The sequence below is a fragment of the Phyllostomus hastatus genome, unplaced genomic scaffold, assembly GCF_019186645.2.
Source record: "Phyllostomus hastatus isolate PE091 unplaced genomic scaffold, TTU_PhHast_1.1 phas_contig_17, whole genome shotgun sequence".
NCBI classification, from domain to species: Eukaryota; Metazoa; Chordata; class Mammalia; order Chiroptera; family Phyllostomidae; genus Phyllostomus; species Phyllostomus hastatus.
Window position 1 is genome coordinate 42,200,591 of NW_025333664.1, and position 72,089 is coordinate 42,272,679.

Genomic DNA, 72,089 nt, shown 5'->3' on the forward strand with positions numbered 1-72,089 from the left:
ATTCTCTTTGCTTTTATTTACAGCTTAATGAACTAAGTATGAATCTCTAAGAATATTTTTGGGCCTGTTTTTGCACTTTCTATTGATAGAATCCTACAAAATAATCCGATATTTTTACTCAATAAGTTTTCATCCATATTATTGTGTTGTAGCTATAGCAGTTATTTTTATGGTTGCATAGTATTGTTTTGTATAATTATACTTTGTTCTATTTATTTACTGTATAGTTTGTGGACGTTGAATTCTTTCAGTTTTTGGCTAGTATGAGCATTGTGTTAAGTTGCCTCTCCGTGATTACCAATATGCTTGTTATATTTCATATTGGCTATTTGAATTTTGTTTTGTGAAGCACATATTCAAGATGGGTTTTTTCCATTGCTTTTTCCTGTAGAATTTTTGGTCTTCTTTACTATTCATAGACATTCTTTATATAATTTTAGCTCTGTCAGTTTTATGTGCTCCAAATACTTTCTCCCACTCTGAGATTTGTCTTTTGACTCTTGTAATGGTGCCTTCTGATAAATGGAGTCATTTCTAATGTAGCAAAAATTAATGTTTTATGTTTATGATTAGTAGTCTTTTTTAAAAAAAAGACTTTTGATTTTTGTTTTTGTTCAAGTACAGTTTTCTGCCTTTCCCTGAACCCCTCCTCACCACCCCAGCTCTCCCCACCTCTGTCTCCTGTTTCCACCACCTTGCTATTGTCCACGTGTCCTTTATAATTGTTCCTGCAAACCCTTCACCCTTTTCCCACATTATCCCCTTCCCTCTCCCTTCTGGTTACTGTTAACTTTTTCCCAAGTTCAATGTCTTTGGTTATATTTTGCTTGCTTGTTTGTTTCACTGATTAGGTTCTAGTTAAAGGTGAGATCATATGGTATTTGTCTTTCACCACCTGGCTTATTTCACCTAGCATAATGCTTTTCAGTTCCATCCATGCTGTCCCAAAGGGTAGGAGCTCCTTCTTCCTTTCTGCTGCATAGAATTCAATTGTGTAAATGTACCATAGTTTTTTGATCATTCATTTGTTGATGGGAACCTAGGTTGCTTCCAACACTTGGCTATTGTAAATTGTGCTGCTATGAACATTGGGGTGCAAAGGTTCTTTTGGATTGGTGTTTCAGGGTTCTTAGGATATAATCCCAACAGTGGTATTGCTGGGTCAAAAGGCAGTTCCACTTTTAGTTTTTGGAGGAAATCCCATACTGTTTTCGATAGTGGCTGCACCAGTCTGCATTCCCACTAGACAGTGCACTAGAGTTCTCTTTCTCCACAACCTCTCCAACACTTGTTGTTTGTTACTTTGTTCATGATGGCCATTCTCAATGGTATGAAGTGGTATCTCATCATGGTTTTAATTTGCATCTTTCTGATGGTTAGCAATACTGAGCATCTTTTCATATGTCTCTGTACCCTCTGTATGTCCTCTTTGGAAAAATGTCTGTTCAAGTCCTTTGCCCATTTTTTAATTGGGTTTCTTGTCTTCTTAGAGTGGAATCATGTGACTTCTTTATATTTTGGAGATCAATATCAATGGCAAGTATGTTTCACCATACAGTTGGTTATCTTTTTATTTTAATGCTCTTTTCTTTAACTGTGCAGCAGCTTTTTATTTTGATGAGTTCCCATTAGTTTATTCTTTCCTTAATGTGTCTTGCTCTGGGGATATATGTGATTGGTAGTCTTGTTTAAGAAATTTTTGTCTGAGGGTTAAGGAGATATTCCCTTTTTGATACCATCTAAAAGCTTTATTATTATTATTAGTGGTAGTAGTATTAATATTAGTATTTGAATTTTATTTTGTTTTTCACATTTAACTCACCTGGAATTGAATTTTGTATATAGTGTGAGGTAGGGGTCTTATTTCATATATTCCTTGTGGATGCTCAGTTGTCCCAGCCACATATATTTTACAGATGTTTTTTACTTCACTTCCTTTCAATTTTACCTTGTCAAAAATCAAGCATTCATATATATCTGTGTCTCTTTAAGAAGACTCTACCCCAAACCACTAACCTATTATCCACCCTTGAACTCTACTATGCTATTGTAATTAATTTAGGATTTTTGATATTGGGTAGAGAAAATCTACTCTCCTCTTTCTTCTTCAGGATGGTCTTGACCATTATTGGTCTTTTTCATTTCCACATTAATTTTTGAATCTGTTGTTGGGATTTAAATTGGGACTGCAGCAAATCTATACATCATGTTAGAGTAGCATTAGTGTTTTTATGGTATTGAGTCTTTCAATCCAGTAATATGATATTGATCCCCATTTATTTAGGAGTTCCTCCATATCTCTCAATGAAAATTTAATTTTATGCCTAGCAGTCTTAAAGTTGTGTTTTAGATTTTTATTCCTAGTTACTTGATATATATATATATATATATATATATTTGATCCAGATGTAAATAATATATTTTTCTTTATTGTATTTATATCTCAAGATTATTTTTATTTTTTTTTACTTTCAATATTATTTTGTATTGAATTAAGGTATACAGCTTAGTGGTTAGACAATCACATATTTTACATAGTCTTGATATTTCCAGTACCCAACTGGTACCATGCATAGTTATTGCAATATTTTTTACTATATTCCCTATGCTATACTTCATAACCACATAACTATTTTGGAACTACTAATCTGTACTTCTTAATTTATACACCTTTTCTCCAAGTCCCTCAACCCCATCCTTCCCTATGGCAACCATTCTTCTGCTCTTTGGGTCTATAAGTATGTTTCAATCTTGTTTGTTCATTTAGCTTATTCTTTTAATTCCACATATAAGTAAAATCCAAAGTTATTATGAATAATGTATGACAGGAAATTTGACAAGTGGACAAAATGAACAAATTTCTAGAAACATATAATCTTCCAAAACTGAATCAGCAAGTAGCAAAAGCCTGAATACACTGACAATAGCTAGTGAAGCTGAAGCACTAATCAAAACACTCCCAGCACACAAAAGTCCTGAATCAGATGGCTTCATAGGCAATTATTACCAAACATTTAAGGAAGAGATTACTCCTATTCTTCTCAAATATTGCAAAATTTCAAGACGAGGGAACTCTACCAAACTCTTTTTATGAGGCCAGATTATCCTAATTCTAAAATAAGGTAAAGAGACAACAACAAAAAGAAAACTTCAGGCCAATACTATTAATGAATATAGATGCTAAAATCCTCAACAAAATCCTGGCAAACTGCATCCAACAGTACATTAAAAAGATCATACACCATGACCAAGTGGGATTCATCACAGAGATGCAAGGATGGTTCAATATTCACAAATCAATAAACATAATACATCACATAAACAAAAGCAAAGACAAAAAACACATGATCATATCAACAGATGGTCAAAAAGCATTTGATAAATTACAACACTCATTTATGATAAAAACACTCAGCAAAGTGAGAATAGAGGGAACATTCCTCAATATAATAAAGGCCATATATGAGAGACCTACAGCCAACATCATACTCAATGGGCAGAAACTTAGACCTTTCCCACTAAGATCGGGAACAAGACAATGCTGTCCACCTTCACCACTTCTATTCAATGTAGTATTGGAAGTTTTAGCCACAGTGCTCAGAAAAGAAAAGAAAATAAACGGCATCCACATTGGAAAAGAAGAAACAAAATTGTCATTGTTTACAGATGACATGATAGTGTACATAGAAAATCCTATAGACTCAGCCAGAAAACTGCTTGACCTACTAAATGAATTTGCAAAACAGCAGGATACAAAGCCAATATCCAGAAATCAAAGGCATTTTTGTACACCAACAATGAAACAGCAGAAGCAGAAATCAAGAAAAAAAAACCCATTTGATATAGCAAAAAGAAAAATAAAATACCTAGGAATAAATCTAAGCAAAGAGGTAAAAGACCTGTATTCAGGAAAGTACATAACACTGAAGAAAGAAAGATATCAAGGAAGACACAAAAAATGGAAACATATACCGTATTCATGGATTGGAAGAATTAACATCATCAAAATGTCCATACTATACAGCAATTTTCAGATTCAATGCAATACCTAGTAAAGTGCCATTGGCATATTTCACAGATACAGAACAAACACTTCAAAAATTTGGAACCATATATGACCCTGAATAGCTGCTGCAATTTTGAGAAAGAAGAGCAAAGTGGGAGGGATCATGATAAATACCTGATACCAAACTGTATTACAAGGCTACTGTAATCAAAACAGCCTGGTACTGGCATAAAAAGAGGCACATAGACCAATGGAAGAGAACAGAGAGCCCAGAAATAAACTCAAGTCTCTACAGTCAATTAATATTTGACAAAGTGGGCAGCACCATAAAATGGAGTAAAAATAGCCTCTTCAACAAATGGTGTTGGGAGAACTGGATAGTTACATGCAAAAAATATGAAACTCGACCACCAACTTATACCTTACACAAAAATAAATTCAAGGTGGATAAGAGATTTAAATATAACCTGTGTCACCATTAAAGTCCTAGAGGAGAGCATAGGCAGGAAAATCTCAGATATTTCATGCAGCAACATTTTTACTGATATGTCCCCTAGAGCAAGGGGACATAAAGGAAAGAATAAACAAATGGTATCTTATCAAAATAAAAAGCTTCTGCACAGCTAAAGAAAACCGTATTAAAATGAAAAGAGATCCAACTGTATGGGAAGAAATATCTGCCAATGATACCTCAGACAAGTGTTTAATCTCCAAAATGTACCAAGAACTTACAAGACTCCACTCTAAGAAGACAAGCAACTCAGTTAAAAAATGGACAAAGGACTTGAACAGGCACTTCTCCAAGGAGGACATACAAAGGGTCCAGAGAAATATGAAAATATGCTCAGTATTGCTAGCTATGAGAGAGATGCAAATTAAAACCATGATGAGATACCACTTCACACCATTGAGAATGGCCATCATGAACAAAGTAACAAACAACAAGTGTTGCAGAGGTTGTGGAGAAAAGGGAACTCTAGTGCACTGTCAGTGGGAATGCAGACTGGTGCAGCCACTATGGAAAACAGTATGGGATTTCCTCCAAAAACTAAAAGTGGAACTGTCTTTTGACCCAGCAATACCACTGTTGGGATTATATCCTAAGAACCCTGAAACACCAGTCCAGAAGAACCTTTGCACCCCAATGTTCATAGCAGCACAATTTACAATAGCCAAGTGTTGGAAGCAACCTAGGTTCCCATCAGCAAATGAATGACCAAAAAACTATGGTACATTTACACAATTGAATTCTATGCAGCAGAAAGGAAGAAGGAGCTCCTACCCTTTGGGACAGCATGGATGGAACTGAAAAGCATTATGCTAGGTGAAATAAGCCAGGTGGTGAAAGACAAATACCATATGATCTCACCTTTAACAGGAACCTAAACAACAAAACAAACAAGCAAGCAAAATATAACCAAAGACACTGAAATAGAGAACAGGCTGACAGTCACCAGAGTGTAGAAGAGAGGGAATTTCAAGGGAAAGGGTGGAGGGTTTACAGGGGCAAGTATAAAAAACACATGGATAAAAACTAGGGGAGGGGGGTGTAAATGCAAGGAAAGAGGGGGGGGGGCTTGGGGGAGTGGGCTGGGATGGGAGTAAAAGACAGAAAACTGTACTTGAGCAACAATTAAAAAATAAAAATAAAAAAGATAAAACTAAAATCATTTACTTTAAGATCAGGAATAAGAAAAGGACATCTGCTTTCACCACTCCTATTCAACATAATAGTGGAGGTCCTAGCCACAGTAATCAGACAAGAATAAGAAAGGGAAGGCATCAAAAACTGTCATTGTTTGCAGATGACATGATAATGTACATAGAAAACCCCACACTCCACCAAAAAACTTCTTGTCCTAATAAATGAATTTGGCAAAACAGTGAGCTACAAAGTCAATATTTGGATATTAAAGACATTTTTGTACATTAACAATGAAATATCAGAAGCAGAAACTAGGAAAAAATCCCATTTACTATAGCAACATGATAAATATTGTAACTAGGAATAAACTTAACCAAGGAGGGAAAATATTTGTACTCAGAAATGTATACAACACTGAAGAAAGAAATTAAGGAAGCCACAAATACATGTAAGTGTATACTGTGTTCATGGATTGTATGAATTAATATCATTAAAATGTCCATACTACCCAAAACAATCCAAAGATTTAATGCAACCCCTATCAAAATACCAACGACATACTTCACAGATATAGAAGAAATATTTCAAAAATTTATATGAAACCATAGAAACCCCACATAGTCTTAGTAATTTTGAGAAAGAATAAATTAGGACAGATCACAATACCTGATATCAAATTATATTTCAAGACCACTATAATCAGAACAATCTGGTACTGGCATAATTAGACATACGGATCGATGTAACAGAATTAAGAACCCAGAAATAAACCCATGTCTCTATGGTCAATTAATATTTGACAAAGGGAGCATAAGTATAAAATGGAGCAAAAATTGCCTCTTCAATAAGTGGTGCCGGGAGAGCTGGACAGATACGTGCAAAAAATGAAACTAGACCACCAACCTACATCATACACCAAAATAAACTCAGATGGCTAAAAGACTTAAATAGAAGTTTTGACACCAGAGTCCTGGAGTAAAATTTCAGATATCCTGTACATCATATCTTCTCCAATATATCTCCTTTGGCAAGGGACATAAAGAAAAGAGTAAACAAATGGGACTACATAAAATGAAAAAGCTTCTGCATGGTTAAAGAAAACATCAGCAAAATGGAAACAAACCAACCATATGAGGAAACATGTTTGCCAATGATTACTCAGACAAGGGTTTAATCTCCAAAATATATAAAGAACTCACATGACTTTACTCCAGGAAAACAAACAACCCAATTAAAAAAAAACAGGCAAAAGACTTAGACACTTATCCAACGAAGACATAGAGAAGGCACGTAAACATATGAAAGAATGCTCAACATCATTTGCAACTGGAGAGATGCAAATTAAAACCGCAATGAGATACCACTTCATTCCATCAGAATGACCATTGTTAGCAAATCGACAGAGAGCAAGTGCTGGCAAGTATGCCAGGAAAAGATAACCCTAGTACACTGTTGGTGGGAATGCAGCCTGGTGCAGCCACTGTGGAAAACAGTATGGAATTTCCTCAGAAAAATAAAGATGGAACTGCCTTTTGATCCAATGATCCCGCAGGTAGAATTATACCCTAGGAATCATGAAACACCAATTCAAAAGAATCTAGCAGTGTTATTTACAAAAGCCAAGTGCTGGAAACAGCCTAAGTGCCCATCAGTAAGTGAGTAAATAAACCTGTGGTACATTTACACAATGGAATACTATGCAGCAGAAAGAAGAAACTCCTATGCTTCACAACACCATGGATAGAACTAGAGAGTATTGTGCTCAGTGAAATAAGCCAGACAGCAATAGACAAATACCATATGATCTCACCTATAAGTGGAACCTAATGAGCAAAACACACAAATCAACAAAATAGAACCAGGGGCATGGAAATAAGGAATAAACTGACAGCGACAAGAGGGTAGGAGGGAGAGGGATAACAAGGAAAGAAGGGGAATGGTCTAGTCAAGGGCCATGTATAAATGAACCATAGATATTGACAACAGGGTAGGGGTTGACTGAAGGAGGAAGGTGTGGTGGATGGGGCACGGGAGATCCATGGGGGGAAAATTGGGACAATTGCAATTGAACAACAATAAAAAATACAATAAATAAATAAATTTCAAATATAAGTGGAATCATGTGGTACTTTTTCTTCCCTGAATGACTTATTTCTCTTAAGACAATAACGTCTAAGTCTTTCTGTGTTGTCACTAATAGTAATATTCCTTTTTAAAATTATGTTTTATTGATTATGCTATTACAGTTTTCCCAATTTTCTTCCCTTTATCCCCCTCTCCACCCTACACCCTTAACCCTCCAGCTTCCTCTCCCAATTATTCATGTCCATGTGTTGTACATATAAGTTCTTTGAGTTCTCTGTCCCCTGTACCATTTTTGACCTCTTCCCATTTATTTAATGTCTACCAATTATGCTTCTTCTTCCCTGTATCTTTCCTCCCCTATTCCCCTTCCCCCTCCCCACTGAAAACCCTCCATGTGATGTCCATTTCTCGGATTCTGTTCCTGTTCTAGGTGTTTGCTTAGTTTTTGTTTTCATTGTTTTTCTTTCTTTTATTTTTTTAGGTTAATTTGTTGATAGATATGAGTTTGTTGTCATTTTAGACACTATTCATATTTTAGATCTTAATTTTCTTAGATAAGTCCCTTTAACATTTCATATAATAAGGGCTTGGTGATGATGAACTCCTTTAACTTGACCTTATCTGGGAAGCACCTTATCTGCCCTTTCATTGTAAATGATTGCTTTGCTGGATAGAGGAATCTTGGATATAGGTTCTTGCCCTTCATTACTTGGAATACTTCTTTTCCACCCCTTCTTGTCTGCAAGGTTTCTCTTAAGAAATCAGCTGATAGACTTATGTGAACTCCTTTGCAGGTAACTGTCTCCTTTATTCTTGCTGCTTGTAAGATTCTCTCCTTATCTTTAATCTTGGGGATGTAATTCTGATGTGTTTTGGTGTGTGCTTCTTTGGGTCCAACCTCTTTGGGACTCTTTGAGCTTCCTGGATTTCCTGGAGGTCTGTTTCCTTTGCCAGAGTGGGGAAGTTCTCCTTCATTATGTTTTCAAATAAGTTTTCAATTTATTGGTCTTCCTTTTCTCCTTCTGGCATGCCTATGATTCAGATGTTGGAACATTTAAGGATGTCCTGGAGGTTCCCAAGTCTCTCCTAATTTGTTTTTGAATTTTGTTTCTTCATCCTGTTTTGGTTGAATGTTTATTTATTCCTTTTGTTCCAAATCATTGATTTGAGTCCTGGTTTCCTTCCTGTCACTGTTGGTTCCCTAAATATTTTGCTTTATTTCATTTTGGGTATCTTTCATTCTTCTTTTTTTTTTTATTTTTCAACCAAGCTCAATCAGTTCTGTGAGCATTTTGATTACCAGTGTTTTAATTCTCCATCAGATAAGTTGGCTGTTTCCTCACCATTTAGCTCTCTTTCTGAGATTTTGTTTTGTTCTTTCATTTTGGTCTTATTTCTTCGTTTGGGGCCCCTTTTAAGTTGTAAGTTGTAAGGGGGCAGGGCTTTATGTGTTCACCCAGGCAGAGCAGCCCTCCTTGCTGTGCTGCAGTGCTGCTTGTGGGGGAGGGGCCAGAGAGGGAACAATACAGCTCACCTGCTCATCTCTAGCCCACTTTTCAAAGAACTCTTGTGTGACACTGGGAGTTTCTCCTGCCACAGTAACTGCCATGGTCCACAGCCCACTATGAGTCTCAGTTTCTCCTTAAGCCAGCCCAGTCCACAGGGTCACTGCCTTGCTATGGTCTCTCTCTGTTCACATCTTACTGGTCTGGTTTTTCTGTTTGACTGTTTCTTTAATTCCATGGTTGTCGGAGTTCCATGCAGTTTAATTTTCTAGGACTTCTGGTCGTTTATTGATTTTAGATTGGTTGTTATCCTCCTTTTGGTTGTGCAAGGAAGTGAAGGGTTTCTACCTACACTGCCATCTGGGCTGGAACTCCAGTAATATTCCATTTTTTATGGCCAAGTAGTGTTCTATTGTATATGTACCAACACTTTTTTATACACTCATCTATTGATGGGCACTTGGGTCGCTTCCATATCTTGGCTATTGTAAATAACACTGCAATGACCATAGAAATGCATATATTCTTTTGAATTAGTATTTTGGGTTTCTTCAGATAAATACTCAGAAGTAAATTGCTGGATCATAAGGCACTTCCATTTTTAATTTTTGTGGAATATGTATACTATTTTTCATAGTGGCTGCATCAATCTGCATTCCCACCAACAGTGCACAATAATTCACCTTTACATCCTCACAAATACTTCTTTGTTGATTTATTAATGATGGCCATTCTGACAGGTGAGAGGTGATATCTCATTGTGATTTTAATTTGCATTCCTCTAACAATTAATGACATTGAGCATCTTTTCGTATGCTTTTGGCCATTTGAATGTCCTCTAAGGGAGAAGTGACAATTCAGGTTCTCTGATCATTGTTTAAAAACATTTTATTTATTTATTTATAGAGAGAGAGAGAAAGAGAAACAATGATGTGTGATTGGTTGTCTCTCATATGCCCCTAACTGGTGACCTGGCCCTTAATCCCAGCACGTACCCTGACTGGGAATTGAACTAGCAACCTTTTGGTTTGAAGGATAGTGCTCAATCTACTGAACTACACCAGACAGGGCCCACTTTTTAATTGAGTTGTTTGTTTTTGGTATAAAGTTTGATAAGTTCTTTAGAATTTTGGATATAAACCCTTTATCAGATATTTAATTGGTGAATATGTTCTTTCATTCAGTTTATTGTCTTTTCATTTTGTTGATGGTGTCCTTTGCTGTGCAAAACCTTTTTAGTTTGATGTAGTCCCATTGGTTTATGTTTTCTTTTGTTTCCTTTGTCTGAGGGGATATGTCAGAAAAAATATTGCTATGAGAAATGTCTGAGATTTTACTGCCTATGTTTTCTTCTAGGAGTTTTGGGGGCTTCAAGTCTAATATTTATGTCTTTAATGTACTTTGAATTTATTCTTTTGTGTGTCATAAGAAGGTTGTCTAGTTTTATTTTTTTTGCACAGATTTGTCCAGTTTTCACAACAGCATTTATTGAATAAGCTATCTTTAGCTTATTTTATGTTTTTGCCTCCTGTGTCAAATACTAATTGACTACAAAAGTGTCAGTTTATTTCTGGGCTCTCACATCTGTTCCATTGATCTGTGTCTGTTTTTATGGCAGTACCATGTCTTTTTGATTACTATGGCCTTGTAGTATAGTTTGATATTAGGTAGTATAATTTCTCCAACTTTTTCCTTCTTTTTCAAGATCCCTATTGGTATTAAGGGCCTTTTGTGGTCCATATAAATTTTTGAAATATTTGTTCTAGTTCTGTGAAATATGTTATCGGTATTTTGATGGAAACTGCATTGATTCTGTATATTGCTTTGGGTAGTATGGACATTTTAATGATGTTAATTCTTTCCATCCATGAACATGGTATATGCTTTCATTTATTTGTATTTTCTTCAGTTTTTATCTTCAATGTATTATAATTTTCTGAGTATAGGTCTTTTATATTCTTGGTTAAATTTATTCATAGGTATTTTATTCTTTTTGAAACAATTGTGAATAGGTGTTTTCTTAATTTTCCTTTTTTTTCACCACCTTGCCATACTCACAGGCATGAGCAATTTTTATTTGGGTGGTTCTATATTAAGGATCTGTAATGGTTTTCTATGACTGCCATAACACATAACCATACACTGGGTGGCTGCAAACAATAGAAACAACTTCTCTCACAGAAATAGAGGCCAGAGACCTGAAATCAAAGTGTCACCATGGTCGTGCTCCCTCTGAAGTCTTTAGAGGAGAATCTTTCCTTGCCACTTAATAGCTTTTGGTGACTCCAGGTACTCCTTGGCTTGAGGTAGCGTCACTCCGATCTCTGCCTCCATCTTCACATCACCTTTTCCATAAGTTCAAAAGAGGAATGAATCAGATTCCTTGTTATTGAGGGTTAGAGAAAAAGAGCCCACACCCCTTGAAATTGTTGAACATTGGATAGGTAGGAAGAAGGTAGTTCTAGGTTTTAGAGGTAAGGGGGACCCAGTACTCCTGGGGCCAGCTTGCATCCAGGAGATGCCTGGTAGGTGAATAGAGTGAGCTGATAGGACAGTTTAAGTTCCTTGGGCTCGGACCTAGTGGGTCCACAGGATTTTTTGCTGATCTGAGCACCATTCTGAGGAGTTGCTTTTTCCTGATAGTGTTCCCCACTGGGTGGTGACATTAACTGGGGCCTAGACCAGTCCCCATGTGTTGTGGGCCCTTGGACTGAGCTTCAGGGGCAGCTTGGTTCATAAAGAACTTGGTTCTTGGTTCACAAAGTCTCTTTTCTTCCATGAGCATGGCATTGGTGGAGGCAGCCACCTTGGCTATCACCTGCTGCAGGGCATTTGTGGCTTTACGAAGAGGTAGAATCAGCCCCATTATTTAGCATTCATCTTCCCTGTCACTCCAGGAAGGTGGATGGAATCAACCTCCAGGTTTCCCTAAGACACTGGGAAGGATACAAATAGTGATATACACTGTTCCACATCCTACTGTATTTATTTAACATTAAACCTGGGAGATTGTTCCATATCACTACAAAAAGAATTTTTCACTCTTTTCATGTATATGTAGTATTTGCTTGGTTGGAGGGAAATAATTTATTTAATCAGTTCCCTATTAAAAGGCATTACAGCCTTGGCTGGTGTGGCTCAGTGGATTGAGAGTAGACTGTGAACTAAAGGATCACTGGTTCGAGTGCACCGGTAAGGGGCACATTCCCAGTCAGGGCACATGCCTGGGTTGCAGGCCAGGTCCCCAGTAGGGGGTGCTCAAGTGGCAACTGCACATAGATTTTTTTTTCACTTTGTATGTATTTATTTATTTATTTTCCTATTTTTTAATTTTAACCATTGTTCAAGTACAGTTTTCTCCCTGTTACTCCCAATCCAGCCCATCCACCCAACCCTCCCCTCTTCCCTCCCATTACCACCCTCCCCTTAGTTTTTGTCCATGTGTTCTTTAAATTTGTTCCTGTAAACCCTACCCATTCTCCCCTGAAATTCCCTCTTCTCTCCCCTCTGGTCACTATCAGTCTGTCCTCTATTTCAGTGTCTTTGGTTATATTTTGCTTGCTTGTTTGTTTTGTTGTTTAGGTTCCTGTTAAAGGTGAGATCATATGGTATTTGTCTTTCACTGCCTGGCTTATTTTGCTTAGCATAATGCTTTCCAGCTTCCCAAGCTGTTGCAAAGGGTAGGAGCTTCTTCTTTCATTCAGCTGCATAGAAATTCACTGTGTAAATGTACCATAGTTTCTTGATCCATTCATTTACTAATGGGCATCTAGGTTGCTTCCAGCACCTAGCTATAGTAAATTGTGCTGCTATGAACATCGGGGTGCAAAGGTTCTTTTGTATTGGTGTTTTAGTGTTCTTAGGATATAGTCCCAGCGGTGGAATTGCTGGGTCAAAAGGCAGACCCATTTTTAGTTTTCTGAGGAAGTTCCATACTGCTTTCCATTGTGGTTGTATGGTTGTACCAGTCTGCAGTCCCACCAACAGGGCACTAGGGTCTCCTTTTCTCCACAACCTCTCCAACACTTGTGGCTTTGTTTATGATGGCCATTCTGACTGGTGTGAAGTGGTATCTCAATGTGGTTTTAATTTGCATCTCTCTGATAGCAAGCAATATTGAACATCGTTTCATGTGTCTTTGGATCTTCTGTATGTCCTCCTTGGAGAAGTGCCTGTTCAAGTCCTTTGTCCATTTTTTAATTGGGTTGCATGTCTTCTTAGAGTGGAGTCATGTAAGTTCTTTATATATTTTGGAGATTAAATCCTTGTCTGATGTATCATTGGCAAATATGCTTTCCCATACAGTTAGTTCTCTTATTCTGATACTCTTTTCTTTAGCTGTGAAGAAGCTTTTTATTTTGATGAGGTCCCATTTGTTTATTCTTTCCTTTATGTCCCTTGCTCATGGAGAGATGTCAGTAAAAAAGTTTCTGCATGAAACATCTGAGATTTTCCTACCTACCTTCTCTTCTAGGACTTTAATGGTGTCACCATTTATATTTAAGTCTTTCATCCACCTTGAATTTATTTTTGTATAAGGTGTAAATTGGTGCTTGAGTTTCATTTTTTTGCACTTAGCTGTCCAGTTGTCCCAACACCATTTGTTGAAGAGGCTATTTTGATTCCATTTTATGTTGCTGCTTCCTTTGTCAAATATTAATTGACTGTAGAGATTTGGGTTTATTTCTGGGCTCTCTGTTCTGTTCCATTGGTCCATGTGCCGGTTTTTATGCCAGTGTCAGGCTGTTTTGATTACAGTGGCCTTGAATTATAGTTTAGTGTCAGGTACTGTGATCCCTCCTACTTCTCTCTTCTTTCTCAAAATTGCAGCAGCTGTTTGGGGTTGTTTATGGTTCCATATAGATTTTTGAAGTGTTTGTTCTATGTCTGTGAAATAAGCCATTGGTACTTTAATAGGAATTACATTGAATGTGTAAATTGCTTTGGGTAGTAAGGACATTTTGATGATATTAATTCTTCCAATCCATGAACATGGTATATGTTCCCATTTTTTGTGTCTTCCTTGATTTCTTTCCTCAGTGTTATGTTGTTTTCTGAATATAGGTCTTTTACCTCTTTGGTTAGGTTTATTACTAGGTACTTTATTTTTCTTTTTTGCTATTTCAAATGGGATGTTTTTCTTGATTTCTGCTTCTGCTGTTTCATTGTTGGTATACAGAAATGAGTTTGATTTCTGGATGTTGACTTTGTATCCTGCTACTTTGCCAAATTCATTTATTAGGTCAAGCAGTTTTTTTGGTGGAGTCTATAGGATTTTCTATGTACACTATCATGTCATCTGAAAACAGTGACAATTTTGTTTCCTCCTTTCCGATTGGGATGTCTTTTATTTCTTTTTCTTGTCTGATTGCTGTAGCTAAAACTTTCAGTACTATATTGAATAGAAGTGGTGAAAGTGGACAACGTTGTCGTGTTCCTGATCTTACTGGAAAAGATTTTAATTTTTGCCCATTGAGTATGATGTTGGCTGTAGGCCTCTCATATGTGGCCTTTATTATGTTGAGGAATGCTCCCTCTATTCTCACTTTGCTGAGTGTTTTTATCATAAATGGGTGCTGTACCTTATCAAATGCTTTTTCTGCAACTATTGATATGTTCATGTGACTTTTGTATTTGCTGTTGTTTATGTGATGTATTACATTTACTGATTTGCAAATATTGTACCATCCTTGCATCCCAGGAATGAATCCCACTTGGTCATGGTGTATGATCTTTTTAATTTACTGTTGGATGCGATTTGCCAGTATTTTGTTGAGGATTTTAGAGTCAATGTTCATCAGCAATATTGGCCTAAAGTTTTCTTTCTTTGTTGTGTCTTTGTCTGGTTTTGGAATGAGGATGATGTTGGCCTCATAAAAAGAGTTTGGGAGTCTTCCATCTTTTTGCATTTTTTGAAATAGTCTGTGAAGGATAGGGGTTAGCTCTTCCTTAAATGCTTTGTAGAATTCTCCTGTGAAACCATCTGGTCCATGGCTTTTGTGTGTTGGGAGTTTTTTTGATTACCACTTCAATTTCTTTTTGCTGTTATTGGTTTGTTCAGGCTTTCTGCTTCTTTTTCATTGGGTTTTGGAAGATTATATTTTTCTAGAAATTTGTCCATTTCACCTAGGTTTTCAAATTTCTTGGCATACAGTTCTTTGTAGTAATTTCTTACAATGCTTTGTATTTCTGTGGTATCAGTTGTAATCTCTCCTCTTTCATTTCTGATTGTGTTTATTTGGGCTTTGTCTCTTTTCCCATGATGAGTCTGCTTAAAGACTTGTCAATTTTGTTTATCTTTTCAAGGAACCAGCTCTTGGATTCATTGATCCTTAGAATTGTGCTTTTAGTCTCTATGTTATTTAATTCTGGTCTGATCCGGGTTATTTCCTTCCTTCTACTTGCTTTGGGCTGTCTTTGTTTTCGTTCCTCAACTTCTTGTAGATGTAGGGTTAGGTTGTTTGTTTGAAATGTTTCTAACTTTTCTAGATGGGCCTGTATTGCTATGAACTTCCCTCTTAGGACTGCCTTCACTGTGTCCCATGAGTTTTTGGTTGTTGTGAGTTCGTTTTCACTTGTTTCCAGAAACGTTTTAATTTCTTCCCTAATGTCATTCTTGACCCATTCATTTTTTAATAGCATAGTAGTTAATCTCCATGATTTTCAGTGATTTGGTTTTTTTTTCCTTGGGGTTGGTTTCTAGCTTCAGTTCCTTGTGATCCGAGAAAATGCTTGGTATGATTTCAATTTTTTTGAAATTATTGAGGCTTGTTTTGTGTCCCATCATGTGGTCTATTTTTGAAAATGTTCCATTTACATTTGAGAAGAATGTGTATTTAGCTTCTTTGGGATGGAGGGTTCTGTATATATCAGTAAAGCCCATTTCATCTAGGGTATTGTTCAATGCCACAATATCTTTGTTGATGTTTTGTTTGGAAGAGCTGTCCATTTTTGATAGTGGGGTGTTAGAATCCCCTCAATAATTGTGTTGCTGTCAGTATCTTTATTGAAATCCTCTAAGATTTTCTTTATGTATTTGGTTGCTTCTATGTTTGGTGCATATATATTTACAATATTTATGTTTTCTTGGTGGATTCTTCTCTTGAGTATTATGAAATGACCTTCTGGGTCTCTCTTTATAGCTATTTTTGGAAGTCTATTTTGTCAGATATGAGTATTGCTACCCTGTTTTTTTTTTTTTTCCTGTCCATTTTCTTGGAAAATTTGTTTCCAGCCCTTCACTTTCAGCCTTTGCAGGTCCTTTTATCCTGAGGTGGGTCTCTTGTAGGCAGCATATGTGTGGGTCATGTTTTCTTATCCAATCAGCTACTCTATGTCTTTTGATTGGAGCATTTAATCCATTTATGTTTAAGGTTATAATTGATAGGTACTTATTCGTTGCCTTTTATGTACATGTGTTCTTGTCTCTCTCTCTCTCTCCCTCTCTCCCTCTCTCCCTCTCTCCCTTCCTTCCTTTCCTTACAGCAGTCCCTTTAGCATCTCTTGCAGAGCTGGTTTGGTGGAGGTGTATTCTTTTAGACTTCTTTTGTCTGAGAAACTTCTTATTTGGCCTTCTTTGATTGAGAGCCTTGCTGGGTAAAGTAGCCTTGGTTGTAGACCTCTAGTTCTCATTACTTGGAATATTTCTTGCCATTCTCCTCTGGATTGGAGTGTTTCCATTGAGAAGTCAGCTGTTAGTCTTATTGGGGCTCCCTTGTATGTTACTTCCTGTTTTTCCCTTGCTGCCTTTAATATTCTCTCTTTGTCTTAAAATTTTGCCATTTTAATTTTGATGTGTCTTGAGGTGGGTCTATTTGGTTTCCTCTTGATTGGGTTCCCCATGTGTTTCCTGGGTTGTGTGACTTTTTCTCTCATCAAATTAGGGAAGTTTTCCATCATTGCTTTTTCAAATAGGTTTTCTATCCTTCCTCTTCTCCTTCTGGTATTTCTATTATACAGGTATTATTATGTTTCATATTGTCTTGCATTTCTCTTAATCTCTCTTCATTATTTCTGAGCCTTTTCGTATTCTTCCTCTTTCTGTGTGTTTTCTTCTACTTTGTCCTCTAGGTCACTGATCTGAACTTCTGCTTCATTGATTCTACTTTTCATTCCTTCTCCTGTGTTCTTCATTTCAGAAATTATATTCTGCATTTCCTCTTGGCCCTTGTTGAAAGGTTCTATTTCCTTTTTCATGATGATGTAGTTTTCAGTGAGTTCATTGTAGCTTCCCTGTAGTTTCTGGTAGCTCATTGTGAGCTCATTGAGCTTCCTGACGATCATTCCTTTGAACTGAATATCTGATAGTTGAATTGCCTCTATTCCATTTAGCATTCTTTCTGAGGCTTCCTCCTCTGTTTTCATTTGGAGATTGTTTCTTTGTCTTCCCATTGTTTGTGAGACTCTTCTTGTTAGCCTCAGCTTCTTAAATTGATCTGTTCTGGCTCTCTGGGTTTGTAGTGTGAACTTCTTTAGTAGAATAACAGTGAGTTCCAGTGGTGCAGTTTCCTTGATGTCCCAAGCTCACTGGTCTTGGGCTGTCATTTAAGTTGGCTTTGTGTTTGCCTTTGGGTTTTGATTGTTTTTGTGTCCTTCTTTTGTTGTTCCTTCCCACCAGCTGGTTAAATGAGGGTCACTCTGTCCTCCACCTCCTGTATTTTGTTGAGCTGTTTAGGGCATGTTGTTTTGAACCTCATTTTTCCATTGTAAAAGGTTTAAAGAATTCTCTCTTACTCTTGTTCAGTTGTTTGTATTGGGTACTGTCTCTACTGTTTAGTTGTATTTCCAGATAAGCCCTGGATTGAAGTTTGTGTGGTTATTACTCCCTTCTTCACCTTCTTCTGTTGTTATCTGTTAGTGGTTCCTTTGTTGTTGGGTTTCCTCTTCCAGTGAGTAACCTGGTGTTCATCCTCTCCACCTATTCTTTTTTGGCATCAGTTGGAGGGGGAAGGCAAAATGGTTTAAGACAGGAACAGAGTATTCTATGATATTTACAGTTGCAGCCATTAGAGAAGAGATAGGAGATCCTTTGACTATGTATAGTGTTAACCATGATCTTCCATTCAGCTAGCTGATTTTTAGAAAGGATGGAAAGAAGATAGACTCTTGTTGGGGAAGGAAGGATTGTGAGTTGGATCTAGAAAGCAGTGAGGTTGTGGGAGGTCAGATTCTGAGGTAAGGTGAGAGTAAAGGATAGTAAATAGGTGTAGTGTGTGAGAGAATAGAGTTAACCACTATAGTAATAGAGTTCAGGAAACTTTGAAATGGGCTAGGATCTAGGAAGGGTGTTGTGAAGTAATTACAATTGCATGGAACAGCAATTATTTACAATAATATTAGGGCAACAATCATATGACAGAATCTATGAGATCTAGGTAACCAGAACAGGGAGTACAGAACCTCAAGTATTGTGCTAATGGGACTTAGGTAAGTTAAAGGACAGTAGATTATCAATACACTATGGAAGGAGATATCAGGGGAAAGCTTAATTCTTAATTAAATAATTAGGAATTGTTAAAAAAAATAGAATCAAACTAAAATGTCTCTTGGTTTCAAAGTGGCCAAACTGGTTTCTCTGCTCTTGCTGTCTGCAGCCGACTGAGGGGTGATTGGTATGGCTTTTCTTCCTTTGGCGCTCTCACTGGCTTCCTCACTGTCTGGGAAGCTAAGGTGGCTCCTCAGCCTTGCGCCCTGGGTGTGGGAATCAGGCCTTTCCCCAGGGTTACTGCTCTGGACTGGGGTGCATGGCTGCTCTCCCTGTGTGCCTGTGCCTGTGTGCCCTTGGCTGGGTGGCAGGGAGGCTGGAGTGATTGACCACTTTAGGAGAATTCCCCAAACAGTGCCTGTCTATTCACTCCTTTCTCCTGAGAAATTCTTCCTGTTCAAGCCTGCCGCTCCACAAAGTGGCCTGGCTCTTCCTGCAGCCAAACTCTCCAGCCAGACCAGTGACTGTGGGGATCAGGGCCTGCTGAGCAACCCAGCCCCTCCGATGTTCACAGCCTCCAAATGTGCTCACAGCCCTTGTGTGTTTGCTAGCACCTGGACTCCTCCCAGTGCCGCTCAGACCCTGTTTGCCTGGGGAGGGAGCAGTTGTCCCGGCTCTCTCCCAAGGACTCTGTGGCAAACCCAGCAGAGGGCACTGGGCCTGGGGCTGCAGCCCCTGGACCACACTCTGGTCCCTGGGACCCTACCTTGTTGCAGCATTCTTCTGAGGGTCGGTTTTTCAGTTCCACCACATTCCTTGGTCCCTTATTTTCACATATGCTGAAGTGTGTTGGTTGCTCACTTCTCTACTCCATAGATCAGTCAGAATTTTCTCCCCTGGGCAGAGGGAAGCCAAATCTGCTCCTTCCTACTCTGACGCCATCTTAGTCCCCAGATTGATGTTTTTAATTTCCCTTTCTGATCATTATTGGCACATAAAAATGCAACTGATTTCTAGATATTAAATTTGTATCCTGCTGCTTTACTGCATTCATTTATCAGTTCCAGTAGCTCTGTGTTGGAATCTTTAGGGTTCTCTATATACAGTATCATGTCATCTGCAAATAATGACTGTTTTAGTTTTTTCTTTGTGATTTGGATGCCTTTTATTTCTTCTTGTCTGATTTCTATGGCCAGGACTTCAGTATCATGTTGAAAAAGAGTGATAAAAGTGGACATTCCTTGTCTTGTTCCCAATCTCAATGTGAATGCTTGTAGTTTTTGCACATTAAGTATGATGCTGGCAGTGGGTTTATCATATATGTCCTTTATTACATTGAGGTATATTCCCTCTTTTCCCACTTTAAAGAGAGTTTTTATCAGAATGGGTGCTGGATTTTATCATATATATTTTCTATGTCTATTAATATAATCATATGGTTTTTATCCTTCATTTTTTATGTGGTGTACCATGTTTATTGACTTGTGAATATTGTAGCAAATTTGCATTCCCAGAATAAATCCCATTTGATCATGGTGTATGACCTTTTTGATGCATGGCTGTATTTGGTTTGCTAGTATTTTTTTTTTTTTTTTTAGTATTTTAGCATCTATGTTCATTAGGAATATTGACCTATAATTTTCTTTGTTGTGTCTTCATCTGGTTTTGGAATTAGGATAATGCTGGCATCATAAATGAGTTTGGGAGTCTTCCCTCTTCTTGAATTTTCTGGAGTAGTTTGAGAAGAGTGTTAGTTCTCCTTGTAATGTTTAGTATATTTCACCTGTGAAGACATCTGGTGCAGGGCTTTTGTTTTTTGGGAGTTTTTTGATTACTGCTCCAATTCCCCTAGTTGTAAACTGTCTTTTCAGATCCCCTGACTTTTCCTGATTTACTTTGAAAAGATTGTGTTTTTATAAATTTCTCCATTTTGTCCAGGTTCAATTTGTTGTCTTAGAGTTGTTATAATATTTTCTTACAATCTTTCTTATTTCTTTGGTGTCAGTTTTTACTTCTTCTCTTTCATTTATGAATTTATTCATTTGGGTCCTCTCTCTTCTTTTCTTCATGAGTCTTTTAAAGTTTTTTTCACTCGTTTATCTCTTCAAAGAACCAACTCTTGGATTCATTGATCTTTTGTATTGATTTTTTTACTTTATTTCATTTTTTATGCTCCAATCTTTATTATTTCCTTACTTCTAATCTCTTTGGGCTTTGTTTGTTGTTCTTTTTCTAGTTCCTTTAAGTGTAAAGTTATATTGTTTATTTGAGCTTTTTCTTGTTTCTCAAGATAGGCCTGTAATGCTATAAATATATCTCCTAAGACTGCTTTTCATGTGTTCCACAGATTTTGGATTGTTGTTTTTTTATTTTCATTTGTTTCATAGTATCTTTTGATTTCTTCCTTGATCTCATTGTTAACCCATTCATTGTTTAATAATATGTTATTTAACATTCATGTATTTGTTATTATTCAGTTTTCCTCTTGTGATTTCTAACTTCATAGCATTATTGTCAGAGAAGATGCTTACTATGATTTTAATCTTAAATTTATTGAGACGTTTTTTGTGGTCTAACATATGGTCCATTCTAGAAAACGTTCCATGTGCACTTGGCAAGAATGTATATTCTGCTCCTGTGGCATGAAATGCTCTGAAGATATAAATTTAATACATTTGACCTAGTGCGTCATTTAAGGTTGCCATCTGCTTGTTAATTTTCTGTCTGGAAGATATATTCATTGAAGCAAATGGGGTGTTAAAATCCTCTACTGTGACTGTATTTCTGTCAGTCTTTCCCTTTATTTCCATCAAGAATTGTCTTATATACTCTTTAGGTACTCCTATGTTATGTGCATATAGATTTACCAGGGTTATATGCTCTTATTGGGTTGTTTCTTTTATCATTATGCTGTGTCCTTCTCTGTATCTTACCATACATAGCCTTGGTTTTGAAGTATATTTTATCATATGTAAGTATTGCTATCCCAACTTTCTTTCCCTTTCAATTTTCAGAAAATATCTTTTTCCATCTTTTTAAATTTAGCCTGTGCTTATCTTTTGTTTCAAGGTGGGTCTCTCAAAGATGGCATATACATATATAGATCTTGTTTTCTTATCTATTCAGCCACATTTTGTCTTTTGATTGGAGCATTTAAGCCATTTACATTTCAAAATGATTATTGATAGGAATGTATTTATTGCCACTTTATTTTTAATTTTGTTCTGCTGTTTCTTCTTCTTCTCCTTTCCCTGTTCCTCCTTTTACTTCCAAGTTAGTTAACATTTGTGGCAATACTATTGGTGGTAACACAATTCTTTAACCTCTTCTTTTCTTAGAAGCTCTTTATTTCTCTTTCAGTTTTAAATGACAGCCTTTCTGGGTAAAAGTAGCCTTGGTTGCAGGTCCTTGCTTTTCATCACTTTAAATATTTCATGCTTTCCCTAATGGTCAGAAGTGTTTCTGTGGATAAATCAGATAACATTTTTATGTGCAGTTTCTTGTAGATAACTGTCTTTTGCTGCTTTTAAGATTCTCTCCTTGTTTTTAAGCTTTGCCATTTTAATTATTATGTGTCCTGGCATGGGTCTCTTTGGGTTCATCTTGTTTGGGACTCTCTGTGCTTCCTGGACTTTGTGTCTTTCTCTTTCAGCAGTTTAGGGAAGTTTTCCATCCTTATTTCTTCAAATAGGTTTTCAATCTCTTGCTCTTTCTCTTTTCCTTCTGATATCCCTATGATGTGGATGTTGTTATGCTTCATGTTGTCCCAGAGGTCCTTAAAGTATCTTCATCTTTTAAAGTTCCTTTTTCTTTCTTTTTCTGATTGTTTTTCTACTTTGTCTTTCAAATTGATGATTCAATCTTCTTCATTTAACCTACTGTTTATTCCTTCTAGTATATAATTTATTTTAGATATTGCATTCTTTATTTGCAATTCATTCTTTTTTATATTTTCTATTTCTGTTTCCATGCTGCTGAGCATCCTCATAATCATTACTTTGAACTACATATCTGATAACTTGCTTTCCTCCATTTCACTTAGCTCTTCTGTAGAATATTCTTGTTCTTTCATTTGGGGTCTTTTTTTTTGTCTTCTCATTTTGGTTGCTTTTTTGGTGTTTGTTTCTATGTATTAGGTAGAGCTGCAGAGATTCTAGTGCTAACCTGTGTCAGATACTTTCTGTGACTGGTCTTGGAGGTATCAGCAATCCATAGCATGCGGCTCTTCTTCTGGGCCTGGTTGCATGCTGAAAGGACCAAGACATAAACCAAAGTTGACTTTTACCCATACTGGGCCCAAGGGAGTGTCAGTTAAAATCTCAAAGCACTCAGAGATCCTTTCTGCCTTTAGGCTGCATGTTAGTCTTAGTCATTCAAAGAGTCTCTGGCTGTTCTTCTCAGTGGGGCTTAAGCTCCACTGAGTGGTGTGAAAGGGGGCTATTGATTCCCCTTAGGCTGATACTGTATGGGGGAGTGTTTTGCCTAAGACAGATAGCTTCAGCAGTTGGGAATAACAGAGCACAAGGATCCTGGCAGCTGACCCTTTAGTTCTCTACCCACAGACACCAAATCCACGCTCTTCTGATGTGGATCTAGTCCAGTCTGTCCTCCCTCCACCAGAGCCCAGGGTAAATGTCTACCAACAAAATTATGTGCATTGGCCCTTTAAGAGGGTGGCTGTATCTCTAGTCATCTCTTTCTGGAGGTCACAAAATCCATTGCTTTTTAAAACTGGATGTTATATATGCACCTTTCTTGGTTTTGGTGCTCTAGGCTGGGGAACCCAGCTTGAGGTTTAGACCCTACACGTCACAGGGAGAACCAAAGCTGGCTGCTGAAATATCCCTCTGGAACTTCCCCTGCCATGGATGAGAGTCCAGCCAGCCCTTTCCTGCCTCCATACTTTCTCCCAGTCTGGATGTGGTGATGTCATTTCTTCCATAAGTCCTTGGTTATAAGGCTTCTCTCCAGATAGTCTTCATTTGGTTCAGGATGATTTCTCTATAACTTAGTTGTAATTCTTGTTTGGGTTTGGGAGGAGGTTATGGTAGCTTCCACGTACTGCACTGATGTGTTCAATTTGTTCTATGCTGCTTTGATTACTACAGCTTTGTAGTATAGTTTCATATCAGGTAGCATGATACCTTCAACTTTATTTTCCTGCCAGTATTGCTGAGGCTATTCATGTTTTTCTTTTGTGGTTCCATAAATATTTTTGCAATATTTGTTCTAGTACTGTGAAGGATGCTACTGGTATCTTAATAAAATTGCATTGAATCTATAGATTGCTTTGGGTAGTGTGAACATTTTAATGTTAATTCTTCCCATCCATCCACAGAATATATGCTTCTATTGTATCTTCAGTTTTTTCTTTGGATCTTATAATTTTTTGAGTACTTTCTTTACATCATTGGTTAAATTTATTCTACATATTTTATTTTATTTTTAAAATATATTTTATTGATTATGCTATTACAGTTGTCCCATTTCCCTTCTTCACTCCTCTCCAACCTGCTCAGCCTCTCCCACCCATATCCCCCCCTTTAGTTCATGTCCATGTGTCATAAGTTCTTTAGCTTCTACATTCCCCATACTTTTCTTGCCCTCCCCCTGTCTATTTTCTACCTTCCATCTATGCTACTTATTCTCCGTATCTTTTCCCCCTATCTCCTCCTCCCACTCCCCTGTTGCTAACCCTCCATGTGATCTCCATTTCTGTGGTTCTGTTCCTGTTCTAGTTGTTTGTTTAGTTGTTTTTTTTGTTTTTGTTTTAGGTGTGGTTGTTCATAATTGTGAGTTTGCTGTCATTTTACTGTACATGTTTTTTATCTTCTTTTTCTTAGATAAGTTTCTTTAACATTTCATAAAATAAGGGTTTGGTTGATGATGAACTCCTTTCACTTCACCTTATCTGAGAAGCACTTTATCTGCCCTTCCATTGTAAATGAAAGCTTTGCTGGATAGAGCAATCTGGGATGCAGGTCCTTGCCTTTCATGACTTGGAATACTTCTCTCCAGCCCCTTCTTCCCTGCAAGGTCTCTTTTGAGAAATCAGCTGGCAGTCTGATGGGAACTCCTTTGTAGGTAACTGTCTCCTTATCTCTTGCTGCTTCTAGGATTCTCTCCTTCATTTTTATCTTGGCCAGTGTAATTATGATGTGCTTTGGTGTGTTCCTCTTTGGGTCCAACTTCATTGGAACTCTCTGAACTTCCTGGACTTCCTGGAAGTCTATTTCCTTTGCCAGACTGGGGAAGTTCTCCATTATTATTTGTTCAAATAACTTTTCCACTTGTTGCTCTTCCTCTTCTTCTAGTACCCCTAAAATTCAGATGTTGGAATGTTTGAAGATGTCCTGGAGGTTCGTAAGCTCCTCCTCATATTTTTGAATTCTTATTTCTCCATTATTTTCTGTTTGGTTGTTTTTTCCTTCTGGTCCACTTTATTGTTTTGAGTCCAAGTTTCCTTCCCATCACTATTGGTTCTCTGTGCATTTTCCTTCATTTCTCTTATTGTAGCCTTCATTTTTTCATCTAATTTGGGACCCAAATCAACCAATTCTGTGAGCATCCTGATCACCAGTGCTTTGAACTGTGCATCTGATAGGTTGGCTATCTCTTAGTCGCTTAAAAATATTGGCTCTGGAGCTTTGATTTGTACTTCTGTTTGAGCCATTTTTTGTTTTGTTTTGTTTTGTTGTTCTGGTCACGTCTGTTATGTATGAGGGGCAGAGTCTTAGGTGTTCTCCAGGATGGGGTGTTGCGCGTGGGTCACCGGCCAGCAGTGACCACGGAACGCTGTGGATGGCTAGACGATAAACACGTGAGAAAAAACACCACATGCACAGAGACAAACTAGTTTCTGTGGGGAAGTAGGGACAGAATGGCCACCCCCCCTAGTGGGGAGCGCGCTGATTTACCGTCCATACCTGCTTTTATTAGGCTCATTCTACATAATAATTCAGGTAAAGTACAGTACTCATTAGGGGAAGTAAGGAACTATAGAAAACAAAGAACTCTGCCGGTCTATTGAGTTGGGGTCAAAGAGCTATAAGACTGAGGAACAAACTAACTTCCTCCTAAGACCCTTCTCATTCAACTTAGAGCATTCTAAACAAAGAAGGTTTCACAGTGATTTACATGTTCTTTCTTAGGCCTGATCACCCCGGGAAATCCGCACTTCTCAGTACCGAGCTGTACTACCCTGTCATTGTTTCAGGCTTAGGTGGAGCAAGGGAACTAAGGCCACTGAGAGATAAGGAGATTTTCTTCCAGACGCTGAGAACTCAGACTTTGTCAAAGCCGAGGAGTGAGGGTCCATCACCCCCCTTTTGCTGCAGCCCCCCCAAGTCCTTCTTTGGGGGGCCTCCCAAAGTGATCGTGCCTGGCTTAGGTCGTTCCCTCCCTGTGGGGGAATCTTACCCGTCTTTGGCTAACCGACCAAGCTTTTTGGGGTTCAGTTATGAATAAAGCAGCAGAAGCAGCATTCCTGCCAGGGAGATAAGCTTTTGTCTCCTTGCTGGCTTACGGTTCCAAGGGCGTTCCCTTAGCTTTAGCCTAGGCGGGGGTTTCAGCCTCTGATACCAGTCAGGGCAGTTCCCAACAATGGCGCAACCCAGTTGCTGGGTTGTGATGCTGTATGTGGAGGCAGGGTCCAAGAGGGAACAATGGCAGTTGCTCCTCTCTCTGTCGGATTTCAGTCCATTCCACCACATCCCCCAAGCAAACTGGGCCTTTCTGGTGCTGACTGCCGTGTGGGTGGGGTTGTGTACGTTTTAGGACCCAGTGGGTCTCTCCAACACACTCTCCTGTGAGGCTTGGAGTCTCTCCCAGAACCTCAACCGCCACTGGTGTTTTCAATCAGTGTCCCGAGGTTCTATTTCCTGGCACTGAGACCTTGGGTTGCGCAGTCTGTCTCACTGCCTAATTTCTCCTGGTTTACCTGTGTGGGGATGTGGCCTGAACAGTCAGGCACCTTGCACGCAGTGCCTTGCTTCACAGTCGCTGCCTCGCTGGGTCTGCCAGCCGCTTGTGCACACGGGTTGCCTAATGTGCCTGGGATGCATTATGTGTCACTTTTTATGTGTCGACCCCTCTCCACCCAGCAGCCCGACTCTGCCCCTCCTACCAGTCTGGATGAATGTGTGTATTTTAACTCCTTGGTTGTCTGACTTCCATACAGTTCGATTTTCAATCAGATCTAGTTGTTATCTTGTTTTTACATTGTTGCTGACCTTATTTTGGTTGTGCAAGGAGGTACAGTGTGTCTACCTATGCCTTCATTTTGGCCAGAAGTTCTAGATATTTTATTTTTTGATGCAATTGTGAATGGGATTGTTATCTTAATTTCTCTTTCTGATAATTCATTATTGATATATAAAAATTCAACTGATTTCTAAATATTAATTTTCTGTCCTCCTACTTTATTGAGTACATTTATCAGTTACAGTAGGTTTCTGGTGGAGTCTTTAGGGTTCTATATATACAGTATTATATCATTTGCAAATAATGACAGCTTTAGTTCATCATTTCCAATTTGGATGTTTTTAATTTTTTTTCTTATCTGATTGTTGTGGCTCAGGCTTCCAGTACTATATTAAATAAGAGTGGTAAAAGGGGACATCCCTGAAAAAAAAGTGGAAATCCCTGTCTTGTTTCCAATCTTAATGGAAACACTTTTAGTTTTTCCCTGTTGAGTATGTTATTGGCTATGGTTTGTCCTATATTTTTATGTTGAGGACATCTTTTCTTTTAATTTTATATTCTAGATGTTTGTTATTGTTACAGAAAAATGCAATTATTTTTTCATATTGATTTTTGCAATAAGCAGCATTGTGATACTATCTTATTACTTCCAATCACCTATAGATTTTTTCAGTTTTCTATGCATACAATCATTATTTGCACAATACCAACAGTTTTGCTCCTTCCTTTTAAATTCTTATGCCTTATATATATTTCTTGTCTTCCTCTATTGGCTAAAACCTTTACTATAAATGTGAAATAGAAATGGTTATTGTGGGCATATTTGTTCCCAGTCTGTGTTCCAAAGACAACTGTTTAATATTACCCAATTAAGTGTGATGGTACAGGGAATGAGAAGCATAAATGGTAGATACAGAATAGACAGGGGGAAGTTCAGAATAGTATGGGAAATGGAGAAATCCAAGAGCTTATATTTATGACCCATGGACATGAACTAAGGTGGGGAAATAATGGTGGGAGGGGGGTACAGGGAGGGAGGAAACTGAGTTTTGGAAGATTATATATTTTCTAGAAATCTGACCATTTCACCTAGATTTTCCAATTTCTTGGCATACAGTTATTTGTAGTTATTTCTTACAATCCTTTGTATTTCTCTGATATCAGTTGTAATCTCTCCTTTCATTTCTAATTGTGTTTAGCTGGGTCCTCTCACTTTTGTTCTTGATGAGTCTGCTAATGGCTTGTCTATTTTGTTTATCTTTTCATAGAACCATCTCCTGGATTTATTGATCCTTGGAATTGTGCTTTTAGTCTCTATGTCAGTTAATACTGCTCTGGTCTTGATTACTTCCTTCCTTCTACTTCCTCTGGGCTGTCTTTTTTGTGGTTCCTCGAGTTCTTGTAAATGTATGGTTAAGTTCTTTATTTAAATTGTTTCTATCTTTTTTTGGTAAGCCTGTGTCTCTAAGAACTTCCCTCTTAGGACTGCCCTTGCTGTGTCCCATAAGTTTTGGGTTATTGTGAGTTCATTTCCATTTGTTTCCAGAAAACTTTGATTTCTTCCCTAATGACATTCTTGACCCATTCATTGTTTAATAGCATGCTATTTGATCTCCATGAGTTTGAGTGTTTTGAGTTTTTTCTTTGAGGTTGGTTCTAGATTCAGTCCCTTGTGGTCAGAGAAAATGCTTGGTATGATTTCAATTTTCTTGAAATTGTTGAGGTTTGTTTTGTGTCCTATCATGTGGTCTATCTTTGAAAATGTTCCATGTGCGCTTGAAAAGAATGTGCATCTTGCTTCTTTGGAATAAATGGCTCTCTCTATATATCAGTTAAATCCATTTCATCTAGGATATTGTTCAATGCCACAATATCTTTGTTGATATTTTGTTTGGAAGATCTGTCCATTTTTGACAGTGGGGTTTTAAAATCCCCTACTATAATTGTATTGCTGTCAATACTTTTTTTGAAGTCCTCCAAGATTTTTTTTTATGTATTTGGGTATTCCTTTGTTGGGTGCATATATATTTACAATGTTTATGTGTTCTTGATGGATTCTTCCCTTGATTATTATGAGGTGACCTTTTGGGTCTCTTTTTATGGCCCTTTTTTGGAAGTCTATTTTGTTTGATATGAATATTGGTACCCTGGTTTTTTTGGGTCCATTTTCTTGGAAAACTTTTTTCTAGCCCCTCACTTTCAGTCTGTGGAGTTCTTTTGTTCTGAGGTGGGTCTCTTGTAGGCAGCATATGTGTGGGTCATGCTTTCTTATCCATTCAGCTATTCTATATCTTTTGACTGAAGCATTTAATACATTTATGTTTAAGGTTATTATTGATAGGTACTTATTCATTGTTATTTTTTGTACCTGTGTCCCCCCCCATCTCTCTCTCTCTCTCTGTCTCTGTCTCTCTCTCTCTCTCTCTCTCTCTTTCCTTCCTTTCCTTAAAGCAGTCCCTTTAGCATATCTTGCAGAGCTGGTTTTGTGAAGCCATATTCCTTTAGACTTCTTTTGTCTGGGAAGCCCCTCATTTGGCCTTCTTGATTGAGAACCTTGCTGGGTAAAGTAGCCTTGATTGCAGGCCTCTGGTTTTCATTACTTCGGGTCTTTCTTGCCATTCTCTTCTGGCTTGTAACATTTCCATTGAGAAGTCAGCTGCTGGCCATATTGGGGCTCCCTTGTTTGTTACTTGTTTATCCTTTGCTGACTTGAAGATTCTATCTTTGGCCCTGGCTGGCATAGCCCAGTGGATTGAGTGTGGGCTGTGAACCAAAGTGTTGCAGGTTCAATTCCCAGTCAGGGTACATGCCTGGGTTGCAGGACATGACCCCCAGCAACTGCACATCGATGTTTCTCTCTCTCTCTCTCTCTCTCTCTCTCTCTCTCTCTCTCCCTTCCCTCTCTAAAAATAAATAAATGCAATCTTAAAAAAAAGATTCTGTCTTTGTCTTGGAATCTTGTCATTTTAATTATGATGTGTCTTGAAGTGGACCTCTTTTTGTTCCTCTTAATTGGGACTCTCTGTGTTTCCTGGATTTGTGTGGCTTTTTCTCTCATCAAATTAGGGAAGTTTTCCATCATTACTTTTTCAAACAGGTTTTCTATCCTTTGCTCTGCTTCTCCTTCTGGTATCCCTATTGTATGGATATTATTACGTTTCATGTTTTCCTTAATTTCCCTTAATTTCTCTTCATTCTTTCTGAGCCTGTTTTCCTTTTCTTGCTCTCTCTGAGTGTTTTTTTGTACCTTGTCCTGCAGCTCACTGAACTGATCCCCTGCTTAATCGAGCCTGCTTTGGGTTCCTTGAGTTCATCAATTGTATTCTTCATTTCCTCTTGGCCCTTGTTGATAGTTTAAATTTCCTTTTGCATATTGATATTGGTCACAGTGAACTCATTGTAGTTTCCCTGCAGTTTCTGATAATTCTCTGTGAGCTCATTGAGCTTCCTGTTTACCGTTGCTTTAAACTGAATATCTTAATTTCCTCTATTTCATTTAGGATTCTTCCTCAGGCTTCATCCTTTCCCTTTATTTGGGAATTGTTTCTTTGTCTTCCTCTTGTTTGTGAGATTCTTTTTGTTAGTCTCTGTTTCTTAAATTTATCTGTTTTGAATTGTTGGGTTCATGGTATGGACTTCTGTGGTAGAATACCTGTGAGATTCGGTGTTGTAGTCTCAATCTCCTGAGCTTGCTGATTTTGGGCTGTCGTCTATGTTGGAGCTCTGTATATCTTTGTGTTTTGTTTGTTGGTGGATGTTTCTTTTGTGGGTCCTTCCCTCCATCTGGTTTACTGAGGGTCATTCCATTCACCATGTCTTATATTCTGTTGTGCAGGTGTTGGCAGGTTTTGTTGAAGCTGATTTTTCTGTGTGTGCAAGGTTTTGAGGCTTCTCTTTTGCTCTTGTTCAGTTGTATGTTGTGGGTAATTTCTCCACCATTTAGTTGTATTTCCAGATAGGTCCTGGATTGAGGTTTGTGTGGCTACCACTCCCTCCATCAACTTCTTCCATTGTTATCTATTGGTGTTTCCTTTGTTGTTGGGTTTCCTCTTCCAGCAGGTATACTGGTGTTTTCTGCTCCCATCTTGCAAGTTCTCTGGAGTAGCAAAGTGAAATTTGTCTCACCCTCTGTGTTGTTCAGATGACCACTATTTGGGTCTAACTCTGATCTTTTCACAACTTCAGGTTTTATTATCTCACTTGTGGGAAAAGAAGAAAAAAAAACAGAAGAAAGGAAGGAAGAAGGAATAAAAAAGGAAAGGAAGGAAGAGTAAAGAATAGAGAAGGAAAGGACAGAAGAAGGAATTTTAAAGGTTAGAAAAGAAGGAAGAAAGAATAAAAATAAAAGGAAGGAAGGAAGGAAGGAAAGAAGGAAGGAAGGAAGGATAAAAAAGGTAGAAGGACAGAAAGGATGAAGGAATTTAAAAAAAATTAAAATTGAAAAAAAGAAGGAATAAAAAAGAAAGAAGGAAGGAAATGAAGAAGGAATTAAAAAAAAAAAAAGCTCTCTACTGGCTTTAAACTTGTCAAGCCAGTTGTGCTGGTCTTCCCGGCTGCATCAGGCTGAGGAGGGATTGGTTTCGCTTTTCTCCCTTCCTGAGCCACACATTTTGCTGTTGTCCTGCCTCAAGCCCAGTTCCTCAGTGCCCTTCTGTGCTCCGCCTGTGCCTTTACTCCACCAGTTGCACTGTCCTTGGGGTGCACCAATTAGGGCAACTCACACACCACCTTCTTGCTCTTTCCTGTCCTAGATACTAGGGACTCTCAGTGCCCATTCAGGGTAGTTCAGCCCCTCACTGAGTCAAGTCTTTCCAGGGACTGCCATCTCCCTGAGCCCTGCAGCTCCGCTCTGTGGGGCATTTCTGCCTTCCTCCTAGAGAGCCATTCGGCCCTGCAGGGCTCAGGGTGCAGGGGCTAGGTGGGAGGTGCTCTATCCCTGGTGCTTCATATGTGAGCATGGATCAGCTGCCACCAGATCTCAGATCTGGTGTGCACCCTGGGGAGGCTGCGAGGGTAAGGGTGCAGGATGCAGGGGGCTGCTGCAGAGATTTCTCCAAACAGCCATGGAGTGCCTCTTTTTTCTCTTTTTCCTTTTTGAAAAATTCCTCCTATTCAAGCCTGCCAGTCCAAACAAGCACCTGGTGTCTCACACAGCCCAGCCTGGCTCTCTCCCAAGAATCTTGCAGCATATCCGGCAGGTGCTGGGCCTGGGGCTGCAGCCACCCTTGTCCCTATGCTGATCCCAGGGACTTTATTGTCCTTAAGCACTCTCCTTACTGTCTGATTTTTCAATGTCCTTTCCAATTTTTTGTCTCCAATCTTCATATATGCTGGAATACTGTTGGCTGTTTGCTCTGTTCCTCAGAAGTTCGGCTAGGTGTTTCACACATGCACAGGGGGAAGTGGACTCTGCTCCCACCTATTTTGCCACCATCTTATCTCTCCAAATAATAATAATTTTTATAGTCATGTGTTAATAATACAACTATCCACTCAAGCATTTATTGAGTTCCTGTTGTGGGACAGTTGTGGTGATGGGTACTGGGGAAACAGCAGCAGTTAAAATTTTGGCCTTTAATGATCTGGGGCAAGGATTCAATGAATGATTTTCCCCCTTTGAACTAAAACTGAGGCCAATGTTGGCCAATGTTAATGCAATCGCCTTTGAGCACCTCTTTGGTGCCAAACAGGAAAGAATAAATGGAAGTAGTCATTCCTACCTGGGGGCAATATGAGTCTAATATTGAACTTCTAAGGAACCTACTAGGGGAAATTATATGTGAAGGCCACTTCTTTTAAGAAATGAATAAAAATGTCTTGTTTTCTTAACTCCAGTTACCTGGTTGCATTTCTTTACAGAGGCTAATGGTGGCACCCAAAGATCTGTTTTCCATGACTTCTGTCTTTCACAAAGTCTCTTCCTCTTGCTGCAGGGGGATTACCAGAAAACAGGTGCACAGAACTTGATGAAGACCCTGGCAAACTGTAAACTGAATCCAGGTGGCCTGAGGTCTAATCCTTTTCCAGTGGCATCAGAATTTGTATAATCAATAAGACTCAGGTGGCCCTCCAGTACTCCTGGAAATATTTGCCCCAATGCCTAACTTTATGCCTTCTGTGGGCTTTGATTCACTGGTACGTGTTTCCTAGGTGGTTTCATGAGAAGGAAATGCGCTTATTTGGTATAGGAATGAAAAGCTGTAGCTGGAGAACAAATATCAACTGGTAAGAATTCTCTGGTAAGATAAAAAATGCAGGCTGTAAGGTTGATAAATTTGTGTTCATGCATGAGGATGACACATGAACCTCAGTATGCCAAAATATTACCCAGAAGGTGTTTAAAACTACAGCTACCTGGACTCCATCCTCAGAGATTTAGAGTCAGCTGGTCTGAAGTTCTTGCAAGGTGATCCTCATGTGTCAGAATCACCTCAGAAGCTTTTGAAAAATACTGATACCTGGCCTCTCCTGGAAAACTCCAATTTATTTAGTCTGAGTTGAGACCTGTGGACCATGAGAAAGAAGATACCTACTAGGGAGGGCTCAAGTTGGCTAACCAAGCTCAAATTTGGGAGAAAAATACCAGATTCTAGCAGCCATTTTTACACAGAGACCTCTCACACAAACTACTTTAGGAAGAAGCTTGCATTGAACTACCTGCCTGCACTGTGTTTCTGCCATTTGAGCCAGCCTGTACAAAGGAATTCCTGGAGGCCTATTTCAACTAATAGGACTGAGACTTTCCCTGTCTAACTGGAGCTGCATAGCTATTTCCCCATCATCCTCTTTAATGACCAATGAGAGTGATTTCATTTTCACCAATCAGGAGAGTCAGTGCATTTTAGAACAAACTGTGAGGATTTGTAGTCCTCATTTGCTTGAAGATAGACCAGTCAGAGACCAGGGTTGGGGACTTCTATCTATGGGTAAGACAGCTCCCCCCACCTTGTTCTGAGAGCACACTTTCCCTTTAGTTTCCAAGCAGGGACTGAAGTTAAAACATCAGAAGATTCATCAGATAAAGATGTCTAGTGAAGATGTCTCACTGGAATGGAGGGCAGTGAATCAGAATACAGCAGAGCTGTCTAGCTGGAGAGGGGTGTGTTGCTAGGGCCACCTTGCTGACATATTGTTCCATAGCACTGCGGCCTCATAATTGGGTTATAACACTACTGAGCTATTCTACTCTTGTTTTTCTGTTTGCACTGAATAAAGTGTTTCCTTCATCACTGCATCCCAAATTTGGTGTTCTTGTTGGCACTGAGACTGAGAAGCCATGGCATTGATGTCACTTTTTACAAAAGCTCCTCAGATGATTCTAATGGGAAGCCAGAGTTGAACACTGCACATTTTTAAAAATGTGCCCTTTACTGTCCTGAAATGAAATTTATAGGTAGTATAACCTACTTACACACATCATTAAAAAAGATAAAATAGTGTTCATTCTGTAATATAAAGGGAATCAAAAGTGTTGTTTGACAAATTTATATAGAAATATTTATTTATTTTAATATGTTTTATTGACTATGCTGTTATAGTTGTCATGATTTCCCCCTCTGCTACCCTTCACCCAGTCCCCAGATTCCTTCTTGCACTCTCCCACCTTAGTTCATGTCCATGGGCCCATTTAAGTTCTTTGGCTTCTCTATTTTCCAAAGTGTTTTTGTTTAATTTAAATTTTTATTTTATTTGAATTGTTGTTTGTGTACAGTTTTCTGTTTTTTACTCCCACCCCAACTCACCCCCTCCTAGTTCTCCCCACCTCCCTCCCAATTTTCACCTCCCCCACTGTTACTGTTCATATGTCCTTTATACTTGTTCTTGTAAACCCTTCCCCCTTTCCCCTGAAATTCCCTCCCTTATCCCCTCTGGTCACTGTCAGCCTGTTCTCTATTTCAATGTCTTTGACTATATTTTGCTTGTTTCTTTGTTTTGTTGTTTAGGTTTCAGTTAAAGGTGAGATCATATGGTATTTGTCTTTCATTCCCTGGCTTATTTCACTTAGCATAGTACTTTCCAGTTTCAACCATTCTATTGCAAAGGGTAGGAGCTCCTTCTTCCTTTCTGCTGCATAGAATTCCATTGTGTAAATGTACCATAGTTTTTTGATCATTCATTTGCTGATGGGCACCTAGGTTGCTTCCAACACTTGGCTATTGTAAATTGTGCTGCTATGAATATTGGGCATATAGATTCTTTTGGATTGGTGTTTTGAGGTTCTTAGAATATAGTCCTAGCAGTGGAATTGCTGGGTCAAAAGGAAGTTCCATTTTTAGTTTTCTGAGAAAATTCCATACTGTTTTCCATAGTGGTTGTACCGGTCTGCAATCCCACCAACAGTGCACTAGGGTCCCCTTTCCTCCACAACCTCTCCAACACTTGTTTGTTGCTTTGTTTATGATGGCCATTCTGACCAGTGTGACATGGTATCTCATTGTGGTTTTAATTTGCATCTCTCTAATAGCTAGCAATATTGAGCATCTTTTCATGTGTCTCTGGATCCTCTGTATATTCTCCTTGGAAAAATGTCTGTTCAAGTCTTTTGCCCACTTTTTGCTTGGGTTGCCTGTGTTCTTAGAGTGAAGTTGTGTAAGTTCTTTATGTATTTTGGAGATTAAATCCTTGTCTGAGGTATCATTGGCAAATCTATTTTCCCATATGGTTGGTTCTCTTTTTATTTTGATAGTTTTCTTTAGTTGTGCAGAGCTTTTTATTTTGATGAGGTCCCATTTGTTTATTCTTTCCTTTATGCCCCTTGCTCTAGGGGACATATCAGTAAAAATGTTTCTGTGTGAAATATCTGAGATTTTCCTGTCTATGTTGTTCTCCAGGACTTTAATGGTGTCACAGCATATATTTAAATCTTTTATCAACCTTGAATTTATTTTTGCCTTCCCATACTGTTCTTAACATCCCCTCTGCCTATTCTGTAACTACTGAGTTGTACTTATTATCAATTATTTTTTTATTGTTGTTCAAGTACAGTTGTCTCCATTTTACCCTCACCACTGCCTCACACCTCAGCCATCCCTACTCCCCACCCTTGATCCTACCCCATTTGGTTTTGTCTATGTATCTTTTACATATGTTCCTGAAAACCCTTTCCGCCTTCTCCCCATTATCTGATTTGTAGTTTTTAATCCCTGCAACTTTTCTTCTATTTTCCCTTTTCCCCCTCCTAACTGGTAACCATCCAAATGATCACATCTGTGGTTCTGTTTCTGTTCTGCTTGTTTGCTCAGTTTGTTTTTTAGATTTAATTGTTGGTAGTTGTGAATTTATTGCCATTTTAATTGATCATTGTTTTGGTCATCTTCTTTTTCTTAGATAACTCTGTTTACATTTCATATAATAAGGGATTGGTGCTGATTAACTCCTTTAGCTTCACCTTGTCTGGGAAGCTCTTTAGCTGCCCTTCAATTCTAAATGGTAGCTTTGCTGGATAGAGTAATATTGGTTGTAGGTCTGTGCTTCTCATCACTTTGAATACTTCTTGCCATCCCCTTCTAGAGTGCAAAGTTTCCTTTGAGAAATCAACTGGCAGTATTATGGGAACTCCCCTGTAAGCAACTAACTTATTTTCTCTTGCAGGTTTTAAGATTCTTTCTTTATCTTTAAACTTTGGAATTTTAACTATGATGTGTCTTGGTGTGGTCTTCTTTTTTTCCCTCTTGTTTGGAAATTTTTGTTTTCCCTGGAGTTGTGTTTCTATTTCCTTCACCAAATTAGGAAAGTTTTTCTTCATTGTTTTTTCAATTAAGTTTTCAATTTCTAGCTCTCCCTCTTTCCTTTCTGACACCCACATGATTCAAATGTTGTTATGTTTTACGTTGTCCCAGAAGCTCCTTACTCTATCCTCATTTTTAAAAATTCTTTTTCCTTCTTGCTGTTCTGATTAATGTTTTCTGTCTTGTGTTCCAAATCATTGATTTGATGTTAAGCTTTATCCACTTCATGGTTGATTCCCTATAAATTTTTCTTTATTTCACTTAGTATAACCTTTATTTCTGCCTAGATTTTTTTATGCTGTTGTGAGCACCCAGTGATTTCCTTGAGCATCCTAATAACCAGTATTCTGAACTCTTCACCTGATAGGTTGTGTATCTCCACTTCATTTAATTCTTTTCTTGGAGTTTTATTCTGTTCCTTCATTTGGACCATATTTCTTTGTTTCCTCATTGTGGCAGCCTCCCTGCATTTGTTTCTGTGTGTTATGTAGAGGTTCTTTGACTCCCTGTTTTAGTAGTGTGGTCTAATGTAGAACAGCACACCTGTAGTTGGATGGGATAGAACCTTGGGTAATCTCTGGTGTAGGGCCACCATGTAACAAGGTTGATGGAGTGTCGGGGAGCTTTGCCTTCAGAGCCCCCCATCTTCCATGGATGAGAATCAGTCTACCAAGACATAATCTGCTTGGGGAGGAAAGGTAGCCAATCTCTCAAAGGAGAAGGGCCAAGAGCCTTTTCCTCAATGGGCTCTTATTGGCTTCATTTTGCACAAGAATACAGGTAAAGCTCATTAATCATTGTTAGGCACTAAGATCAAACAATAGATAACATACAAAGAACTCTGAGGGCCTATTCTGAGTCAGGGTCTGTTAGCTACAGGACTACAAAACTTTGGGAAACAAACTCGTTTCCTGCTCGGACCCTTATCGTTTAATTAAGAGCATTTTTAACAAATTAGGTTTCACAGGATTTTCTTTCTTAGGCCTGATCACCTGGGGAGCCCGCCCTTTCCAGCACAGGGTTGCACCACCCTCTCTCATTGTTTCAGGCTTAAGTCAGGCTGGGGAAGTAAGGCAGCCAAGAGAGTAAGAAACTTCTCACAGACAGAATGAGGATTCAGGCTTTGTCAGAGCTGAGGGGCGAGGGTCCATCACCCCCTTTCTCCATAGCCCCTCAAGTCCTTCCCTGAGGGCCTCCACATGATTGTGCCTGTCTTAGATAGTTCCCCCCTTGGGGAAGCTTATCCATCATTGGCTAACTGATCAAACACTGGGAGCCAGTTACCATGAAGTAAAAGGAGCAGAAGCAACACTCCTGACAGGGAGATAAGCTTTGTCTCCTTTGTGGCTTATGGTTTGAAGGTCACTCACTCAGCCTTAACCATGGGATGGGGGGTTCAGTTATAGTTTCTGAAACTAGGCAGGGCAGTTCCCAGCAATAGAGTCTCAGATATGGTGTCACTGCTCTGTGGCTCTGTGTCAGGGAGGGCTTAGAAAAGGGATAATGGGGTCTCGAAATTGGTGGCATTGTTGGAAGGAGTGTAATCCCCTTCCTTTATGTGCAGGAGAGAAACTTGCAGATCTGCAGAGGAGCAGAGCAAGGGACCTATGATATCGCAACATTTATGAAAGCAGGACATCAAAAATTATAGCGGATATTGAAAAACCAGATGACAAGGAGACTGCTTAAGGATAATAAGAGCCCAGGGATCAGCGCAAGGACCTGGGAGGTTGCAGTGCCCAGGCCCGCTGCTCCCAGGTTTGCCTCAGGGCACCTGGGAGAGTGGAGTCACTGCTCCCTCCCGGGACAACAAGGGTTCATTAACACCAGGGGAGACCTCATTGCCTGAAGGCACAGAGAGGGGAGTGAGACTGAGAGACAATCAGATAGCTGCTGCTAGCACCCAGGCATAGCCCTGGGAAACATTAATGCCCTAGCCTGTGCCCCCAACACAGTGAGAGGGTGGTTCTGTGGAAGACCTAGATCTCACAGCACGAAGCAAGGAAAGGGCATGGTGTTCTCGGGTTTCTGGAGCCTGCTGTGGTGAACTCGGGGAGAACGTGCCCCTTCAGGATTCCCGACTGTCACATTGTGAACTCGGAAAAGACGCGGTGCTTCGCAGGTTCCTGGAGCCCTCAGTGGGGAAATTTGGGGAAGGGCTAAACCCCTGGAAATCTCGGGAGCTTACATTGTGAATCCGGAAAAGACCTGGGTGCTTTGCGAGAACATAGAGCCCTCTGTGGTGAAATTTGGGGGAAGGGCATGACACCTTGCCATCCATGGAGCTTGCACCATGAACCCCGAAAAGATATGGGCGCTCCGTGGGCCCCTAGAGCTTGGGAGACTGTGGCAGTGAACTCTGGAGAGCGTGCTTGGGAGAGCCAATACCCACACTCAGGATCATGCAGGAAGGTTTCAGATGGGCTCTGGGGAAAGGGCACCGCTAGCCCTGGGGACAGAAACTGACTGAGTTCTGACTGAGTGAAAAGCATTCCAATCGCCCCTCAGCCTGCTGAAGCCAGCAAGACCAGAAAAACTGGTTTGGCCAGTTAGAAAGCAAGTAGTTTTTTTTGTTTGTTTGTTTTTTTGTTTTTTGGCTGCTGTTGTTGTTTGACTGTTTGTTTCATTTTATCTTGTTTTTAAAGTAACTTTTAGTTTTTAATTCTTATTACTTTTATATTTCTCAATTCCTTATGTTTCTCTTCCTTTCATCCTAGTGCTATTCCTTCCACTCCAAATTTATCTCTCTTGCATTCCATCTTCTGCTTTTTTTTCCTTTTTTTTTGAGCTGCAAGTTACTGCAAATTTGTATTATCATTTTTTCACTTTTCTGACATTTTTTATTTTAATAGTATTTTGGTATTCTTTTTCTTTCTGTATAATCTTCTTTGCATAGCTGGTTATACTGTATTGTTTGATAGGTTTCCACTGTTATCTCATCCATAGTGTGTTGCTAATTTACTGTCATTCATTTGTGTTCCATTAGTACACCTCTCAAGGTTCTATACTCCTTATTATTGTTATCTAGATATCATAGATTCTGTCACATGATTGCTGCTTTAATATTACTGTAAATAATACTTATTTCATACAATTGTAAATACTACACAACACCCCTCCCTGATCTCAACCCATGTGGCAATTTCCTGAACTATATTATTGTGGGGGTTGTCTCTATTCTTTTAAACACTACTCCTATATACTAATCTTTATTCCCACCTTACTTCAGAATCTGACTTTCCACAGCCTCACAGCATTCTAGATCCAGATAACAGTCCTTTCCTTCCCAATAAGAGTCTGATCTTTTTTCCATCCTTTCTAAAACGTGGCCAGTGGGGTGAAGATCACAGTTAACACTATCTGTAGCCAAAGGACCTCCCATCTATTCTCTATTGGCTGCTACTGTAAATATCATAGAATACTGTCTTGCTGTCTTAAACCATTTTGCCTTACTCCTCCAACTGACAACAAAAAAGAGTAGGGGGAAGCTGTGAACACCAGGATACCCAAAGGAGACTGAACCTCTGAATCTCAGAGGTATTCTACCACAGAAGTCCACACCAAAATCATAGGGAACCAGAACAGATCAATTTAAGAAAAAGAGAATAACAACAAGAGTCTCATGAACAATGAGAAGACAAAGAAACAATCACCAAATGAAAAGAAAGGAGGAAGCATCAGAAAGAATGCTAAATGACATAGAGGCAACTCAACTATCAGATATTGATTTCAAAACAATGATTATCAGGAAGCTCAATGAACTCAAAATGAGCTACCAGAAACTACAGGGAAGCTACAATGATCTCACTGCAAATTATATCAACATGAAAAAGGAAATGGAAACTATCAACAAGGGCCAAGAAGAAATGAAGAATACAATTTCTGAACCGAAGAACTCAGTAGAAGGAATGAAAAGCAGGATCAATGAAGCAGAAGACTAGATTAGCAAATTGGAGGACAAAGTAGAAAAAAACACCTAGAAAGAGGAAGAAAAGGAAAAGAGGCTCAGAAAGAATGAAGAGGGATTAAGGGAAATGCAAGGTAATATGAAACGTAATAATATCCATATAATAGGGATAATAGAAGGAGAAGAAGAAGAGCAAGGGATAGAAAACCTACTTGAAATAGTCATGATGGAAAACTTCCCTAATTTGATGAGAGAAAAAGTCACACAAATCCAGGAAACACAGGGAGTCTCAATCAAGAGGAACCCAAAGAGGCCCACCTCAGGACACATCATAATTAAAGTGGCAAAATTTCAAGAAAAAGAGAGAATATGAAAAGCAGCAAGGGAGAAACAGGAAGTAACATACAAAGGAGCCTCAATAAGGCTAACAGCTGACTTCTCAATGGAAACACTCCAAGCCAGAAGAGAATGGCAAGAAATATTCCAAGTAATAAGAACCAGAGGTCTGCAAGCAAGGCTACTTTACCCACAAAGCTCTCAATCAAGATAGAAGGTCAAATGAGGAGTTTCCCAGACAAAAGAAGTCTAAAAAAAATACACCTCCACCAAACCAGCTTGACAAGAGATGCTAAAGGGACTGCTTTAAGGAAAAGAAGAAAGAGAGAGAGAGACAGACAGACAGACATGGGTACGAAAATGGCAATGAATAAGTACCTATCAATAATAATCTTACACGTAAATGGAACAAATGCTCTAATCAAAGACATAAAATAACTGAATGGATAAGAAAACACGACCTACACACATGTTGCCTACAAGAGACCCACCTCAGGATTCAAGACCTGCACAGACAGAAAGAAAAGGGCTGGAAATAAATCTTCCAAGCAAATGGACAGGAAAAAAAAAGCAGGGATAGCAATACTCATATCAGACAAAATAGACTTTCAAAAAAGGGCCATAAATAGAGACCCAGAAGGTCACTTCATAATACTCAAGGGAAGAATCCACCAAGAAGACATAAATACTGTAAATATATTAGGCACCCAACATAGGAACACCCAAATACATAAAGAAAATCTTAGAGGACTTCAACAAAGATATTGACAGAAACACAATTAAAGTGGGTGATTTTAACACACCACTGTAAAAAATGGACAGATCTTTCAAACAAAATATCAACAAGGATATCATGGCATTGAATCTTAGATGAAATAGACTTAACTGATATATTCAGAGCCCTACATTCCAAAAAAGCTAAATACACATTCTTTCCAAATGCACAAGGAACATTTACTAAGATAGACCACATTATAGGACACAACACAAGCCTCAACAATTTCAAGAAAATTGAAACCATACCAAGCATTTTTTCTGACCACAAGGGTCTGAAACTAGAAGCACCACAAGGAAAAAACCCCAAAACACTCAAAATCATGGAGATTAAATAGCATGCTATTAAACAATGAATGGGTCAAGAATGACATTAGGGAAGAAATCAAAACATTTCTGGAAACAAATGAAAATGAACTCACATCCCAAAACTTATGGGACACAGCCAATGCAGTCCTAATAAGTAAGTTCATAGTGATACAGGCATACTTAAGAAGAATAGAAATATTTCAAACAAACAACCTAACCATACGTCTAAAAGAACTCGAGGAACAACAACAAAGACAGTCCAGAGCAAGTAGAAGGAAGGAAGTAACCAAGGTCAGTGCAGAATTAAATGACATAGAGATTAAAAGCACAATTCTCAGGATCAATGAATCCAAGAGCTGGTTCTTTGAAAAGATACACAAAATTGACAAGCCTTTAAGTAGACTCATCAAGAAAAAACAGAGAAGACCCAAATAAACAAAATCAGAAATAAAAGAGGAGAGATTACAACTGATACCACAGAAATACAAAATACTGTAAGAAATTACTATGAAGAACTGTACGTCAAGAAATTTGAAAAGTTAGGTGAACTGGACAAATTTCTAGAAAAATATAATCTTCCAAAACCCAATGAAAAAGAAGCAGAAAACCTGAACAGACCAATAACAGCAAAAGAAATTGAAGTGGTAATCAAAAAACACCCAACACACAAAAGCCCTGGACCAGATGGTTTCACAAGAGAATTATACAAAACATTTAAGGAAGAGCTAACCCTTATCCTTCACAGACTATTTCAAAAAATCCAAAAAGATGGAAGACTCCCAAACTCTTTTTATGAGGCCAACATCATCCTAATTCCGAAGCCAGATAAAGACACAACAAAGAAACAAAACTTTAGGCCAATATTGCTGATGAACATTGACTCTAAAATCCTCAACACAATACTGGCAAATGGCATCCAACAGTACATTAAAAAGATCATACACCATGACCAAGTGGGATTAATTCCAGGGATGCAAAGATGGTACAATATTTGCAAATCAGTAAATGTAATACATCACATAAACAAAAGCAAAGACAAAAACCACATGATCATATCAATAGCTGCAGAAAAAGCATTTGATAAGGTACAGCACCCATTTATGATAAAAACACTCAGCAAAGTGGGAATAGAGGGAGCATTCCTCAACACAATAACGGCCATATGTGAGAGGCCTACAGCCAACATCATACTCAATGGGCAAAAATTAAAATCTTTTCCACTAAGATCAGGAACAAGACAAGGCTGTCCACTTTCACCACTTCTATTCAATATAGTACTGAAAGCTTTAGCTATAGCAATCAGAGAAGAAAAAGAAATAAAAGACATCCCAATCGGAAAGGAGGAAACAAAACTGTGACTGCAGATGACATGATAGTGCATATAGAAAATGCTATAGACTCCACCAAAAAACTGCTTGACCTAATAAATGAATTTGGCAAAACAGCAGGATACAAAGTTAATACCCAGCAATCAAAGGCTTTTTTGTACATCAACACTGAAACAGCAGAAGGACAAATCAAGAAAAACATCCCATTTGAAATAGCAAAGAGAAAAATAAAATACCTAGTAATAAACCTAACCGAAGAGGCAAAAGACCTATATTCAGAAAACTACATAACACTGAGGAAAGAAATCTAGGAAGACACAAACAAATAGAAACATATACCGTGTTTATGAATAGGAAGAATTAATATCATCAAAATGCCCATACTGCCCAAAGCAATTTACACATTCAATGCAATACCTATTAAAGTACCAATGGCTTATTTCACAGACATAGAACAAACACTTCAAAAATCTATATGGAACCATAAACGACCCCAAATAGCTGCTGCAATTTTGAGAAAGAAGAGTGAAGTAGAAGGGATCACAGTGCCTGACACTAAAGTATACTACAAGGCCACTGTAATCAAAACAGCCTGGTACTAGCATAAAAACAGGCACATGTATCAATGGAACGGAACAGAGAGCCCAGAAATAAACCCAAGCCTCTACAGTGAATTAATATTTGACAAAGGAAGCAGCAACATAAAATGGAATAAAAATAGCCTCTTCAACAAATGGTGTTGGGACAACTGGACAGCTAAGTGCAAAAAAATGAAACTCGAGCACCAACTTACACCTTACACAAAAATAAATTCAAGGTGGATGAAAAACTTAAATATAAATGGTGACACCATTAAAGTCCTAGAAGAGAAGGTAGGTAGGAAAATCTCAGATATTTCATGCAGAAACTTTTTTACTGACATGTCTCCTAGAGTAAGGGACATAAAGGAAAGAATAAACAAATGGGACCTCATCAAAATGAAAAGCTTCTGCACAGCTAAAAAAAAAAACAGTATCAAAATAAGAAGAGAACCAACTGTATGTGAAAACATGTTTACCAATGATACCTCAGACAAGGGTTTAATCTCCAAAATATATAAAGAACTTACACGACTCCACTCTAAGAAGACAAGCAACCCAATTAAAAAATGGGCAAAGGACTTGAACAGACACTTCTCCAAGGAGGACATACAGAAGATCCAAAGACACATGAAACAATGTTCAATATTGCTAGCTATCAGAGAGATGCAAATTAAAACCACGTTGAGATACCACTTCACACCAGTCAGCATGGCCATCATAAACAAAGCAACAAACAACAAGTTTTGGAGATGTTGTGAAGAAAAGGGGACCCTAGTATACTGTTGGTGGGACTTCAGACTGGTACAACCTCTATGAAAAGTAGTATGGAACTTCCTCAGAAAACTAAAAATGGATCTTCCTTTTGACCCTGCAATTCCACTGCTGGGACTATATCGTAAGAACACTAAAACACCAATACAAAAGAACCTTTGCACCCCGATGTTCATAGCAGCACAATTTCCAATAGCTAAGTGCTGGAAGCAACCTAGATGCCCATTGGTAAATGAATGGATCAAAAAACTATGATACATTTACACAATGAAATTCTATTCAGCAGAAAGAAAGAAGGAGCTCCTACCCTTTGCAACAGCTTGGATGAAGCTGGAAAGCATTATACTAAGCAAAACCAGCCAGGATGTGAAAAACAGATACCATATGATCTCACCTTTAACAGGAACCTAAACAACAAAACAAAGAAGCAAGCAAAATATAACCAAAGACACAGAAATAGAGGACAGACTGACAGTGACCAGAGGGGAGAGAAGAGGGAATTTCAGGGGAGAATGGGTAGGGTTTACAGGAACAAATTGAAAGGACACATGGACAAAAACTAAGGGGAGGGTGGTAATGGGAGGGAAGTGGCGAGGGTTTGGTGGGTGGGCTGGAATGAGAATAAAAGGGAGGAAACTGTACTTGAACAATGATTAAAATAAAAAAAAATGTCAAAAAAATAGTATTCAAGGATAAGTTAACAATGATTACCTCTAGTGAAGATAATACAAAGGCATTTTTGTCATATATTACTTAGGCTACTAAAAAAGTTAAAAAGAAAGGTGTTAAAATGTGTTTAGGAAATATATTTGGGTTTTATCTAAGTATGTATTATCTATCTATCTTAATAGGATCTTAATAGGATATTTAAACATCACACAATTTTACCTTGTATCACCTTTACTTATTTTATTACAGAGATTATATTTTTCATCTTTGGAAATGTGCTTTTGGAAAAGCCCACATGTCCTCTCCCTTTCTTATCTTCTGAGAAAGATTATAACGTAACTGTCTGCCTTCAAAACCTGACTTTTAAAAACTGAGTATTTATTTTAAGCTAAAATAAAATGTTGAGTAAAAAAAGAGTAAAGTAGGTGGGATCACAATACCTGACACTAAACTATACTGCAAGGCCACTGTAATCAAAACAGCCTGGTACTGGCATTAAAACATGTACATGGACCAATGGAACAGAGCAGAAAGCACAGAAAGAAACCCAAGTTTCTATGGTCAGTTAATACTTGACAAAGGAGGCAGCAACATAAAATGGAGTAGAAATAGCTTCTTCAACAAATGGTGTTGGGACAACTGGAGAGCTAAGTGCAAAAAAATGATATTAGAGCACCAACTTACACCTTATACAAAAATAAATTCAAGGTGGATAAAAGACTTAAATATAAACCGTAACACCATTAAAGTCCTAGAGGAGAACGTAGACAGGAAGATCTCAGATATTTCACGCAGAAGCATTTTTACTGACATGTCTCCTAGAGCAAGGGACATAAAGGAAAGAATAAACAAATGGGACCTCATCAAAATGAAAAGCTTCTGCACAGCTAAAGAAAACAGTATCAAAATAAAAAGAGGACCAACTGTATTGGAAAACATATTTGCGAATGATACCTCAGACAAGGGTTTAATCTCCAAAATATACAAAGAACTTAGACGACTCCACTCTAAGAAGACAAGCAACCTAATTAAAAAATGGGCAAAGGACTTCAACAGACACTTCTCCAAGGAGGACATACAGAGGATTCAAAGACACATGAAACAATGTTCAATATCACTAAGTATCAGATATGCAAATTAAAACCACAATGAGATACCATGTCACACTGGTCAGAATGGCCATCATCAACAAAGCAACAGACAACAAGTGTTGGAGAGGTTGTGGAGGAAAGGGGACCCTAGTGCACTGTTGTTTGGACTGCAGACTGGTGCAACCACTATGGAAAACAGTATGGAATTTCCTCAGAAATCTAAAAATGGAACTGCCTGTTTTATCCCAGCATTTCCACTACTGGGATTATGCCCTAAGAATTCTGAAACACCAATTCAAAAATATCTATGCACCTCAATCTTCATAGCAGCACAATTTACAATAGTCAAGTGCTAGAGGCAACCTAAGTGCCCATCAGTAAATGAGTGGATAAAAAAACTATGGCACATTTACACAGTGGAATTTTACACAGTACAAAGAAAGGAGCTCCTACCGTTTGTGACATTATGGATGGAACTAGAGAGCATATGGTAAGTGAAATAAACCAGGTGGTGAAAAACAAATACCATATGATCTTGCCTATAAGTGGAACTAATCAAAAAAACAAACAAGCAAGTAAAATATAACCAGAGGTGAAGATAAAGAACAAACTGACAGTAACCGGAGGAAGGGAATGGAGGTAATGGTGGGAAATAAGGGAAGGGGCATCAAGGACATGTGTAAAAGATACATGGACAAAGCTAAAGGGGGTACTTTTGAGGGTGGGAGGAAGGGATGGGTGGTGCAAATGCAGGCAATTGTACTTGAACAACAATTTTAAAAAAATTTATGCTGTTCTGCATTTTCTTTTATCATTGCAATCTTGCTATCCACCCCCAGAGGATGTTTCCACATTTTTTCTATGCATTCACAAATTATACATGTGCATATGTTTTCTTTTCTATGCACACATCAAAATGTGTACATATAGTACTAATATGTATTGCATGTATACATGTGAAATATGTTTTATGTGTACCCATACAAATAGATACTTCATATGTGCTTACATGTTCCTTGTTACATGATACATATATACATATTTTGTATATATGTTACATGTATATTTTATATTTATATATTTTAAAAGTTTATATAGTATGTTTAGATATAAATACCTTAAATAAAATTTAAAATATAGAAGGGATCTGTATTATTTCTACATAGTATTTTCCAATGTGGATATAACCTAATTTGTTTGTCTTCCTTCCCTGATGAACATTTATTTTTTTAATTTTATTTTTTAATTACAGTTTACATTCAACATTATTTTGTATTAGTTTCCTGTGTGCAACACAGTGGTTCGATGATCATGTATTTTACAAAGTGGTCCCCCCTGATATTTCCAGTACACACCTGGCACTGTGCATTAGTATTACAATATTATTGGCTATATTTTCTATGCTATACTATACATCCCCATGACTATTTTTGTAATTGCCAATTTGTACTTCTTAATCCATTCCCTTTTTTCACCTAGCCCTCCATCCTACCCTGTCTCTGGCAACCATCAGTCTGATCTCTGTATCAATGAGTCTGTTTCAATTTTATTTCTTTATTTATTTTGCTCTTTAGATTCCATGTAAAAGTGAAATCATATGGTATTTGTCTTTCCCTGACTTATTTCACTTAGAATCATACCTCCTAGGTCCACTCATGCTATCATAAAATGTAAGATTTCATTCTTTTTTATGACTGAGGAGTATTTTATTGTATTTACTGCATTTTTCGCACTATAAGACACACTTTTGTCCCCCAAATTTGGGAGGAATAATGGTTGTTAATACTGCTGTAGAGTTCTGTTTACATTTACATTGGTGAAATATTGTTATTTATGTTATTAAACACTTTACCACATTTTTTGTTTCAAAAACCTTGTTTTTCCTATTTTCCTCCTCTAAATCCTAGGCGTGTCTTATTGTCTGAAAAATACAGTATGTACCAAACTTTTTTTAGCAACTTGTCTATTGATGGGCACTTGAGTCTCTTCTATATGTTGGCTATTGGAAATAGTGCTGCAATGAACATATGGATGCATATATTTTCTCAAATTAATATTTTGGGTTTCTTCAGAAGTGAAATTGCTGGGTTATATGGCAGTTCCATTTTTAATTTTTGAAAAACCTGTATATGATTTCCATAGTGGCTCAATCAATCTGCATTCCCACCTATAGTGCACAAGATTTCCCTTTTCTTCACATCCTCACAAACACTTGTTTTTTTCTTGATTATTAATGAAAGCCATTTTGACAGATGTGAGGTGACATCTTATTGTGGTTTTAATTAGAATATCTCTTCTGACAATTACTGACACTGAACATGTTTTCATATGTCTACTGGTCATATGTATGACCTCTTGAGAGCAGTGTCTATTCTAGTCCTTTGCCAATTTCTTTTCTTTTTTTAAATTATATTTTATTGATTATTCTATTATAGTTTTCCCAATACTTTCTCCTTAGCCCTCCTTCACCCATTAACCCCCATTCCTTCAGTCAATCCCCACACCATTGTTCAGGTTCATAGATCTTGTGTATAAGTCCTTTGGCCACTCCATTTCCTGTACTGTACTTTACATCTACATGGTTATTGTATAGTTACTTGTATTTCTTAATCCCCTCATCTCTTCACCAATTTCCCTACAGACCCTTCCCATCTGGCAACCATGAAAATGCTGTTTTCATGATTCTGTCTCTATTCTTGTTTGCTTAGTTTGTTTTTTTATGTGTGTTTTTTGTTGATAAATTTGTACTTATTGCCATTTTATTGTTCATAATTTTGATCTTTTGCTTAAATAAGTTCCTTTAACATTTCGTATAATAATGGTTTGGTGCTGATGAACTCTTTTAGCTTTTTCTTGTCTTGGAAGCTCTTTATCTGCCCTTCAATTCTAAATGATAGGTTCCCTGGGTTAAGCAATCTTGGCTGTAGGTTCCTGCTTTCCATGACTTTGCATATTTCTTGCCAATTACTTCTAGTGTGCAAACTTTCTTTTGAGAGATCAGCTGACAGTACTATGGGAACTCCCCTGTAGGTAGGGAACTACTTTAATCTTGCTGCTTCTAAGATTCTCTCTTTATCTTTGACCTTTGGCATTTTAATTATGATGTGTCTTAGTATGGTCCATTTTGTGTCCATCTTGTTTGAGACTGTCTGTGCTTTCTGGACTTGCATGTCTATGTATTTCATCAAATGATCAGACAAGAAAAAAAAATAAAAGGCATCCAAGTTGGAAAGGAGGAAGCAAATCTGTTATTGTTTGCAGATGAAATGATAGTGTACATAGAAAATCCTACAAACTTCAGCAAAAAACTACTTGACCTAATAAGTAAATTTGGCAAAACAGTGGGATACAAAGTCAATATTCAGAAATCGAAGGCATTTTTGTACACCAACAATGAAATATGAGAAACAAAATTAGGAAGTTTTCTTTCATTATTATTTCAAATAGATTTTCAACTTCTAGCTCTTTCTGTTCTCCTCCTGAAACCCCTATGATATGAATGTTTAATCCCTTGAAGTTGTCCCACAGGCTGCTTACAATATCCCTGCTATCTAGATTATTTTTTTCTTCTTGTTCTGATTGGTTGTTTTGCTTCCTTATGCTTCAAATCATTGATTTCATTCTTGGCTTTATCCACTCTACTATTGTTTCCCTGTAAATTGTTCTTTATTTCAATTAGTATATCTGTTTTTTTTTACATTGTTGTTCAAGTACAGTTTTCTTTCTCCCCCCCAACTCTGCCGATCACTGCAGCTGTCCCCAATTCCTTCCCTTGTTTGCATCCCCCATTGTTATTCTCCATGTGTCCTTTATTGTTGTTCTTGGAAACCCTTCACCCTTTTCCTCCCATTATCCCCTCCCCTCTGGTTTCTGTCAGTTTGTTCTTAATTTCAATGTCTTTGCTTATATTTTGCTTGCTTGTTTGTTTTGTTGGTTAGGTTGCAGTTAAAGATGAGATCATATGGTATTTGTTTTTCACCACCTGGCTTATTTCACTTAGCATAATGCTCTCCAGTCTCATCCATGCTCTTGCAAAAGGTAGAAGCTCTTTTTTTCCATCTGCTGGGTAGAATTCCACTGTGTAAATGTACCATAGTTTTTTTTTTATCCACTCATTTACTGATGGGCACTTGGGTTGCTTCCAGGACTTGACCATTGCAAATTGTGCTGCTATGAACATTGGGGTGCATAGATTCTTTTGGATTGGTGTTTCAGGGTTCTTAGGATATAATCCCAACAGTGGTATTGCTGGGACAAAAGGCAGTTCCATTTTTAGAATTCTGAGGAAAATGCATACTGTTTTCCATAGTGGTTGCACCAGTCTGCAATACCACCAGCAGTGCACTAGGGTTTCCTTTTCTGCACACCCTCTCCAACACTTGTTGTTTGTTGCTTTGTTCATGATGGCCATTCTCAATGGTGTGAAGTGGTATCTCATTGTGGGTTTAATTTGCATCTCTCTGATGGCTGGTGATGCTGAGCATCCTTTTATATGTCTCTGGACCCTCTGTATTTCCTCATTGGAGAAGTGTCTGTTCACATCCTTTGTCCATTTTTTAATTGGGTTGTTTATCTTCCTGGTATGGAGTCCTGTGGGTTCTTTGTATATTTTGGAGATCTAATGCTTGTCTAAGGTATCAATGGCAAATATGTTTTCCCATATGGTTTGTTATCTTTTCATCTTAATGCTGTTTTCTTTAGCTGTGCAGAAGCTTTTTATTCTGATGAGATCCCATTTGTTTATTCTTTCCTTTGTGTCCCTTGCTCTAGGGGACATATTAGTGAAAATATTGCTCCATGGAATATCTGAGATTTTCCTGCCTATGTTCTTCTCTAGGACTTTTATGTTGTCACATCTGATATTTAAATATTTTATCAACCTTGAATTAATTTTTGTGTATAGTGTAAGTTGGTGATCAAGTTTCATTTTTTGCATGTAGCTGTCCAGCTCTCCCAACACCATCTGTTGAAGAGGCTATTTTTGCTTCATTTAATGCTGCTGGTCACTTTGTTGAATATTAATTGACTGTAGAGGCTTGGGTTTATTTTGGGCTTTCTGTTCTGTTCCATTGGTCTTTGTGTCTGTTCTTATGTCATTACCAGGCTGTTCTGAATACAGTGGCCTTGTAATACAGTTTCATATCAGGTGTTGTGATACCTCCTACTTTGCCCTTCTTTCTCAAAATTGGAGCAGCTATTCAGGGTCATTTGTGCTTCCATATAAATTGTTGAAGTGATTGTTCTATATCTGTGAAATATGCCATTGGTATTTGAACAGGTATTGCACTGAATGTATAAATTGCTTTGGTTAGTGTGGACATTTTGATGATGTTAACTCTTCCAATTCATGAACATGATATATGATTCCATTTGTTTGTGTCTACCTTAATTTCTTTCTTCAGTGTTGTGTAGTTTTCTGAGTACAGGTCTTTTATCTTCGTTAGGTTTATTTTTTAGGCATTTTATTTTTTTTGTTGCTATATGAGATGGTTTCCCCCCCTGATTTCTGTTTCTGATATTTCATTGTTGGTGTACAAAATTGCCTTTGATTTCTGAATATTGACTTTGTAATCTGCTCTTTTTCCAAATTCATTTATTAGGTCAAGCCGTTTTTTGATGGAGTCTATAGGATTTTTTATGTACATTATCATGTCATCTGCTAATAATGACAGTTTTGTTTCCTCTTTTGCAATCTGGATATATTTTATTTCTTTTTGCGTGAGTGCTATGGCTAGGACTTCCAATACGATGTTGAATAGAAATAGTGACGGTGGATAACCTTGTCTTGTTCCTGATCTTAGTGGGAAAGATTTTAGTTTTTGCTCATCTAGTGTAATGTTGGCTGTAGGTCTCTCACGTATGCCCTTTATTAGGTTGAGGAATGCTCTTATTACCACATTGTTGAGTGTTTTAATCATAAATGTGTGCTGCACCTTGTCAAATGATTTTTCTCCATCTATTGATATAATGATGAGATTTTTGCCTTTGCTTTTGTTTATGTGATGTATTACATTTATTGATTTGTGAATATTGTACCATCCTTGCATACCTGGGATGAATCCCACTTGGTCATGATGTATGATCTTTTTAATGTATTGCTGAATGCAGTTTGCCAGTATTTTGTTGAGGATTTTAGTGTCTATATTCATCAGAGATATTGGTCTGAAGTTTTCTTTCTTTGCTGGGGCTTTACCTGGTTTTAGGATTATGATGATGCTGGCTTCATCAAAAGGGTTTGGGAGTCTTCCATCTTCTTGGGCTTTTTGGAAAAGTCAGGGAAGGATGGGCATTAGCTCTTCCTTAAATGCTTTGTAGAATCCTCCTGTAAAACCATCCAGTCCTGGGCTTTTGTGTGTTGGGAGTTTTTGATTACTGCTTCAATTTTGTCAGCTGCTATTGGTCTGTTCAGGCTTTCTGCTGCTTCTTCACTGAGTTTTGGAAGATTATATTTTTCTAGAAATTTGTCCAGTTCACCTAGTTTTTCAAATTTCTTGGCATATAGTTATTCTTAGTGATTTCTTACAATGCTTTGTATTTCTGTGGTATCAGTTGTAATCTCTCCTCTTTTATTTCTGATTGTGTTTATTTGGGTCCTCTTTTTTTCTTGATGAGTCTGCTTAAAGGCTTGTTGATTTTGTTTATCTTTTCAAAGAACCAGCTCCTGGATTCATTGATCCTTAGAATTGTTTCTTTAGTTTCTATTTTGTTTAATTCTGGTCTAATCTTGGTTATTTTCTTCCTTCTACTTGCTCTGAGCTGTCTTTGTTGTTGTTCCCCCAGTTCTTATAGGTGTAGGGTTAGGTTGTTTATTTGAAATGTTTCTATGTGTTTTTTTAGGTAGGCCTGTGTCTCTAAGAACTTCCCTCTCAGGACTGCCTTTGCTGTATCCCATAAGTTTTGGGTTGTTGTGAGTTCATTTTCGTTTGTTTGCAGAAAACTTTAATTTCTTCCCTAATGTTATTCTTGACCCATTCATTGTTTAATAGCATGCTATTTGATCTCCATGAGTTTGAGTGTTTTGAGTTTTATCTTTGAGGTTGGTTCTAGTTTCAGTCCCTTGTGGTCAGAGAAAATGCTTGGTATGATTTCAATTTTCTTGAATTTGTTGAGGATTTTTTTTGTTTCCTATCATGTGGTCTATCTTTGAAAATGTTCCATGTGCATTTGAAAAGAATGAGTATCTTGCTTCTTTTGGATGGGAGGCTTTATATATATCAATTGAATGCATTTGATCTGGGACATTGTTCAATGCCCCAAAACGTTATTGATACTTTGTTTGGAAGATCTATCCATTTTTGACAGTGGGGTGTTAAATTCCCCTACTATAATTGTGTTGCTGTCAATATCTTTCTGAAGTCGTCCAAGATTATCTTTATGTGTTACGGTCATCCTATGTTGGGTGCATATATATTTAAAATGTTTATGTGTTCTTAATGGATTCTCCCCTTGAGTATTATAAAATGACCTTCTGGGTCTCTATTTATTGCCCCTTTTCTGAGAGTCTATTTTTTTCTGATATGAGTATTGCTATCCCAGCTTTTTTTCCCTGTCCATTTGCTTGGAAAAATTTTTTCCAGCCCTTCACTTTCAGCCTGTGCAGGTCTTTTATTCTGAGGCAGGTCTCTTGTAGGCAGCATATTTGTGGGTCATGCTTTCTTATTCATTCAGCTATTCTATGTTTTGATTCGAGCATTGGATCCATTTATGTTTAAGGTTATTATTGATAGGTACTTATTCATTCCCATTTTTCATACCTCTGATCTTCTATATCTCATTCTATTTCTTTCTTTTTTTAAAGCAGACCCTTTAGCATCTGTTGTAGACCTGGTTTGGTGGAGGTGTATTCTTTTAGACTTCTTTTGTCTGTGAAGCTTCTTATTTGCCTTCCATTTTAATTGAGAGCCTTGATGGATAGATTAGTCTTGGTTGCAGGCCTCTGGTTTATATTACTTGGAATATTTCTTAGCATTCTCTTCTGAACTGGAGCATTTCCATGGGGAAGTCAGCTACGAGTCTTATTGGGGCTGCCTTGTATGTTACTTCTGGTTTTTCCCTTGCTGCCTGCAAATAAATATTCTGTTAATCTACTGCCACACAGAGTCACCAAAAAGTTTAGAAAAAGAGTGCTTTCTCTGTGTCTAGAAGTGCTAAGTTCAGGGCTGAATTGAGAAGTTAAGAGATATGAACTGTCTGCTTCTTCTGATGCTGGCTGCAGTAAACCCAACTGGCATGGGAGTGGAGGTCCCAGTCTTGGGAGTCAAATTTGTGGCTGCTTTGACCTTAGAGGGGGACAGCCTTTCATCTGTCCCAGCCCCATTTTGCTTTTTCTGGACCCCCATCTGGTAGATGGAGTGAAGAACCAAACCTTTGCAATTATCCAGAGAGGCCCAGGTAAGAACAGCTTGGAAGTACTCAATATCCTGGGAGCGAAGAGGTGCAAATGAATGTATTGCTTTTTTATTTATTCAGCTTTCTCTTGTTAAAGGCACTAACTCTGCAAATATTGTAAAATTCAATATCCCTATATGCCTGATAGTAAAGAATCTTGAACAAATCAACCCATTCTGGACTGGAGCATATGGCTGTCCAGTCTGAGCACTGCACACCTCCAGGAGGCAAGATCCACATCACTCCCTGCAAGCTGCAGTAGCCCTGCCAGAGTGGAACATGCTGTGAATCTGAAAATTACCATTGCATAGTGCTTAACGTAGGGAACTGAGAGCTAAGGATCTTTCTTCCTCATCCAGGCTAATAAAAAGCAGTTTCATTGATCGCCAGCTGTCACAGATAATGAGATGAAAGTGTTTTTCCTTTCCTTACTGCAGTGCTTGGGAGACCCACTGCAGGTTTTTATGTTTTCCAAGCAGTGTTTGGAGGCCTCCCCAGGCAGCTCAGCAGCTGGATGAAAACCTGACCTCTGCAGCCTGTGTGAACAGCCCCCTGCAACATCCCCACATAACCATTGCCTCTGAAATTAGTCATGGAGACATCACCTCCCTGTAACTACCTTTCAAAAATAATTTCTAAATGCTTCAGAAAGAAGAAAGAGAGAGAGGAATGGAGGAAGGAAGGGAAGAAAACTTAAGAGAAAATTTACCCAAAACAGCAATTTAAACCACAAATAATTCAATACAAAGGGTAGAAGGTGTTTCTGCTTTTAGCCAAAGTGTAGCCACCTTGAGCCTGGACATAATGGAATCAACTCTACAATTCCCACAATTTACATTTCACCACATCCCCCCACAAACATTTGATTTTTAGCCTGACCCAATTATCTATTGCTGCATAGCAAAGTACCCCAAACTTAGAGGTGGAAACAATAAGCATTTTATGTAATCTTGTCTTGCAGATTCTTGGGTCCAGAATTCAGACAGGATATGCAAGGGGCAACTGGGCTTTGTCCTGTGATGTCTGGAGTCCCAGAACAGATGGGCACTGGTGTCCTTTGGAAGCTCCTTCACCTTACATCTGGCATATGGCATTTAGGGTTTAGAAAGGCAGGTCCCAGCTGCTTCTGACAACCAGAGTGCTCATCCTGGCCTCACTGTGGGACTTGGGCTTCTGGCAGCATGGAGCTGGGTTCTGAAAGGGAACATCCCAGGAATAGGAGTTTCATGAAACCCAGAAGGAAGCTTCAGGGCTTCTTCTGACCTAGCATCAGAAGCCAGACAGCATCACCTCTTTCACATTCTATTGTGACAATCTAGTCACCAAAACCAGCCTAGATTCAATGGGAGGGAAATTAGAGAATACCTCTTGATGGAAAGTGACAAGATCACATTGAAGAAGAGCAGTCAATATGGAAGATTTATGCAATCATCTTTGGAAAATTCAATCTACCCCCGAGACTTTAACAAATAATTAGTGATGTCACATTATTTTAAATTTTGTGCTAAAAGTAAAACTTTATCCATATACATGTACCTTACTATTTCCCATTTTTTGTCATCCAACTACATGGCAAAGAGCTTGTGAATGGCCTTCCTACTGGCAAACTGGATAAAGCTGGGACAGCCTGGGGGAGTCATTTGCTGTCTCTAGGAATAGTAAGCCCCAGAAAGGGTAGTGTTTCTAAGATTCAGATCCCAAATACCATGTCATCAAGAATACAGAAAGTAAAAAAAATATAGTGAATGGGTACACATGTTAATTTTGTTCTTAACCATTTAAGATCTGCTGATATTTGATGACACAATTTTCTTTTTTATTGAGGTATAATTGATATATAATATGGTAGTTTCAGGTGTACAACACAATGATTTGATATTTGTATACATTGTGAAATGATCACCAGCCATCTAGCTAACATCTTTCACAACAGTTACATTTTTTTCTTGTGATGAACATTTTTAAAAATCACTCTCTCAGCAACTTTAAAGTGTATAATGGGGTATTAACTATAGTACCACACTGTACAAGACATCCCAATGATGATACAATTTTGAAGAGAAATGAGAGGCTGAGAAATATCTTTTGGCATGGCCACCAGCTTCTAGACCACACATTTATTATACATCAGGCACTGTATGGGCCCTGAGGTTACAAAGATAACTCAGACAGGGATCCTATCCCCTCTTTGATTGTGGGAGGGGAAGAGAGAAAAGAGTCAGGTGACAAAGTAGAAGATGATGATTCTACAAGTGTGTACACAGCATGTTTGGGGGAGTTCCCGGGACTGACCATACCTATGGCTGGGCTTGAGAAAGGTTTTACAAGGGGAGGGACAGCATGAGCAAGGACATGAAGCCAGGATAGTGTGTGGAATATACAAGAGCAGGCACAGTAGTAGCCCCGTATCTGCAGGGGATACATTGCAAGACACCCAGTGGATGCCTGAAACTGTGGACCATACCAAACCCTATATATATTATATTTTTTCCTATATGCACATATTTATGATAAAGTTTAACTTATAAATTAGGTCCTGTAAGAGATTAACAATAACTAATAATGAAATAGAGAATTATAAAAATATACTGTAATACCAGTTAAGTGAATGTGCTGTCTCAAAATATCTGCAATTTTCTATTTAATATCTTCAGACCATGGATGACTGCAAGTAACCAAAACTTCAGAAAGTGAAACCCCAGATAAGGGGGGACTAATGTGGTTCATACTAGTGGTCTGAAAAGCACTCCTCCTATTACATGAGTGGGCCATGCCAAACTGAACAGGAGAGCACCACAGGGCCATAGACTGGAAGACAGTGACCCAGCACCATGGAAGGAGGTGCACATAACCTAGGACTTCTCCCACACTTATTCCCTTGGAACTTCCCACAACTTGACATCCCTCTGGAATGGTCCATGGCACTGACTCGGGCTAGGAGGAGAATGGCATGGTGGAAAGTTGAGGTAGAAAGAACTGAGGAACAATGAAAAGATGGCATCCAAAGAAAGGAGAGTTGGATGGAGGAGTGTAGAGTAAAGAGCTACTTTACTTTCCAAAATCCACATAAAGTTCTGTAATGGCCAAAGGAGCAGCATGCAGCCCAGTAAAAGAGTTGCAGACCAAGGAAGGAACACTATTCTTCCATTGGCATAAGAGGCAGCAGGCCACACAGATTAGCACACAAGTTTCCTCTTAAAATGAGGAAAAAACTCTGGAATCCTAATCAGTATTTAAAAAGATAATTGGAGAACTTCTGGCTAAGATGGAGGAATAGGCAGACACAATGTGCCTCCTCGCACAACCAAGATAGGGACAATAACAATTTAGAAACTGAATAACAACCAGAACTGACAGAAAATTAAACTGTCCAACAACCAAGGAGTTAAAATAGACGCGTTCATCCAGACCAGTAGGAGGGGTGGAGTTGGGTAGTTGGGTGCAGTTTGAGGTGCAGAGACCAGAGAGCATTTGGGACCCAGTGCATAAGGCATCCAGGGCAAGCAAGACTGCAGAGGGCAGACCCTGGGCGCACAAGTGGCAACTGGAAGACCCAGTGAGGCAGCAATTGTGAAGCAAGGCACTGCACACAACCCAGGATCCCAGCACTGTAAATAGAACTTTGGGCCACTGATTGAAAACACCTGTGGGAGTTGAGGTGCAGGGAGAGACTCCCAGCTTCACAGAACACATTGTTGGAAAGTCTCAAGGGGTGCACAAACCCACCCACATGGGAATTGGCACCAGAGGGTTCCAGTTTGTTTGGGGGAAGTGGTGGAAGGGACTGAGGTCCAACAGAGAGAGGAGCAAGCGCCATTGTTCCCTCTTGGGCTCCGCCCCACATACAGCATCACAATCCAGCGATTGGGGGTGCCCCACCCTGGTGAAAACCTAAGGCTCCACACCTCATATGTAACAGGTACGATCAGATCAAAGAAAGAAAAAAAGATGGCTCAAACAGAAGAACACATGAAATCCCAGAATCAGTACTTTTAAGCAAATCAGAGATAGCCAACCTATCAAATGCACAGTTCAAAGCACTGGTGATCAGGATGCTCACAGAATTGGTTGATTTTGGTCACAAATTAGATGAAAAGATGAAGGGTACAATAAGTGAAATGAAGGAAAATACACAGGGAACCAATAGTGATGGAATGAAAGCTGGGTCTCACATCAATGGAGTGGGCCAGAAGGAAGAAAGAAACATTCAATCAGAAAAGAATGAAGAAACAAGAATTCAAAAATATGAGGAGAGGCTTAGGAACCTCCAGGACATCTTTAAACATTTCAAAATTCAAATTATAGTGGTAGCAGAAGGGGAAGAGGAAGAGCAAAATGTGGAAAACTTATTTGGAGAAATAATAAAGGAGAACTTTCCCAATTTGGCAAAGGAAATGGACTTCCAGGAAGTCCAGGAAGCTCAGAGAGTCCCAAAGAAGTTGGACCCAAGGAGGAACACACCAAAGCACATCATAATTACATTATCCAAGGTAAAAATGAAGGAGAAAATCCTAGAAGAAGCAAGAGATAAGGAGAGTTACCTACAAAGGAGTTCCCATCAGACTGTCAGCTGATTTCTCAAAAGAGAGCTTGCAGGCAAAAAGGGGCTGGAAAGAAGTATTCCAAGTCATGAGAGGCAAGCACCTACATCCCAGATTCCTCTATCCAGCAAAGCTTTCATTTACAATGGAAGGGCAGATAAAGTGCTTCTCATATAAAGTCAGGTTAAAGGAGTTCATCATCACCAAGCCCTTATTATATGTTAAAGGAACTTATCTAAGAAGAGGAAGAAGATAAAGAACATGTATAGTAAAATGACACCAAACTCGCAATTATGAACAACCACACCTGAAACAAAAACAAAAAGAAACTAAGCAAACAACTAGAACAGGAACAGAACCACAGAAATGGAGATCGCATGGAGGGTTAGCAACAGAAAAGTGGGAGGAGGAGAGAGGGGGAAAAGGTATAGAGAATAAGTAGCATAGGTGGTAGGTAGAAAATAGACAGGGGGAGGGCAAGAGTAGTATGGGAAATGTAGAAGCTAAAGAACTTATGACACATGGACATGAACTAAAGGGGGGGAATGTGGGTGGGAGAGGGTGTGCAGGGTGGAGGGGAATGAGGGGGGTAATGGGACAACTCTAATAGCATAATCAATAAAATGTATTTAAAAAGATATTTGGCCATGCATATATTAAAAATCAGTCTCATGAAAACACATACACACATTGTGATACTGTTTTTCACTTATCTGAATGGCAAACAACACAATTTTTAAAATTTAATTTAATTTTAATTGTTCAAGTACAGTTTTCTGCCTTTTATCCCCATCCCAGCCCATGCCCCAGCCCTCTCCAACTCCACCCGCCTTCATACCCACCCCTTGTTTTTGTCCATGTGTCATTTATACTTCAGGAACAGGACAAGGTGTCCACTTTCACCACTTCTATTCAATATAGTACTGGAAGTTTTAGCCACAGTGATCAGACAAGAAAAAGAAATAAAAGGCATCTTTTGGGAACCACCCTGCCTGGTATCAGAAGCTGTAACCTCCGCCAAGGCTAAGGCTGAGGGAATGGCCTTGGAACCGTAAACTATCAAGGAGACAAGCTTATCTCCTTGGAAGGAGTGCTGCTTCTGCTACATCATCCATAACCGGCCCCCGATGCTTGGTCAGTTAGCCAATGATGGGTAAGATTCCCCAAGGGGGGGAAGACTTAAGACAGGCATGATCACATGGGAGGCCCCCAAGGATGGACTTTGGGGGCTACAGCAAGAGGGGGTGATGGACCCCAGCTGCTCGGCTTTGACATAGCCTGAGTCCTCATTGTCTGAGAGAAAATCTAATCTCTTGACTGCCTTACTTCCCTTGCCTCATCTAAGCCTGAAACAATGACAGAGGGTGGTGCAGCCCTGTGCTGGAAAGGGCAGGTTCCCCGGGTGATCAGGCCGAAGAAAGAATATGTAAAATCCTCTGAAACATGCTTTGTTTAGAATGCTCTCAGTTGAATGATAAGGGTCCAAGGAAGAAATAAGTTTGTTCCTTAAAGTTTTGTAGCTCCTTGACCCTGACTCAAAATAGGCCCTAAGAGTTCCTTGTTATCTATTGTTTGATTCTTACTTCCTGACAATCAGTAATGAGCTTTACCTGAATTCTTATGCAAACGAACCCAATAAAAGCCATTGAGGAAAAGGCTCTTGGTTCTTCTCCTGTGAGAGAACAGCCACCTTTCCTCCCCAAGCAGATCGTGTCTTGGTAGACTTATTCTCATTCATGGCGGATGGGGGACTCTGCGGGCAAAGCTCCCCCATAGGCATCCAAATCAGAATGGAGAAAAAAAATGTCATTTTTTGCAGATGACATGATAATGTACATAGAAAATCCTATAGATTCAGTCAAAAAACTTCTTGACCTAATAAATGAATTTGGCAAAACAATGGGATACAAAGTCAATATCCAGAAATCAAAGGCATTGTGTACACTAATAATGAAACAGCAGAAGCAGAAATCAAGAAAAAAATCCCATATGATATAGTAAAATGAAAAATAAAATACCTAGAAATAAACCTAACCAAAGAGGTAAAAGACCTGTATTCAGAAAAGTATATAACACTGAAGAAAGAAATCAAGGAAGGCACAAACAAATGGACACAAACAAATGGATATATCATGTTCATGGATTGGGATAATTAACATCATCAAAATGTCCATACTACCAAAAGCAATTTACACATTCAATGCAATACCTATTAAAGTACCAATGGCATATTTTACAGACATAGAACAAACCCTTCAGAAATTTATATGGAACCATAAATGACCCCGAATAGCTGCTGCAATTTGAGAAAGTAAAGTAGGAGGGATCACAGTACCTGATGCTAAACTATATTACAAGGCAACTGTAATCAAAACAACCTGGTACTGGCATAAAAACAGGCACATGGACCAATAGAACAGAACAGAGAGCCCAGAAACAAACCCCAGTCTCTACAGTCAATTAATATTTGACAAAGGAAGCAGCAACATAAAATGGAGTAAAAATAGCCTCTTCAACAAATGGTGTTAGGAGAACTGGACAGCTAAGTGCAAAAAAATGAAACTTGAGCACCAAATTACAACTTACACAAAAATAAATTCAAGGTGGATAAAAGACTTAAATATAAACCGTGACACCATTAAAGTCCTAGAGGAGAAAGTAGGTAGGAAAATCTCAGATATTTCATGCAGAAACTTTTTTACTGACATGTCTCCTAGAGCAAGGGACATAAAGGAAAGAATAAACAAATGGAATCTCATCAAAATAAAAAATTTCTGCACAGCTAAATAAAATAGCATTAAAATAAAGAGGGAACCAACCATATGGAAAAATATATTTGCCAATGATACATCAGACCAGGGTTTGATTTCCAGAATATATATAGAATTCACAGGACTCCACTCCAGGAAGACAAGCAACCCAATTAAAAAAATGGGCAAAGCACTTGAACAGACACTTCTCCAAGGAGGACATACAGAGGATCCAGAAACACATGAAACGATGTTCAATATCACTAGGTATCAGAGAGATGCAAATTAAAACCACAATGAGATACCACCTCACACTGGTCAAAATGTTCATCATCAACAAAGCAACAAACATCAAGTGTTGGAAATGTTGTGGAGAAAATGGGACCCTAGTGCACTGTTGGTTGGACTGCAGACTGGTACAATCACTATGGACAATAGTATGGAACTTCCTCAGAAAACTGAAAATGGATCTGCCTTTTGACCCTGCAATTCCACTGCTGGGACTATATCCTAAGAACCCTGAAACACCAATCCAAAAGAATCTATGCACCCCAATGTTCCTAGCAGCACAATTTACAATAGCCATGTGCTGGAAGCAACCTACGTGCCCATCCGTAAATGAATATATCATAAAACTATGGCACATTTACACAATGGAATTCTATGCAGCAGAAAGAAAGGAGCTCTTACCCTTTGCAACAGCATGGATTGAACTGGAGGGCATTATGCTAAGCGAAATAAGCCAGACAGTGAAAGACAAATACCATATGATCTCACCTTTAACAGGAACCTAAACAACAAAGCAAAGAAACAAGCAAAATATAGTCAAAGACACTGAAATAGAGGACAGGCTGACAGTGACCAGAGGGGAGAGAAGTGGGAATTTCAGGGGTGAATGGGAAGGTTTACAGGAACAAATATAAAGGACACATGGACAAAATCTAGGGGAGGGGGTGGAAAGGGGAGGGAGGTGGGGACGGATGGGTGGGTGGGCTAGAATGGGAGTAAAGGACAGAAAACTGTACTTGAACAATTATTAAAAAATAAAATTTTAAAAATACAAATGACAAATTAAAACACAGATGTATGCCCAACCTCACAAGTAATCAGGAAAATGCAAATTCAGACAATAATGAAATATAATTTTTTCCTCTATCATCTTGGTAAAATGTAAAAGATTGAGAATATCCAATGTCAACCAAGATATGGGGACAAAGTATTCTTCTACCTGTTGATAAATTGTTTCAAGCTTTTGGGAGAGCAATTTGGATGGACCTATTGAAATACAAATGTAAATACTATTCACAAAAAAAGGAAATAAAATAAAAATTAAAATTGAATATGAGGAGTCCAAGAAAAGTATGAGAAGTCAATGAATATGATGTAGATCACAATGATCAACTGCAACATATTGAATAAATAATTTTTTTCTCAATGAGTAATTTATATTCAAGGTCTTGAATATTTATTTAAGGAAAAATAATAAACATTTTCCACAAAAAATAAAAAGGTTAATTTTTACTGTTGTAAAAAAATAAGTTGTGATTGTTCATACATGCACATTGTAGTCTACTCTTCTTGGTTGTGATGTTACCATCCATGTCATGCAAACTGTTTTTGTTATATTAACAGTGGCTTGACTTTTTATAGACAGACCTCGTACTTTACATTCCCATGACTATTAATTAGCAACCAATATGTACTTCTTAATCCCTTCACTTCTTTCAGTCATGCCCTTTAAACCCTCCTTCCATCTGGCAAGCATCAAAATGATCATTATATCCATGAATCTGTTTTTCTTCTGTTTGTTTATTTTGTTTTTTAGATTCAGTTGATAGATATGTATTTATTCCCAGTTTGTTGTTCATATTTTTAATCACTTTACCTTCTTCTTCTTACACAAGAAACTTTACCCTTTCATATAATACTGGTTTGGTGGTGAAAGTACTTTAGCTTTTTCTTTTCTGGGAAGCTTTTTACCTGTCCATTGATTCTAAATGATAGCTTTGCTAGCTAGAGGAATCTTGGTTGTAGGTTCTTGCTTTTCATCACTTTGAATATTTCTTGTCAATCTCTCTGTCCTGCAAGGTATCTGTTGAGAAATGAGCTGATATTCTTATGGGGGCTCCTTTGTAGGTAACTACATGCTTTTCTCTTGCTGGTTTTAAGATTCATTTTGTCTATAATCTTTGCATTTTGATTATGATGTGTCTTGGAGTGGGCCTTTTTGCATCCATCTTGTTTGGGACTCTCTATGCTCCCTGGACCTGTATGTGTATTCCCTTATCCAAGTTAGGGAAGTTTTGTTATTTTTTCAAGTATGGTTTCAATTTCTTGCTCTTTCTCTCTTCTCCTTCCAGCACCCTCATCATTCAAATGCCAGTACACTTGAAGCTGTCCCAGAAGCTCCTTACACTATCCTCATTTTTTTGCATTTTCCTTTTTGTCTTTCTGATTGTGTGTATGTGTGTGTGTGCATTTGCTTCCTTATTTTCCAAGTCTCTGAATTGATCTTTGACTTCATCTTCATTATTCCCTGTAATGTATTCTTCATTGCTGACTGGTTCTTTTTTTATGTTTTCTATTCCTGTTTTTTTTTTAAAGATTTTATGTATTTATTTTTTTAGAGAGAGGGAGAAAGAGAGGGAGAGAAATATCAATGTGTGGTTGCGTGTCATGCACCCCCTGCTGGGGATCTGGACCACAACCCAGGCATGTGCCCTGACTGGGAATTGAACCAATACCCTTTGGTTTGCAGCCTGGCACTCAATCCACTGAACCACACCAGCCAAGGCTCTATTCCTGTTTTTATGTTTTCTGTTTGTTGAAGTTCTCACTGAGTTTATCTACTCTTTCCCTAAGTTCATTGAGTATCCTTATAAACAGTGTTTTGAACTCTGCATCTAGTAGATTATTTGTCTCCATATTGTTTAGTTTTATTTTTTTCTGGAGTTTTGTTCTGTTCTTTCATTTGGGCCATGTTTCCTTGTCTCCTCATTTTGACAATCTCCCTGTGTTTGTTTCTGTGTATTATGTAGAGATGCTATGTCTCCCAGGCTTGTTGGAGTGGCCTAATAAAAGGTCCAGTGGCATTCACCCAAGCAGGATACTCGAGGTGCACCACCTATGTGGGCTGTGTACACCCTCCTGTTGTAGTTGACCCTTGATTGCTATTGACAAATCAATGGGAAGGATTTATGTACAGGCAAGTCAACTACAAAGACTGGCTATGACCACCGACCACTGACATCTGACCACCGTGGAGGATCAGCTGTTCAGGGGCCCACCCCATTGGGCAGGACTTACTTAAGCAGAGCTCCGGTGCCAGATGAGTCAGCCCCTTGAGCATGCTTCTTCTATAGGAGCTTGAGTGACAGTGTTTTGACATAGTCTGAAGCTATTCATGGCTATGTTGGCTTTGGAGTTTCCTGGGAGGTATAGGCCAGGGTCAGCTGCCACCTGTGTTCTGTCCAGGGCTACTTGGCATGAGCTACAAAGCAGTCTTCAGATGGCTGCTGCTTGTGCTGGACTTATAGGTTCCCAGGAAAGGCCAAGCTGTGAATTAAGGCTTGTTGCTGCTAGTTCTGGGCCTGGGGCCACATAGGAAGAGGTATGGGGCTTTCTGAAGCTAGATGCTACTTGTCTGAGAGATTTTAGGAGAATCTAAAGCAGGGGCCAAGACAGGCCATTTGTATAGAGAAACTACTGGAAATAGCTTAGATGGACCTGAAATTTGGGTGGGGTGGGCCTCAGGGATTCACCTGTGTGGAGCAAACAGTGATAGTCAGGTTGATAGGGTCTGAGATTTAGTGTCTGCCTACTGGCTCTAGAGGTAGGGCTTATCACATGAACAATGGCCCCTGCCAGTATATTTGTCTGGGAAAAAACTGCTCCATAGCTCTCTCCCTGTTGCTGGACAATTCAGTTCTTCTCCATATGACTCTGGTGCCTTTCAAGCTGCTGTCCCAGTACTGGAGCTCAGAGAGAGGGAGTTCATGTATGTGCATGTGTGGGCCCTTTAATAGAAACTTCCTGGGGCTCCAGAAGCCCTCTGTCTCACTCATCCACAATCCTCACTGATTTTTACAGCCAGAAGTTATGGGGAGTTCTCTTTCTGGCACTGGAACCTTGAGCTGTGGGGCCTGGTATAGGGCTGGGACCCCTTGCTCCTCAGGGGAGAACTTCTGCAGCTGATATATCCTTCCTGAATTTTATCTGCCAGTGTGGGGCCAGCATGATCCATGTCTTTGCCCCTCCTACTAGTCTTGATGTGGCTTCTTCTTTAGTTCCTTAGCTCCAGGACTTCCATGCAGCCAGATTTCAGGAAGCTCTGAATGATGGCTGTTCTGTAGTTTAGTTGTGGTTTTGATGTGGTTGTAGAAGGAGGCAAGTGCTGGGTTTACCTATGCTGCTATCTTGATCAGAAGAAGTTCCTTCAGGTGATTCTTGCTGTGATGCTGCAAGCCAGGTTCGGGCTGGGACCTTATCATATTTACTTGAGAGGGAAAATCTGGATTACAGAGATTTCATGTTTATTCAGAGGTGAATTTGGGGTGCTGATGAAGGTTATGAGGGGCTAGGGCTCCCCATGTCATCCTTGGTGCTACCCCAGGGGCTTTATCTTGTTAGAACTCCTAATTTTTCATGAAAATCTGAAAATACTGATTTTTAACTGAAATAAAATATCACAATTTTAAAATATAGGCAGTTAATTTAAAAAATCCTCAATGTTTAAGCCAAAAAGAACAGGAATCATCTGGACATGAGTTTGCTATGTTCTTAGGTGTGGTTGTCACCTAGGATATATATAGGTAAGAGGCTGATAGCAGGTTCCCGTAATCTACTTTCCCATTACTTGTTCATCCAGTTTACTGTTGGTGCTTCTATTCCATTGACACTATCTGTAAATATTTCTGCTTCAAGAAGGCACTGATGTTGGAGGAGGGATGTGACTTTGTGTCCATATTGAGGGCAGACTTGAGCTGTAGTAGGTTAAAACTGCTACCTTCAGTGGGATACATTGACTTAATAATACTTTTAAGCCTGGCACTACATACATCTAGTCAATAGCTACTAAAGATTGGCTTATACCAATAATGAAGAAAATCTGACTTCTACACAGAGAATGAAGATTTCCGTACCACTTTCAAATATATGTAGGGTCTCTTCAACAAGTGCACTTTTAAATCTTGTGCTTCTTGTGTATGAAAGCATTCTTGAGGTTATGCCCATGAAAAGAAATGCCTTTTTTTCCTTCCCTAAAAAAGCAAGGTAATGAAAGATAAGAATAAGGTTATACCATGTCTACTGGGATTGTCAAGAAGCCTTTTGAGATTTTCTTTTTCTGTTAAAAAGTTAATGAATTGGAGTTTTCCACAAAGCTCATAGAAGTTGACTTTTCAGATCTGGGAGCAGAAAATGAGAGAAACTCTTTCCATGCAGAATGTTGAAGGTCTTCCTTTTGTCTTGTGGCTACACAGATTCAGTCAGGCCCAGGTCCACTCTTGCTAATTACCACAGGTGGATCTTTGACCCAAAGAAGAAAACAAGGCCCTAGGGCACTTCTCCATGATTGGTTGGGGACCTTTAAAGAAGTGAGAGCTGCCGATCTGAAAGCTGCCTGGTTTATAATGATTTTCGAATGGGCTTTTATGTGGATGAGCAACATGACCTTAAGCATTAGAGACACCCGAGAGGACAGTTTTTATGCAGCTTCAGATGTGAGCAGAGAGCAAAAGAGATTTCAAACCATGAGGACCACTACTCTTTCAAACATTATAAGGTGTCTTTTAAATTACAACAGTGTATATTTTTGCATAAGTACTTAAACTGCATTTTTGGAAAATAACAATGTGGGTTTTGCAATTCCTATGGACCAGGTATGGACCTAGATGTGTTATATATGTAAGACCTCACTCATTTAACCTTCTCAGTAACTAGGAGAAGTAGGAGTGGTTCTTGTCCTCATTTTAGAGGGGAGGAGACTGAGGTCACCCAGTTAGCCAAGGTCCCAGCTGGGACTGGAGCTTGTCTGTTGATCCCAAAGCTTGTGCTCCTTGAAAGTCAGGAGATAATAGGGCCAACAGTGGAGAAACAGTGGCTTGGATGTGCATGAGTTCATTTAACTTACCTGTTCTTGCAGGATGGACAGCAGGAGGAGTCAGGTTGATGGATCATTTGACAAAAAGTTCAAATGGTTTTAGCTTGTTTAGTAACATATTTCTATTCACCTTGTAGGATTTGCCTCAGATAATGGGGATTGTTGCAAATTTATTACCAGTGTGACAAAACCCAGTTTATTATTGGTGCCACATGCTGAACTAATAATGTCTGAGTAAAGGAAATTTACTTTCATTTCCCTTTTTCTATTTTTTTTTAAATGGCCTTAGTTTCCTATCTCATCAGCCAAATGCCATATTCTCACACTTCCTAGGGAAATACTGAGTTGCCCAAAAATTCCATATGGATTTTTCCACAAAATTAAAGACATTTCTTATTTTTACCAATAAGTTTATTGTTTGGGTATTTTAAATGTGTTGGCTATCTCCTGCATGGTATAACAATGATTGTTCTCAGTTAATGTGTCAGTTTGATTCTTATCAACTTCAACTGGTGTACCTGACTATGGAACCTCATCCAAAAAAAATATCTCCATCATAAAACTTCATGAACCACTTTTGACACGTTTTTCTCCATGCACTGCACAAATATTTTGTCGCATTTCCGTTGTGTTTTTAACCTTTCTTGACGTAATAAAGCATAAACCTCTTATGCTGAAAATGTTATTTTCTTCCATATTTAATGTTAAAATGGCTACTCAAAAATTCAGCAATTTTGATGTTTTTTAAATGCACACTGATATGACAGCTGTCACAATACAATATAACAGAATTGTTTCAAATGATGTTAAAGACAATTAAGTGCTATAAAAGCCAGCTTATAGAAAAACTGAAAATTTTTTTTTGACCAACACAATGTACTACATCTATTTTCCTTTTGTTTTTGAATAGTTTTCCCCCCTGTCAACTGGATTCTTCCTATTATTTTTCTCAACATTGTGAAAATTGGAAGGATTGTATAGAGAATGCCCATACACTCACCACCTCAGTGCTACAATGGATATTTTACTGTTTGCATGTTATCACATGTCTGTCCTCTGTGCATTCCTCTAGCCATCTGCCAATCCTTGTTTTCTTTAAATGCATTTTAGAGTTGTAGATATTGTACATTTCCACCTTAAACACTTCAGCATGTGCATTATTGACTAGACTTCAATATGTATTTTGATTTCTGTTAAGTAAAAATTTACTTATGGTGGAATGCACATTTTTTACATATACCATTTAGCAAGTTTTTCCATTTACTTTCATTGGCACTCAAATATCTTCTATTAAAAATCAAACCAAACTTTCTTTCAACCCCCACAAAATCTCCTTGAGTTACTGCCCCATAACTTCCTCATTTTAAACCAGATGTGTTGAGAGTGCTTTCCTCATTTCTTTCTTCACCCCTTCTTACACCATCTGGCACCTTCCCCATCTCTCCTTCCATCTTAACTGACCTTGCCACCAACCTCTGACCACCAAATCCAAAGGACATTTCCTGATGGTCACTTTCTGATGGCTTTCAACATGGACCTCTCCTTTTCTCTTTGCACATTCACTTCCTTGACACCCAGGGGTCTGTACTCTCTTGGCTTTCCCCACCCGGCCCTCTGGCTGCCTATTCTTCCTCTCATTTGACATTATGTTTCCGTCTTCTTTTTCAGAATTATATATTAGAGTTGCTGAGGGATCAACCTTGAACCTTCTTTCTTCTCACTCCATACTTTCTTCTGAGGTGATCTCACTTATTCCTGTGGTTTCAGTTCCCATCTGCACACACATAACTCTCAAAATCCGGCTCTGTAGGCAACTCCACTCAAGCTCTAGACTCTCATGCCCAACTCAGTATCTCCTCTAGGATGGGTCAGAAATACACACAGTCTTCATGTCCAAAACTAAAGCTCAGTCTTTCATCCTCATATTGTCCTCCTCCAGGGTTCCCCAACACATGGAGAGCCACCCAGGAGCCATCACTGACCCCCTCCTCCACTGGATCTAATTGATTCCCAAATCTATTGATTTTTCTTCCACAATGATATTTTGCTGCCACCTTCTGGCTTCTTCTTCCACCATGGTAAAGGGAGCTTATGACTAACTGAGTTCTCGTCCATCCCCCGATGCCCTCTCACCATCCATTCTTCACCCACAGCCATAACCTGGTCCTACTGCTCTCCCTCTAAACTCTCTAGTGGTGTTCTTCTGCTTTCCATCATTAAGGGGACTGAAGGACCTGCTAGGTTGGAGACCTGCCCACTTTGTTTCTTCAACCCATTTTATGACCTTCTCCCCCTCCTCTCTGCCTTCCAATTTTACTATCTACCTTCAGTTCTCCAGTCATACCCTGATCCGTCCCACCACTGACCTCAGCCCAGGCCCTTTTCTTCTCTGCCATTGCCTCTTCCCTTTGCCTGTCCACCACCCCTACTTCATATACACTCCTTGCTCATGTAAATACCTCTCTGATGTTATGCATCTTGTACTACTACATGCCTCTGTTACTTAGTGCAGTCACCCTTTTACCTTTCCTTGAAATCAACATCCTCTTCTTCATGTAAGTTTCCTGTGTGTATCTCATTTTTGTTTTCATTTTATCTTCAGCATGTAGTGTAATGTCTGACACATATTAAATGCAAAACAAGTATTTGTTAATTGAATATATGAAATTTTGTTCTTTTTATTATTCATCATTTATAAAATGGAATTCATTAATGTTAGCAAAGGTACCAAAACTGGAGAATTAGTTTATCAGCTGCTCATGCAGATTTTAACAACTGAGGGGTCTAGTTCCTTGGACAGAAAGCACAGGCTCACTTATGTTACCATATATATAAAGAGAGACAAGGTAAGTGAGATGGCCTGTGAGGAACCAGGGTCATGCTAGCATCTGACTCAGAGAACAGGTGCCTAAACAAGCTGGAAAATGAAGCTGCAGCCTGGGGATTCTGTATTTCAGAGGGCTTTGGTTAGAACCTGAGAATTACAAAAAAGCTGGGAGTTCAGAGAAAAATGAAAGAAGGCAAGTTACTGCACTCAAATTGTGTTTTGGAGAATTAAAAGGAAGAAGCCAGAGATATCATCAACATTTATCCTCACCTGAAGACACTTTTCATTACTTTTTAGAGAGAGAGGAAAGGGGAGGGGGAAGAGAGAGAGAGAGAGAGAGAGAGAGAGAGAGAGAGAGAGAGAGAGAGAGAGAGAGATTGGTTGCCTTCTAATCTACACTCCGACTGGGGATTGCATTACAACCTGGTATGTGCCCTGACCAGGAATCAAACCCATGACTTTTTGGTTTGCAGGATGATGTACCAACCAAATGAGCCACACCCGCCAGGGCTCAGCTAAGATTTTTGAGGGAAACCAGTTGACAAAACACATACCCTGGACCACGACCATGGGTTGAGACCTTGACCATAGAGCATTTAGTTGATTTCCCAAAAGCAACGCTGGCTTACAGTGTGAAGTTGAGTGCATCAATGTGCTAATGATGGCCTCTTTAAGTGAAATTATTGCCTGGATTGTGTGAGTAGAGCTGTTCTTCATTATTACATGTGATATGAAGGTGTGTCAGAGATTCTTCCTGGCCTCTTAGTAACACTCTTCATACAAAATTTATCTCTTTTATGTGTTTAAAGCTCTTTCAGATATATATCAAAGACTTTTCCATGCCTCTGCCATGCAGCTTGTAATAAATCATCTTCCTTCTCTGACTGGTTAGCCATGAGCAAACATGGCTTTTTCTAGCAGTGAAATGATTCCAGATGCCCCTATTTAACACTTTTCTTCTTGTGTTACCACTCTCTGTTCTTCCATTTTTCCAGGAGCCCCACAAAATGACAAAGAGCTGGCTTCACCTGATTACTGTTCTGATTTTAAAGCCATTGTCTGTATCGATGATACAGAAAATCTAACATGCTGTTACTTCATGGTAAAAAGACCTTTTTCTCC